The sequence below is a fragment of the Magnolia sinica genome, chromosome 1 (genome assembly GCF_029962835.1).
Source record: "Magnolia sinica isolate HGM2019 chromosome 1, MsV1, whole genome shotgun sequence".
NCBI classification, from domain to species: Eukaryota; Viridiplantae; Streptophyta; class Magnoliopsida; order Magnoliales; family Magnoliaceae; genus Magnolia; species Magnolia sinica.
In genome coordinates, this window is record NC_080573.1 from 139,706,591 (window position 1) to 139,778,679 (window position 72,089).

Consider the following 72,089-nt stretch of genomic DNA (forward strand, 5'->3'; position numbering starts at 1 on the left):
ATTTTATTATATTTTTATCTTAATTTAGACTTGTTTGTCTTCGATCAGGCTTTTGAATCGCCTCAATCAGAATAGTACTTTTATAGTTATGAATTTTACAAGTTGGATAATTCTTACTGCCCATTGCTGTCCAGCAGAATTTTGTGAATTAAAATATCTTTAAAGTTCATTTTCGTTATATTAATCCATCTTAATCTAAATTATATTCAAATAAGGGTATGAGGAATCTAAATTCTTATTTCTACGTTTAACAAAAATTAATAGGAACTTAGTTTTGAGTTTCTAAGTTCATCAGTCCATACATCAATCAAGAGGGATATCTTAATGAAATGTTTCTAATTTCAAAGGTCTAAAATTTATGAAATTTAATGGGGGTACATAACCTACAGGTCACTCTAAGTTTTAGAAAAGATCTCTCTCTGATACCATTCTGTCATGCCCCAAAATCTGGGTACAGAGTGTGCACCCTCAGACCCGAGTTTCAGTTCGTAACTTGTACACAAAGTGTACTAATTTAATTCATTAATCAGTTTAATCAGAGATGATAATTATATTCAATATAAGGTCCATCATAATCTCAATCACACATGCAAATACTTAGCACCAATCAACTAAACATATATAAATCTTGACAACTCTTAAAATAAAATAAACCTTAAAATCATTCATTTATTATACCATTATAATATAATGATATTTATTCCATGCTAACATTATTACAAAGAAATAAATCTAAATAATTGCTTAAAGTCTCAAAATAAATGTCAGTATGCATTATTCGTTAATTAAACTATGCTAACAAAATAAAACATATAATTAAAAATTTTCTAATGCCGCCACTTCATCCTTGGATAGGTATGGCCATGTTTCAGGCAGGTCATGTTCAGGTACAGTAGATCCTTCCAGTTCTTGCGTCACATCATCTGCTAATGGCTCCTCTGTACGGTTTTTCCATCAATAAAAATGTAAGCTGGCCAGGCTTAGTGATATAACCCAGCATGGTTCATAATCATAGCAATTAAAATAATACATAAATACATGTACAATGATATGAATGTAAAATGATATATGAATGCATCAGATGGGATGATCGTCCATCTGCTTGGGTTGGAGGTCGTCAACCCGCATCCACCCGTTGGGTAGGCTTCCACCTTTCGGTAGGCTTGGGCATAGCCCGCATCTGGTAACGCTCTACCAGGATCGACATTTCTTCCAGGGAGGGCCCCTAGGATCGACCATGCATTATGAAATACAATGAACGAACGATGATATGTAAATGCATATTTCTCATATTTGGCAAAGTTGTCTTGATTAAAATATTCACATATAAATTCATCGTACAATTATCATATCAAAATATTCAAACCAGTAAATCAATCAAACAATCACAATGATTTATTTTAATTTTAATGAATTATGAGACAAGTTGGGTTACTCACCTGAGTTTGGTAATATTGACTCTGCAATGTAATTAGGTTGATTTGAATTCCGAGGTCCTATCAATTATATCAACAAATTATTATTCATTTGTTTTTATTACATGGTGGGGCCTACCTCTGATTAACATCCCAGGTGGTCAGATCCAAAATAATCAAATAATTAAAATTTATATTCTATTTTTTTTCTCCTTTTTAAGATTATAAAATTAAATGATAATTACTTGATCGGGGTGGTCCATTGGATGGTTAGATCATTCAGATTCTTGGCGTATTATCATGTTTTGCCTCTACACATTAGATGGATGGTGTGGATCTAATCACACATACACCGATGGCCCATCTCGACCTTCTACGCCAAGTGATACCAACACTTGCGCAAAAATCTAAGATTCCTTTATTAAACACTTTTAGATCTGACTAATGTGGCCTATCTGATTGTTAGATTAATCTAAAAATTATGGCCCTTGTATATTTTGGCCTTAAGGATCATATGATCCGTACAGATCTATCTTAGCATAATCAGATTTCATCTATTTAATTTATTCCTAAAATATTACTAATTAGACCAAAATCATAAAAACATCACTTTATTAAAATTGACTCTACACACCTATACAATGATGGTTTGGATGATCCACGCCATCCATTGTATAGATCAGGAAGAAATTAATAACATAATAAAAAGCTAAAAAGATCTAACGATTAAAACTTACCTGATCGAGCCTTCTTAGAATTTCCTCTTCCTTTTACTTTAGGGTTTCCTATCTCCTTTTTTTTAATGCAGAAACCTTCCGTATCCCTTTTTAAAGAAAATTCTCATAAGATAGGATGAGCACATCCTCCCTTATCTTGAATTTGAATTTTTTTATGATATTTAATAAAAAATTTATTATTACTACTTCAAGAATCGATCCCTAAACCTCTCTCTCAATTAAGAATTTTACTACCAACTCAACTATTGACTTGTTTTTATTTTTTATTTAAAAATAAAATCTTTAAATATTTAATTTAGTTTTTTTATAATGTACCAAAATTTAGGGTTGTTACATTCTACCCCCCTTAAAATAAAATCTCGTCATCGAGATTTTGAAACTAACATTTCAATTTTTATTTTTTATTTTTTTTACTTTTAATGGCATTGGTCACACTTATGTTATGGATGGTTTTATACACTGGATTGGTCTTTTAGTTTTTGTAATAGTGAATTTATAAATATGTAAAATTTTGTCAAAAACTATGGTTTATAGAAGATTCAAAAATTCATACGGTGAAGGTTGTCTAGAAATAAACATTTTTTTCCAGTTAAAAATAAGATTTAGCTTTTTAAAAAATTTTAAAATTTTATTTTCTTAATTATTTTCTTTTGAACTCGATTTATTAATCTACGATGTAGCTTTTGAATTACCTTAATTGGACTCGTACTTAATTAGTTATGAGTTTCTCAAATTAGGTGATTTTCATTATTTAACAAAATATAAGGAGTAAATTTTTTTCTTTTAAATATTATGGGGTCTTAAGTTGGGTTTTTAAGTTTCAAATATCATAATAATCAATGATCTTATGTATTGCATCACTCAAAATAACCAACGAAATATTTTAAATTTGGACTCACAGACACAATGTTATTTATAGAATTTTAACATTCGAATCAATAGTCAAAATAACTTGAAATTTGAAAAATATGTCATTAATTATATGATAAAAAAGAAAAAAAAATTCAAATTAAAATTATTACTTTTACTAGGGTTTTTATCGCCGCTAAGGATGAAAAATTATGTTGTCCAATAGTCGTTTCTATTATTTACATTCTAGTATTTAAATGTTTATAATTTCTCTACAATTCGAATCATCATAAAATTTTATGGAGTTGTTTAGGGGTATTTATATGACTCAAAAAAAATATTCAAGAATTATTTTGAACGATAATTTTATCTGGTTTGATCAGGGATACTAAACTGGTGTAGATTTTCACTCTAAAATGTTGAAATATGTTAGAAAATTAGAAATAATTTAACTATACCTTGAAATTTAGGGAAGGCATTATCCTATACCTAAAAAAAGTTCTAGTGAGTTTGATATTTAAATTTTTTTTCTATTTTTTTAAGTAAATTTTTTCCCACCAAATATGGAGTTATGATCCTATAAGAAGGAATTTTTAAATTTTAATAGAGATTATGGTTATTTTATTTTATTTTATACTTAATATATTTTTTCTTTAAATAAAATACTTCAAATAAAAATATTTATTTAACCAAAGGTAATTATCAAAATGAAAATTTCTGTTAATTAAATCTATATAGAGCCAGTATGGGCAGATTGAATTTCGGTTTGATGATTGTTGTTTATATCATATTTTATTATAGTTTAAAATTTTCAGATTAGTTTCAAATTTTTTTCTGAATATTTTATTATAAGTTTACTATGTCTTTGTAAAATCTTATCTAAAAATTTCAATTATAAATTTTTTTTAAAATTCCTGCAGTCAGACCTCTCCAGAATTTGATGATTTATGACCAGCGTATATTAATTCACTAGAACAGTATAGTTACTATGAGACCCAAATTTTATTATTATTTTTATCTTAATTTAGACTTGTTTATCTTCGATCAGGCTTTTGAATCGCCTCAATCGGAATAGTACTTTTATAGTTATGAATTTTACAAGTTGGATAATTCTTGCTGCCCATTGCTGTCCAGCAGAATTTTGTGAATTAAAATATCTTTAAAATTTATTTTCATTATATTAATCCATCTTAATCTAAATTATATTCAAATAAGAGTATGAGAAATCTAAATTCTTATTTATACGTTTAACAAAAATTAATAGGAACTTAGTTTTGAGTTTCTAAGTTCATCAATCCATACATCAATCAAGAGGGATATCCTAATGAAATGTTTCTAATTTCAAGGGTCTAAAATTTATGAAATTTAATGGGGTACATAACCTACAGGTCACTCTAAGTTTTAGAAAAGACCTCTCTCTGATACCATTCTGTCACGCCCCGAAATCCGAGTACAGAGTGTGCACCCTCAGACCCGAGTTTCAGTTCGTAACTCGTACACAAAGTGTACTAATTTAATTCATTAATCGGTTTAATCAGAGATGATAATTATATTCAATATAAGGTTCATCATAATCTCAATCACACATACATAATACTTAGCACCAATCAACTAAACATATATAAATCTTGACGACTTTTAAAATAAAATAAACCTTAAAATCATTCATTTATTATACCATTATAATATAATGATATTTATTCCATGCTAACATTATTACAAAGAAATAAATCTAAATAATTACTTAAAGTCTCAAAATAAATGTCAGTATGCATTATTCGTTAATTAAACTATGCTAACAAAATAAAACATATAATTAAAAATTTTCTAATGCCGCCACTTCATCCTTCGATAGGTATGGCCATGTTTCAGGCATGTCGTGTTCAGGTACAGTAGATCCTTTCGGTTCTTGCGTCACATCATCTGCTAATGGCTCATCTGTACGGTTTTTTCATCAATAAAAATGTAAGCTGGCCAGGCTTAGTGATATAACCCAGCATGGTTCATAATCATAGCAATTAAAATAATACATAAATACATGTACAATGATATGAATGTAAAATGATATATGAATGCATCAGATGGGATGATCGTCCATCTGCTTAGGTTGGAGGTCGTCAACCCGCATCCACCCGTTGGGTAGGCTTCCACCTTTCGGTAGGCTTGGGCATAGCCCGCATCTGGTAACGCTCTACCAGGATCGACATTTCTTCCAGGGAGGGCCCCTAGGATCGACCATGCATTATGAAATGCAATGAATGAACGATGATATGTAAATGCATATTTTTCATATTTGGCATAGTTGTCTTGATTAAAATATTCACATATAAATTCATCGTACAATTATCATATCAAAATATTCAAACCAGTAAATCAATCAAACAATCACAATGATTTATTTTAATTTTAATGAATTATGAGACAAGTTGGGTTACTCACCTGAGTTTGGTAATATTGACTCTGCAATGTAATTAGGTTGATTTGAATTCCGAGGTCCTATCAATTATATCAACAAATTATTATTCATTTGTTTTTATTACATGGTGGGGCCTACCTCTGATTAACATCCCAGGTGGTCAGATCCAAAATAATCAAATAATTAAAATTTATATTCTATTTTTTTTCTCCTTTTTAAGATTATAAAATTGAATGATAATTACTTGATCGGGGTGGTCCATCGGATGGTCAGATCATTCAGATTCTTGGCGTATTATCATGTTTTGCCTCTACACATTAGATGGATGGTGTGGATCTAATCACACATACACCGATGGCCCATCTCGACCTTCTACGCCAAGTGATACCAACACTTGCGCAAAAATCTAAGATTCCTTTATTAAACACTTTTAGATCTGACTAATGTGGCCTATCTGATTGTTAGATTAATCTAAAAATTATGGCCCTTGTATATTTTGGCCTTAAGGATCATATGATCCGTACAGATCTATCTTAGCACAATCAGATTCCATCTATTTAATTTATTCCTAAAATATTACTAATTAGACCAAAATCATAAAAACATCACTTTATTAAAATTGACTCTACACACCTATACAATGATGGTTTGGATGATCCACGCCATCCATTGTATAGATCAGGAAGAAATTAATAACATAATAAAAAGTTAAAAAGATCTAACGATTAAAACTTACCTGATCGAGCCTTCTTAGAATTTTCTCTTCCTTTTACTTTAGGGTTTCCTATCTCTTTTTTTTAATGCAGAAACCTTTCGTATCCCTTTTTAAAGAAAATTCTCATAAGATAGGATGAACACATCCTCTCTTATCTTGAATTTGAATTTTTTATGATATTTAATAAAAAAATTATTATTACTACTTCAAGAATCGATCCCTAAACTTCTCTCTCAATTAAGAATTTCTCTACCAACTCAACTATTGACTTGTTTTTATTTTTTATTTAAAAATAAAATCTTTAAATATTTAATTTAGTTTTTTTTATAATGTACGAAAATTTGGGGTTGTTACATTCTACCTCCCTTAAAATAAAATCTCGTCCTCGAGATTTAGAAACTAACATTTCAATTTTTTTTATTTTTTATTTTACTTTTAATGGCATTAATCACACTTATGTAATGGATGGTTTTATACACTGGATTAGTCTTTTAGTTTTTGTAATAAAATTTTGTCAAAAACTATGGTTTATAGAAGATTCAAAAATTCATACAGTGAAGGTTGTCTAGAAATAAACATTTTTTTCTAGTTAAAAATAAAATTTGGTTTTAAAAAAAATTTTAAAATTTTATTTTCTTAATTATTTTCTTTTGAACTCAATTTATTAATCTACGATGTAGCCTTTGAATTACCTTAATTGGACTCGTGCTTAATTAGTTATGAATTTCTCAAATTAGCTGATTTTCATTATTTAACAAAATATAAGGAGTAAATTTTTTTTTTCTTTTAAATATTATGGGGTCTTAAGTTGGGTTTTTAAGTTTCAAATATCATAACAATCAATGATCTTATGTATTGCATCACTCAAAATAACCAACGGAATATTTTAAATTTAGACTCACAGACACAATGTTATTTACAGAATTTTAACATTCGAATCAAAAGTCAAAATGACTTGAAATTTGAAAAAAAATGTCATTAACTATATGATAAAAAAAGAAAAGAAAAATTCAAATTAAAATTATTACTTTTACTAGGGTTTTTATCACCGCTAAAGGTGAAAAATTATGTTGTCCAATAGTCGTTTCTATTATTTACAGTCTAATGTTTAAATGTTTATAATTTCTGTACAAATCGAATAATCATAAAATTTTATGGAGTTGTTTAGGGGTATTTATATGACTCAAAAAAAATATTCAAGAATTATTTTGAACGATAATTTTATCTGGTTTGATCAGGGATACTAAACTGGTGTAGATTTTCACTCTAAAATGTTGAAATATGTTAGAAAATTAGAAATAATTTAACTATACCTTGAAATTTAGGGAAGGCATTATCCTATACCTAAAAAAAGTTCTAGTGAGTTTGATATTCAAATTTTTTTTTTTCTATTTTTTTTTAAGTAAATTTTTTTTTTTCCACCAAATATGGACTTATGATCCTATAAGAAGGAATTTTTAAATTTTAATAGAGATTATGGTTATTTTATTTTATTTTATACTTAATATATTTTTTCTTTAAATAAAATACTTCAAATAAAAATATTTATTTAACCAAAGGTAATTATCAAAATGAAAATTTCTGTTAATTAAATCTATATAGAGCCAGTATGGGCAGATTGAATTTCGGTTTGATGATTGTTGTTTATATCATATTTTATTATAGTTTAAAATTTTCAGATTAGTTTCAAATTTTTTTCTGAATATTTTATTATAAGTTTACTATGTCTTTGTAAAATCTTATCTAAAAATTTCAATTATAAATTTTTTTTTAAAATTAATTCAGTCAGACCTATCCAGAATTTGATGATTTATGACCAGCGTATACTAATTCACTAGAAAAGTATAGTTACTATGAGACCCAAATTTTATTATTATTTTTATCTTAATTTAGACTTGTTTATCTTCGATCAGGCTTTTGAATCGCCTCAATCGGAATAGTACTTTTATAGTTATGAATTTTACAAGTTGGATAATTCTTGCTGCCCATTGCTGTCCAGCAGAATTTTGTGAATTAAAATATCTTTAAAATTTATTTTCATTATATTAATCCATCTTAATCTAAATTATATTCAAATAAGAGTATGAGAAATCTAAATTCTTATTTATACGTTTAACAAAAATTAATAGGAACTTAGTTTTGAGTTTCTAAGTTCATCAGTCCATACATCAATCAAGAAGGATATCTTAATGAAATGTTTCTAATTACAAGGGTCTAAAATTTATGAAATTTAATGGGGTACATAACCTACAGGTCACTCTAAGTTTTAGAAAAGATCTCTCTCTGATACCATTCTGTCACGCCCCGAAATCCGGGTACAGAGTGTGCACCCTCAGACCCGAGTTTCAGTTCGTAACTCGTACACAAAGTGTACTAATTTAATTCATTAATCGGTTTAATCAGAGATGATAATTATATTCAATATAAGGTTCATCATAATCTCAATCACACATACATAATACTTAGCACCAATCAACTAAACATATATAAATCTTGACGACTTTTAAAATAAAATAAACCTTAAAATCATTCATTTATTATACCATTATAATATAATGATATTTATTCCATGCTAACATTATTACAAAGAAATAAATCTAAATAATTACTTAAAGTCTCAAAATAAATGTCAGTATGCATTATTCGTTAATTAAACTATGCTAACAAAATAAAACATATAATTAAAAATTTTCTAATGCCGCCACTTCATCCTTCGATAGGTATGGCCATGTTTCAGGCAGGTCGTGTTCAGGTACAGTAGATCCTTCCGGTTCTTGCGTCACATCATCTGCTAATGGCTCATCTGTACGGTTTTTTCATCAATAAAAATGTAAGCTGGCCAGGCTTAGTGATATAACCCAGCATGGTTCATAATCATAGCAATTAAAATAATACATAAATATATGAACAATGATATGAATGTAAAATGATATATGAATGCATCAGATGGGATGATCGTCCATCTGCTTAGGTTGGAGGTCGTCAACCCGCATCCACCCGTTGGGTAGGCTTCCACCTTTCGGTAGGCTTGGGCATAGCCCGCATCTGGTAACGCTCTACCAGGATCGACATTTCTTCCAGGGAGGGCCCCTAGGATCGACCATGCATTATGAAATGCAATGAATGAACGATGATATGTAAATGCATATTTTTCATATTTGGCATAGTTGTCTTGATTAAAATATTCACATATAAATTCATCGTACAATTATCATATCAAAATATTCAAACCAGTAAATCAATCAAACAATCACAATGATTTATTTTTATTTTAATGAATTATGAGACAAGTTGGGTTACTTACCTGAGTTTGGTAATATTGACTCTGCAATGTAATTAGGTTGATTTGAATTCCGAGGTCCTATCAATTATATCAACAAATTATTATTCATTTGTTTTTATTACATGGTGGGGCCTACCTCTGATTAACATCCCAGGTGGTCAGATCCAAAATAATCAAATAATTAAAATTTATATTCTATTTTTTTCTCCATTTTAAGATTATAAAATTAAATGATAATTACTTGATCGGGGTGGTCCATCGGATGGTCAGATCATTCAGATTCTTGGCGTATTATCATGTTTTGCCTCTACACATTAGATGGATGGTGTGGATCTAATCACACATACACCGATGGCCCATCTCGACCTTCTACGCCAAGTGATACCAACACTTGCGCAAAAATCTAAGATTCCTTTATTAAACACTTTTAGATCTGACTAATGTGGCATATCTGATTGTTAGATTAATTTAAAAATTATGGCCCTTCTATATTTTGGCCTTAAGGATCATATGATCCGTACAGATCTATCTTAGTACAATCAGATTCTATCTATTTAATTTATTCCTAAAATATTACTAATTAGACCAAAATCATAAAAACATCACTTTATTAAAATTGACTCTACACACCTATACAATGATGGTTTGGATGATCCACGCCATCCATTGTATAGATCAGGAAGAAATTAATAACATAATAAAAAGCTAAAAAGATCTAACGATTAAAACTTACCTGATCGAGCCTTCTTAGAATTTCCTCTTCCTTTTACTTTAGGGTTTCCTATCTCCTTTTTTTTAAGGTATCCCTTTTTAAAAAAAATTCTCATAAGATAGGATGAGCACATCCTCCCTTATCTTGAATTTGAATTTTTTTATGATATTTAATAAAAAATTTATTATTACTACTTCAAGAATCGATCCCTAAACCTCTCTCTCAATTAAGAATTTTACTACCAACTCAACTATTGACTTGTTTTTATTTTTTATTTAAAAATAAAATCTTTAAATATTTAATTTAGTTTTTTTTTATAATGTACCAAAATTTAGGGTTGTTACATTCTACCCTCCTTAAAATAAAATCTCGTCCTCGAGATTTAGAAACTAACATTTCAATTTTTTTATTATTTTGCTTTTAATGGAATTGGTCACACTTATGTAATGGATGGTTTTATACACTGGATTGGTCTTTTAGTGTTTGTAATAGTGAATTTATAAATATGTAAAATTTTGTCAAAAACTATGGTTTATAGAAGATTCAAAAATTCATACAGTGAAGGTTGTCTAGAAATAAACATTTTTTTCTAGTTAAAAATAAAATTTGGTTTTAAAAAAAATTTTAAAATTTTATTTTCTTAATTATTTTCTTTTGAACTCAATTTATTAATCTACGATGTGGCCCTTGAATTACCTTAATCGGACTCGTGCTTAATTAGTTATGAGTTTCTCAAATTACGTGATTTTCATTATTTAACAAAATATAAGGAGTAAATTATTTTCTTTTAAATATTATGGAGTCTTAAGTTGGGTTTTTAAGTTTCAAATATCATAACAATCAATGATCTTATGTATTGCATCACTCAAAATAACCAACGGAATATTTTAAATTTGGACTCACAGACACAATGTTATTTACAGAATTTTAACATTCGAATCAAAAGTCAAGATGACTTGAAATTTGAAAAAAAATGTCATTAACTATATGATAAAAAAAGAAGAAAAATTCAAATTAAAATTATTACTATTACTAGGGTTTTTATCACCGCTAAAGGTGAAAAATTATGTTGTCCAATAGTCGTTTCTATTATTTACAGCCTAGTGCTTAAATGTTTATAATTTCTTTACAATTTGAATCATCATAAAATTTTATGGAGTTGTTTAGGGGTATTTATATGACTCAAAAAAATATTCAAGAATTATTTTGAACGATAAATTTATCTGGTTTGGTCAGGGATACTAAACTGGTATAGATTTTCACTCTAAAATGTTGAAATTTGTTAGAAAATTAGAAATAATTTAACTATACCTTGAAATTTAAAGAAGGCATTGTCCTATACCTAAAAAAGGTTCTAGTGAGTTTGATATTAAAATTTTTTTTTTTCTATTTTTTTAAGTAAATTTTTTTTCCACTAAATATGGACTTATGATCTTATAAGAAGGAATTTTTAAATTTTACTAGAGATTATGGTTATTTTATTTTATTTTATTTTATACTTAATATATTTTTTCTTTAAATAAAATACTTTAAATAAAAATATTTATTTAACCAAAGGTAATTATCAAAATGAAAATTTCTGTTAATTAAATCTATATAAAGCCAGTATAGGCAGATTGAATTTCGGTTTGATGATTGTTGTTTATATCATATTTTATTATAGTTTAAAATTTCAGATTAGATTCAAATTTTTTTCTAGATATCTTATTATAAGTTTACTATGTCTTTGTAAAATCTTATCTAAAAATTTCAATTATAAATTTTTTTTTAAATTCCTGCAGTCAGACCTATCAAGAATTTGATGATTTATAACCAGTGTATACTAATTCACTAGAACAGTATAGTTACTATGAGACCCAAATTTTATTATATTTTTATCTTAATTTAGACTTGTTTGTCTTCGATCAGGCTTTTGAATCGCCTCAATCAGAATAGTACTTTTATAGTTATGAATTTTACAAGTTGGATAATTCTTGCTGCCCATTGCTGTCCAGCAGAATTTTGTGAATTAAAATATCTTTAAAATTTATTTTCATTATATTAATCCATCTTAATCTAAATTATATTCAAATAAGAGTATGGGGAATCTAAATTCTTATTTCTACGTTTAACAAAAATTAATAGGAACTTAGTTTTAAATTTTTAAGTTTATCAATCCATACATCAATCAAGAGGAATATTTTAATGAAATGTTTCTAATTTCAAGGGTCTAAAATTTATAAAATTGAATGGGGTACATAACCTACAGGTCACTCTAAGTTTTAGAAAAGATCTCTCTCTGATACCATTCTGTCACGTCCCGAAATCCGGGTACAGAGTGTGCACCCTCAGACCCGAGTTTCAGTTCGTAACTCGTACACAAAGTGTACTTACTTAATTCATTAATCGGTTTAATCAGAGATGATAATTATATTCAATATAAGGTCCATCATAATCTCAATCACACATGCATAATACTTAGCACCAATCAACTAAACATATATAAATCTTGACGACTCTTAAAATAAAATGAACCTTAAAATCATTCATTTATTATACCATTATAATATAATGATATTTAATCCATGCTAACATTATTACAAAGAAATAAATCTAAATAATTGCTTAAAGTCTCAAAATAAATGTCAGTATGCATTATTCGTTAATTAAACTATGCTAACAAAATAAAACATATAATTAAAAATTTTCTAATGCCGCCACTTCATCCTTCGATAGGTATGGCCATGTTTCAGGCAGGTCGTGTTCAGGTACAGTAGATCCTTCCGGTTCTTGCGTCACATCATTTGCTAATGGCTCATCTGTACGGTTTTTTCATCAATAAAAATGTAAGCTGGCCAGGCTTAGTGATATAACCCAGCATGGTTCATAATCATAGCAATTAAAATAATACATAAATATATGAACAATGATATGAATGTAAAATGATATATGAATGCATCAGATGGGATGATCGTCCATCTGCTTAGGTTGGAGGTCGTCAACCCGCATCCACCCGTTGGGTAGGCTTCCACCTTTCGGTAGGCTTGGGCATAGCCCGCATCCACTAACGCTCTACCAGGATCGACATTTCTTCCAGGGAGGGCCCCTAGGATCGACCATGCATTATGAAATGCAATGAATGAACGATGATATGTAAATGCATATTTTTCATATTTGGCATAGTTGTCTTGATTAAAATATTCACATATAAATTCATCGTACAATTATCATATCAAAATATTCAAACCAGTAAATCAATCAAACAATCACAATGATTTATTTTAATTTTAATGAATTATGAGACAAGTTGGGTTACTCACCTGAGTTTGGTAATATTGACTCTGCAATGTAATTAGGTTGATTTGAATTCCGAGGTCCTATCAATTATATCAACAAATTATTATTCATTTGTTTTTATTACATGGTGGGGCCTACCTCTGATTAACATCCCAGGTGGTCAGATCCAAAATAATCAAATAATTAAAATTTATATTCTATTTTTTTCTCCATTTTAAGATTATAAAATTAAATGATAATTACTTGATCGGGGTGGTCCATCGGATGGTCAGATCATTCAGATTCTTGGCGTATTATCATGTTTTGCCTCTACACATTAGATGGATGGTGTGGATCTAATCACACATACACCGATGGCCCATCTCGACCTTCTACGCCAAGTGATACCAACACTTGCGTAAAAATCTAAGATTCCTTTATTAAACACTTTTAGATCTGACTAATGTGGCCTATCTGATTGTTAGATTAATTTAAAAATTATGGCCCTTCTATATTTTGGCCTTAAGGATCATATGATCCGTACAGATCTATCTTAGTACAATCAGATTCCATCTATTTAATTTATTCCTAAAATATTACTAATTAGACCAAAATCATAAAAACATCACTTTATTAAAATTGACTCTACACACCTATACAATGATGGTTTGGATGATCCACGCCATCCATTGTATAGATCAGGAAGAAATTAATAACATAATAAAAAGTTCAAAAGATCTAACGATTAAAACTTACCTGATCGAGCCTTCTTAGAATTTCCTCTTCCTTTTACTTTAGGGTTTCCTATCTCTTTTTTTTTTAATGCAAAAACCTTCCGTATCCCTTTTTAAAGAAAATTCTCATAAGATAGGATGAGCACATCCTCCCTTATCTTGAATTTGAATTTTTTTATGATATTTAATAAAAAATTTATTATTACTACTTCAAGAATCGATCCCTAAACCTCTCTCTCAATTAAGAATTTTACTACCAACTCAACTATTGACTTGTTTTTATTTTTTATTTAAAAATAAAATCTTTAAATATTTAATTTAGTTTTTTTTATAATGTACCAAAATTTAGGGTTGTTACAATTAGGGAGGGATGATCTTTTTCTTTTGCATTCGGGGGTATAGCCGTATAGCATAGGCAGGCCATTCTCTTTTTGTTGCTGGGGCCTGCCCTAATGTAACCCGTGTACAGTTTTACCTAGCGAAATAAAAATAAATTAGAAAAAAAAGCTCTTGATAAAAAAAAAATAATAATAATCCAAACTCTCCATAATCATTGGCCCATAAATGCGGGCCCCACGATATCTTGGGTTTAATTTGAGTCACAAGTGGTCCATGTGGAGCATTTTCTCAAATACGAAGCACTACTAATCAAGGGGATATTTCGTTCATGGATATCTTTTCATTACAAAGTGCTCATATTATTATAAAAATGCTAATTAAACAATTAAGAAAAAAAAATAAAAATAGAAGCTGTTTGAAACTTAAGACGTATTTATTCTGACATGGAAATATGGAATTACACCGGGCATGCATCGTTATTTATAAAAAAGAAATCTAAAAGCTTCTTCTTTGCTTTGTGATGCAGCCCGCTCGTGCGTGATCCTGGCCGATAATGTTGCCGTTCGTGCACTGATCAGGTCGTAGAAATTTATTGTCTTCCTTCTTAAAAGCGCCTTAATATTTTTTGAGCCTTCTGATACCGACGGTACCGAGCCCATTATTCCCAACATACTGCAGAATAAATAAAAAGAAGTAAGTAAAAGGACCCATTGTTGTGCTATCATCTTACCTGCCAAAGGGTAAGTTGTGCAGGACATCTCTGCCTTGCATGAGGTGGGTCCCACTGTGAAGATAACCTAGCATGCAATCATAACGTGGGCTGGTCAAGTTATCTGCATGGCGTGGGCCACCATTTTCGTGGCAGGATATCGTACACATTTGGAAAATTGGCGGGAAAGACGGGTTCTACCTACGTGAACTGCAATGCATGCATGAGATTATTTATGAATTGGGAATTTTCTTACACTGATGAAACGGCAGTAGCTAGATGGCCTAGTAGTAGCCTTTGGGAGGTGGGGGAGATTTATAATAATACGGTGGAGGAGGGGATGGAGATGGTGGTGGAGGAGATTTGTAGTAGTAAGGAGGTGGCGGTGATGGTGATGGTGGAGGTGGTGACTTGTAGTGGTATGGAGGAGGCGGGGATGGCGAAGGTGGCGGTGGTGATTTGTAGTGGTATGGAGGTGGTGGAGATGGCGAAGGTGGTGGAGGTGATTTGTAGTGGTATGGAGGAGGTGGGGATGGCGAAGGTGGCGGGGGTGATTTGTAGTGGTATGGTGGTGGCGGGGATGGTGAAGGTGGTGGTGGTGATTTATAGTGGTAGGGAGGTGGCGGGGATGGAGAAGGAGGTGGTGGTGATTTGTAGTGGTATGGAGGTGGCGGGGATGGCGAAGGTGGCGGTGGTGATTTGTAGTGGTAGGGAGGTGGCGGGGATGGAGAAGGAGGTGGTGGCGATTTGTAGTGGTAGGGAGGTGGCGGGGATGGAGAAGGAGGAGGCGGTGATTTGTAGTGGTATGGGGGTGGAGGAGATGGGGAAGGAGGTGGTGGTGATTTGTATTGGTATGGGGGCGGCGGGGATGGTGAATGAGGTGGGGGTGATTTGTAGTGATACAGAGGTGGTGGGGGTGATTTATAATGGTAGGGAGGTGGTGGGGAAGGTGATGGGGGAGGTGGTGATTTGTAGTGGTATAGAGGAGGCGGTGACGGTGATGGTGGGGGTGGGGACTTATAATGGTAAGGAGGAGGAGGTGAAGGAGATGGAGGAGGTGGTGATTTGTAGTGATAAGGAGCTGGCGGTGATGATGACGGCGGTGGTGGAGATTTGTAGTGGTATGGAGGGGGAGGCGAGGGGGATGGTGGAGGTGGAGATTTGTAATGGTAAGGAGGAGGCGGGGAGGGCGATGGTGGAGGCTGCGATTTATAATGGTATGGAGGAGGTGGGGAAGAAGCTGGTGGAGGTGGTGGGGATGCGGAAGGAGGTGGTGGTGATTTGTAGTGGTATGGCGGTGGAGGAGGTGGTGGGGACTTATAGTGGTAAGGAGGAGGTGGTGATGGTGATGGCGGCGGCGGAGATTTATAGTGGTAAGGAGGTGGCGGGGAAGGTGATGGTGGGGGTGGTGATTTATAATGGTAAGGTGGAGGTGGAGAAGGTGATGGAGGAGGTGGGGATTCGTAGTGATAAGGAGGTGGTGGTGAACGTGATGGTGGAGGTGGGGACTTGTAGTGATATTTAACTGGTGGTGATGATGTTCCTGGAGGAGGAGACTTATAGTAATATGGCGGGTGAGACAATGGTGACAGGGGTGGCTTTGATGGCTTATAATAGTAAGGTGGCGGAGGAGAAGCATAGATGTAAGGCTTGTCTGCTGTTGCTACATTGACGGCGATCAAGCACATTGCCAAAACTAGGCCAGGCCAATGTCGGGCCTTTCCAGGACCCATCATGTTGGCTACTGTGAAAGGGTTAGCCACACCAATGCGACTGTTGTAGTGGCTCCGATACAATTCAGGTATAAGCTATCCCTGAACCGTAGAGGATGAGCTTGTGTTGCTCTTGTGGTTGAATTGATCAATGGAAATGGCTACACTTTATATAGCAAGCTCTTCAATTATTTTATGGAAGAGTCTAGTTTTTTTTTAATGAAAATTTCAACGTGTACATCTGCTGCATTATTCTCTTAGACTTAAAAAAAATTAAAAAAATTCAATAATCTGATACTGGGTTCCCATCATCTAATAGTGGTTCCACTACAGGTTCTTGGACGATAAACTTTTTCTACAAGTGGCGTGTATAGGCTTACTAGGGTATGTGTATGGCATCCAACCGTCCAACAGGTCCGTGAGAGTATGACACTCCAAAAATCAGGTTGATTCAACCATCATGTGTACTGGCACGTGAATGCAAGGCTTTTGACGGCTGTCCTTTTTTTTTTTATTTTTATTTTTATTTTTCATTTTGTGCCTCCCACCTAATATTTTATAAGCATAAGTTTTTGGACATCCCATTGTCCCACCTAATATTTTATAAGCATAAGCTTTTGGACATCCTGTTAGGAAGGTATAGCCCTCCTAGTGCATGGGTTGGATGGCATGTGTACAATATATCGGACCCTGCTGTAGAAAATAATGGACAGTCCATCTAATATTTTATAAGCATAAGTTTTTGGACATCCCGTTAGGAAGGTATGGCTCTCCTAGTGCATGGGTTGGATGGCATGTGTACAATATATCGGACGCTGCTGTAGAAAATAATGGACAGTCCATCTAAAAAGCCTCCAAATTCACGTGGTCGTGAACATGAGCATTGGGTAGGCTAGATTTTTCTTTTTTCTTTTTTCTATACATTTTTATCATTTTCCATACATGTTGGCCCGGAACAGGTCAATATCAGAGATGATTGGAGGTGTGATCAGAGAACGGAGACAATTTGCCTACATTTTAAAGCCGTATTGCTTCATTAATTTACTGTATGCTTGATGTGCATATAGGTCAATCCAGGACGTCCAAATAGTACAGATCATCCTGGATGATCATAGGCTAAAAACCAGGCAGGCAAATTGATCCTGCCCACCGGATTGGTAGCTGTCGACAGTATGGTAAAAGAAGGGGTTCAGCAGTCCAAATTGAACTAGTGAAGTTGGGTAACTAGGATGGTTTTGTTACGGATATCGGGCCAGACTCCATCTACGATGGGTCGACCCTTGATTTTTACGGACTGGACTCTTGTACATATATGCTTGAGTACCCTTGATGAGATATCATGACAGTAAAAATGTGCTGCTCATCAAACCATCAGTGCCATTGTTTAACCATGTACAATCAGGGTGAAGTAATTGAGTTAGCCACCTCTCTGGTCTTTTTTTCAATGAAAACGCGTTCCATGTCACCCACTCTTCTTTGGACTAGATTTGCAATAGGGTAAGATCCAAACAAGGAAAAAAGAAAAAGAAAAAGAAAAAGAATAAAAAAATTCACAACGTGATTGCCGTTGGAGGTTTGCGTAATGGAGGGTTACTTGATGGCACTCTCATATAGAGTCGTGGTTTGATACACGGAAACTTAGAAATTATGCGCCGTCCAAATCATTGATTTTATGTATATGTTCATCATTTTTAAATCAGATTAACTTTTTGTTTTTCAACAATCATTTAGGTGAGCACCACAGAAAGAAATAATTCGTAGCTAACAATGTGTAAGGATCACAATCCCTTTATGGCCTGTTTGGCCGGGCAGATTGGTAGGGATTTGATGGTATTGGAAAGGATTGGAAGTTAAATTTCGGAATTGGCCGGGTGTGCCAAACAGGTTGGGTGATCTTGGGATATGGCAATCCCATGGATCTTGCGACAATCCGTTGACAACACCATCATTAGCTTTAAATCGCATCCAATCCACCCTAACCCGTTTAAATTTGCCTGTAAGGGCCCTCGATATAGCAATCCCATGGATCTTAAGACAATCGACCAACAACACCATCATTACCTTGAAATCCATGCCATCCACCCTAATACCATTCAATCCCTTCCAATCCACCTGGCCAAACGGGCCTTAAAGGGTCACACGTCTCCACACGTCTCTCAATTTTAACGACAAAAATAAACACCAAAGAACCATCATGTGTGGTATCCGTTCGCATCACTTTAATATCTGCTATCGGGAATGGCCCACCGTAGCAGCTTGCTACTTTGTGGGGGGCGGGGGAGACGGTTGACACTCACGTACTATTTGAGAATAAAAGGTCCTGTCGATCCAAAGTTTTTCAGCACTGTTTTGTGTGTGTGTGTGTGTTTTTTTTTTTTTTTTTTTTTTGTGACTGTATTTTTAGGCTACTGATTAAGGGGTTTGGATCTTCCAACTTAGATACTTGAATGGCACCTGATTAATGAAAGTACTATAAGATAAACGGTTTGGATCACCAAAAGTGGGCTCCACTAGTATGAATTCAGAATGTTATAATATCTCATATGGATAATACGGGAATCATTAGGGTTTGGTGATGGGGAGGTAGGTAGAGTTTGGCTGGCACTTGACTTTGACCATGCCGCGTTTGATGCCATCTCCTTTTTGAGCATAGATCTGGCAGCCATCCGAAGTGAATGATTCATACTTCTTGTTGCATCTCGACCGTACAAATATTATACCGTTGATGAATCCCGACTATCCATCTAGTGAGCTCTTCTGTGATGGCCCATGTTACGAAAACCACAGTGATTAAAGTATCCTAGCCCCCTTCAAACTTTTCACATTTGAACCCAAACTAACCTCTTGTATCTTTACCGTTCAAAAAAAGGCCAGAAATCTCGCAGCTAGGATTGAGTATTTGTCGCAAATTTACACTGTGGTCCATCTAGAAGAGGGCCCACAAGATGGAAGATCTAGATTCACCAACAATAATTTGTACTTCGTTTTGCAAAAGAGGCAATATTATGGATAGACTGCGTTTGGATGTACAAAGATCAAATACTAGGATCTTCCAATTTTGGGGCATTTCCATCCAAAGATGTGCTCATTAGATCAATCATGTGGACCACTGAAACATGGCCCCACTTGTATGGAATCCTACATCTTATCAAACCATACACCTTTTTTTTCCCATCAAACCATACACATGCTGATGGTCAGGTCACTAAATTTCTCCTCTATCACACCCAAACCAGCATCATTTTGCCTTACTCCAATCCATGGCAGGACACAACGATGAATGGTCCTGATCTTTTGCATGTATGCCACAAGTTAGGACATCGAGTGTTTAATTGCTTAGTACTGTTGTTTAGAAGCGATATCTGATTTTAGATCAGATCTCTTACATTTTGAGCAAATTTTTTTTTTTCGCATAGGCCATCCACAATGGAATCCATGTACACTGTTTGACCCCATTATTTTATGATACATACGTTGAATGAAAGAAGATTTTCAGCTGTTGTTAGGAGGAGCCCATGAAGATGAGTTGTGCGTAAGAATTCGGAGTTTGGAGTGGACTCGATGATATATCTTTCGTGGCAAAAGTCGGCAGGCAGCTGTTGATCATGACTGGTTATGTTCCGTGTATAAAATATTTGATGTGAGCCGGCTCCAAGGAATGATGTCAATGCTAAGGATGTAACGTATTTCTGACTCGGCTCTGGAGAAGGTAAGTCGGAGCCGACAGAACCTAGAAGCCACATACTAGATAGGATAACGTACAAATTGGGACCGTCCATCCAGTGGATTAAGATGTTTCAAAATATACACAAATTGGGTGGACAGGATTATCTTATAGCTAGTATTTTTGAAACATGAGGAGGGCCTAGTTAATGGACACTTTGATTCATCACTGTGCCATGTTCACAGATGGCTCTCTCCCTTCTAAGCTACACAGTGAGGCCCACCCAAGGAGAGGGTTAGATCTCATTCACATATGCCATATATTATCCAGAGGAATTACATTTACAGGGTGAGTTTTTTTTTTTTTTTCAAGTCGACTTTATATTCATCTTACCTGAAGGAGAAGCTATACTTGAGAACTTCGGCCGGACCTAAGACAAAAAGGGGCGATGTCGGCCTATCATGAGAACCAAAAAACGAAAAGAAGACCCAAAGAAAAATTAACACTCTCTCAGGGGGCGTTTGGCGTATGGTTTTAGATAGGATTAGGTGGGATGGAATTGCATTTGGTCCCGTGCCAATTCCACTCAATGTTATGGTATTAGATAGGATTATGTGGGATGAAATTGCATTTGGTCCCGTGCCAATTCCACTGGGAAGATTGGAAAAGCTTGGAATTAGATTAGATGGAATTGTATTAGGTCCTGTGCTAATTTCACTTACTGTTAGCAAGTTGTGTAGGTCCTACCATGATGTGCAGGATATATCCACACTGTCCACGCATTTTTCGAGATCATTTTAGAACATGGATCAAAAAATCAGGTAGATCTAAAGCTCAAGTGGACCCTACCATAGAAAGCAGCGGGAATTGAATACACACAGTTGAAAACTCCTTTGGGGCCGCATAAGTTTTGGATCTGCCTCATTTTCAGGCTCATGTCATACAATGAGCTTACAAAACAAATGAACGGTTTGGATATAACACATATGTGTTATTTTCAATAGTTTCAAATGATAGTGGATATATCCATTCACTGTACCACCATATTACACATACATAACACGGGATTAATCGGTCCCTGCCATATGTAACAATTATGTTTTTTGAATCCCATCCCACCTGATCCTTCCCAATACCATACGCCAGGAATAAGTAGCCCTTTGGTAATACGGGGAAGCTCGCTGCAGAAGGGAAGAGCATCCGAGATTGGGCAGCGATGCCCCTTCTAGCCAGGTCATCTGCCACTTCATTTAATTCCCTAAGGAGATGGAAGAAGGAAACCTCCAACTCCTCCGTGAACCTCTTGATCCCACCAGTAGCTCATGGCCTAAGTGGGAGACGTTTTCCAGGCTCATGCGTACGCCACAGATTTACCATCGCAATTACAGGGTGTGTGGTTGAACTATCACAACAGGCTCATGCACACGCCACAGATTTGCCAGCATGATGCAATAGGCCCGAGATCCACTCCATCCATCAGAAAGGGACCACTATATTGATTCTGTAGCCCGAGGATAAGTTTGATCTACTGGTCTATTGGGCCACAGTTTGCAAATTAAAAAAAGGCTCTGAAAAGGTTGGCTGAAGTTTTCTAACCCACCAACCTTTTTCCAATAGTGAGCGCTACATGGTGATGGGACCAGATTTTAATTTTAGGAAAACAGGTACGAGGACAGAACAACACGAAGGATGGATTAGATTTTGCACATGTGTGCCATGCTGGCACATGTGTGGTGTGTGCATGAGCTTTATTGCATACAGGCGTTTTCGAATAGTAAATCTCTGAGAGAATATGGCGATTATAACTTTCGAGAAGGTGATAAAAAGGCCTCTTGTTGCATTTAATGAAAAATCAACATAAATTCCAACATTATTGTTACATGAAACCACATCACGTACAATAAAATAGCAAAGCTTGGCCTTGTTTGAAATTTGAACGGCTTTCTTCACGATACCACTGTTTGGTATGAGTAGAAAACGTCGTGTTGCTCCTTGGAACTTTGATTATTCTCATGCCAATGCTGCATGGTGTGAGGGAAGAAACAAAAGGAGTGGGAAAAGGGACTTTTGTGGAAGAAAAATGATCATAATATATAAAGACATTATATTAATTCAAGTGAAAATATACTGACACTGATGAAATGGGAATGTTGGGAGGGCTTAATGGTAGGGTTTGGGAGGTGGGGGAGATTTGTAGTAGTACTAGCAGTGGTAGGGAGGAGGTGGGGACGGAGATGGTGGTGGAGGAGATTTGTAGTGGTAAGGAGGTGGCAGTGATGGGGATGGTGGAGGTGGCGATTTGTAATAGCATGGAGGCAGTACTGGGGAAGGTGATGGTGGAGGTGGTGATTTGTAGTCGTATGTAGGAGAAGGTGACAGTGAAAGAGGTGGGGAGGAGGTAGCAGTGAATTTTAATGGTAAGGAGGGGGAGGTTATGGTGAATCATGCCGGTGGTGATTTGTAGTGGTAGGGAGGAGGAGGCGACGGAGATGGAGGAGAACGTGATTTGTTTGCTTTTCTTGGTGGTTTGTTTTGCTTTTCTTGTTCCTGGAGCCCTGTGGGTCCTGTGGCTTACTAAAACACACAAGATTTTTTGTGGATCGAATAGCCCTAAGTTACTAATCATCTTTAAATCTTTATATAGAGACCATCGGTGTTGAGTAGTACCCTTTCCGGCTGTATAAAACGATATTTTAAAATTTACAATTTGTCAGGCCTTGGAAAATTGTTCATTGAACTTAAAGACTTCTAATCGATATTACTCTTTAGTAATCGGGATCAGCAATACACCGATTAAGTTCCGAGCTCTGCATGATCATTGGTTGATAAATGTGGGCCACACAAAATCAGTGGTTTAATTTGAATCACAAATACTCCATGTGTGCAATATCTTGGTCGCATTAGTTTTCATTCCAAAATGCACAAATTATTACAAAAATTCCAATCGAACAATAAAAGCAAAAAATAAAAAAGGGCTGCTTAAACTTAGGAGCGATTTATTCACCAGATTTCAAAATAACAATAATAATAATAATAATATTAAAGATTCTTTCTTCTTCGCCTTTGTGATGCAGCCATCCTGGACGTTAATGTGCAGTCCGTGCGTTGATCAGGGTCGTAGAAAATTTTGGCCTTCCTTCTTAAAAACACCATGAATTTTTTTTTTGGGCTCGTGCCATCTACGGTAGCATACCCATTATTCTCTGGATACTGCATGATGAGTAGAAAGGAGTTAGCAAAAGGACCCTCTGTCCTATCGTCTTTCCTACCAAAGGGTAACTTGTGCAGGACATCTCAGCCGTGCATTTGGTGGGTCCCACAGTGAAAATCACCTGGCATGCATTGATCATGAAGTGGGCTACTCCTGTATCCATGTTGAGTCAGACTGTTGGGGTCCACCGATTTCCCCTTGAATATTTGGCCAGGTTATCTGCATGGCGTGGCCCACCATTTTCACGGCTAGTATATCCTGTACATTTTCAAATTGGCAGGAAAGACGGATTGTACCTACGTGAAAGTTCATGTGCAATGTATAAAGGGAAATTTTCTTACACTGATGAAACGGTAGTAGTGACTGGCTTAGTAGTAGCCTTTTGGAGGTGGGGGAGATTTATAATAGTATGCTGGAGGGGATGGAGATGGTGGTGGAGGAGATTTGTAGTAGTAAGGACGTGGTGGCAACGGGGATGGTGGAGGTGGTGACTTGTAGTGGTATGGAGGTGGAGGGGATGGTGAAGGTGGCGGCGGTGATTTGTAGTGGTAAGGTGGTGGTGGAGATGGTGAAGGAGGTGGCGGTGATTTGTAGTGGTATGGTGGTGGCGGGGACCGGGAAGGAGGTGGTGGTGATTTGTAATGGTATGGTGGCGGAGGGGATGGGGAAGGTGGTGGCGGTGATTCGTAGTGGTATGGAGGTGGTGGGGATGGCGAAGGTGGTGGCGGTGATTTGTAGTGGTATGGTGGTGGTGGGGATGGCTAAGGTGGTGGCGGTGATTTATAGTGGTATGGACGTGGTGGGGATGGGGAAGGAGGTGGCGGTGGATGATGAAGGTGGTGGTGGGGATTTATAGTGGTATGGAGGTGGTGGGGATGGGGAAGGAGGTGGTGGTGAGTTGTAGTGGTATGGTGGTAGTGGGGAGGGCGAAGGTGGCAGTAGTGATTTGTAGTGGTATGGAGGTAGTGGGGATGGCGAAGGTGGTGGTGATGATTTGTAGTGGTATGGAGGTGGTGGGGATCGTGAAGGTGGTAGTGGTGATTTGTAGTGGTATGGAGGTGGTGGGGATGGGGAAGGAGGTGGTGGTGATTTGTAGTAGTGTGGTGGGGGTGGGGAATGGGAAGGAGGCGGTGGTGATTTATAGTGGTACGGAGCTGGTGGGGATGAGGATGGAGGTGGTGGTGATTTGTAGTGGTATGGAGGCAGCGGAGATGTTGAAGGTGGTGGGGGTGATTTGTAATGGTAGGGAGGTGGTGGGGGAGGTGTTGATTTGTAGTGGTATGGAGGAGGTGGTGATGGTGATGGTGGGGGTGGGGACTTATAATGGTAAGGAGGAGGAGGTGAAGGAGATGGAGGAGGTGGAGATTTATAGTGGTAAGGAGGTAGTGGTGGAGACTTGTAGTGGTATGGAGGGAGAGGCGAAGGGGATGGAGGAGGTGGAGATTTGTAATGGTATGGAGGAGGTGGGGAGGGCGATGGTGGAGGTGGGGATTTATAACGGTACGGAGGAGGCGGGGAGGGCGATGGTGGAGGTGGGGATTTATAAAGGTATGGAGAGGGTGGGGAAGGCAATGGTGGAGGTGGTGATTTGTAATAATATGAAGGTGGCAGGGATGGTGAAGGAGGTGGTGGTGATTTGTAGTGATATGGTGGCGGCAGTGATGGCGAAGGAGGTGGTGGTGATTTGTAATGATATGGCAGTGGAAGAGATGATGATGGTGGAGGTGGAGACTAATAATGGTATGGAGGTGGAGGTGATGGTGGTGGTGGTGATTTATATTGGTATGGTGGTGGTGGCGATGGTGAAGGTGGTGGCGGGGACTTATAATGGAAAGGAGGAGGTGGTGATGGTGATGGCGGTGGTGGGGATTTATAGTGGTAAGGAGGTGGCGGCGAAGGTGATGGTGGGGGTGGTGAGTTATAGTGGTAAGGTGGAGGTGGCGAAGGTGACGGTGGAGGTGGGGATTTGTAGTGATAAGGAGGCGGCGAAGGTGATGGTGGAGGTGGGGACTTGTAGTAATATTTAAGTGGTGGCGATGACATTCTCAGAGGTGGAGAGTTATACTGGTATGGCGGGTGAGACAATGGTGATGTCAGCGGCTGTGATGACTTGTAATAGTAAGGTGGCGGAGGTGAAGCATAGATGTAAGGCTTGTCTACCATTGCTATGTTGATGGCGATCAAGCACATTGCCAAAAGTAGGCCAAGCCAATGTCGGGCCTTCCCAGGACCCATCATGTTGGCTACTGTGAAATGGCTAGCCACACCAAGTCAACTGTTGTGGTCGCTTAGATACACTTCAGGTATAAGCTATCCCCTGTGCTACTCTTGTGATTGAATTGCATGGATAATACATACGCTTTATATAGCAAGCTCTTCAATTATTTTCTGGAAGAGTGGAGCTTTTTAAAATTAAAATTTCAACTAGTCCATATGCTGTATTATTAGCTTAGACTTTAATTTTTTTTCTTCAATAATTTCATACTGGCTTCCCATCATCTGAGGTTTGTCCCTTTATGAATTCTTTTACGATTAGCTCATTTAACAAGTCCTGTGGATGGGCCTACTGGCGTCCGGGTATGGCATCGATCTAACCTGTCCAGTAGGGTTACCCCAGTGTGAGAGTTGGACTTTCCTAAAGTCAGGCCCATCCAACCATGCATATGCCCCACCACCTGAATATGGAAGAATTTGGATGATTGTCTATTTATTTTTATTATTTTTTATAATGTAGTCCACTTAATGATTTTATTGGCCTAAGTTTTTAGGCATTCCACGGTGTAGTTCTCCTAATTCATGGGTTGGATGGTGTTGATGACAAAATCTGGACCACCCTCCACTCGGCATAGCGAACCTCCAAGGAACCTTGGTCCTGCACAAACAGTGAGCAAAGGAGACCCTGGCTAAGCCCGGGGGACCCTCCGATGCCTAAGTCAGGTCAAGGGAATCTGAGTCTAAGTTGATTGTAGAGAGAGGGTGTGAGATGTTGTGTACCTGTAGCAATGGAGTTTCATTGTATTTATACCTTACTATCGGATGGTCCGGGTCCATTAATCTCGGCACGATTCACTCAATCAGTGGGATACTGGGATCGTGGGGATATGGTCCATAATCTGGGGATCGTGTAGCGTATCGTGTGTATCAGCAGGCGAAACGATCGGTCGTGTCCGCCTAAGGAAGTTTCCTGGTTTAGCACATGGAGCATCCTCATCTTGCCTCGGCCTCGGCTCGGGATCCCAGGCCAAAGAAGCTTTGATTCCGAGCCTCGGACCTAGACCAACATGCACATGAGCCTTCGCCATTGAGTTGTTGAACGGGGGTCCTGTCCCGAGTCCGAGCCGAGCCCTGGCCTGGACTCATGACGGACTTGACTTTCCTTATCTGTTGAATATTCAGGAGGTCTCCCCTCCAAGTTCTGAGGCAGCCGGCGGGCCTGTCCTATCGAGTTGAGTATTCTCGCAATGAGTGACACTGATGTGAATGACAGAGTTACCCATTTCTGGTCGGACGATAGTGGGACGGTCTGAAGCCTTCTGTCTGAGCTTGACACCGACTATTCCGGTCTTAGATCACTCCGAACCGACTACCAGCCTCGGAGCGGGAGTGCGACTATGACTGAGCTGGGAATCTTCTTTCCTTTCAGTAGTATTAATTATCATTTCAGATTGACACTTATGTGTTCGACCGGATAAGGGTGATGTCGCTCCTAGGAATTGAAGGGGCTCAGATCTTCCCATAACAGAAGCCCCTTACTCTCCAAGTTTGGACATAGACTCGGAGAGTAAATATACATGGAAGATCAAGGGTCTTCCCTGTTGCACATTCTGCACGTGCGGTTACCATTATGGTTTCTATGTTGAAGAGACGCGTCCTCGGTGTTTCTTGTCCTTGGGTTAACCTTTAGTGGATGCGTGACGACGGTTAAGATTTCGAATCGTTGTTGAGCCTTTGGCCGACTGCCATGTATGCCCTAAGAGACATTTGAGTGATGCTTCTTCTGCTCTCTGCAATGCGGGTTCTGACTTCCTCTACACCCCTTTGTCTGAGCCCTGACGGCCTACCTGGGAGTAGCTCCCGGCCAATTCGCCTCCAACGCTTGGAAGGTTTTAATTTCTTCCTTCATTATCTGACGTCAAGTCGGGAACCCGGATTTGACACTAGAGGAGCTGATGAGTTTGTATCTAGTCAAGCATGATAGATAAGAGCCGTGGTAATACTTCGTGACCCGAGGCAGTAAGGGGTCGGGGTTGGTCATGAATCTTCCATCCTCTAATAAGGACTGGAAGAACAAATGGTTCTAGGCTTCGGGCGAATGGGAGGCACCGGCAGCGAAGCTTGGGAACCTGATGACTTGGGTCCCCACCCGATTCGCCACCCTCCCGTTTGTTTCTGTGTCTCTTTCCCTTTTGTTGTTATTTAACTGAAGCTTTCCTTTTTATTTCTGTAGACTTCCCGAGGGGTTCGCCTCTCCTCACTCCGGATCTGAAGAATCAGGTTGCCAAGGCTAAGGCAAGCTCAGGAGATTTACACTCCTAGTCGGATCTGATCACGACAGCCAACCTTTATTGGTCCGGACTTTACAAGTCCAAACCTCTCCCTACTGCCTTCAGTATGTCTTTCTTTAGCTCCCAACGTTTGGAAGGATCACATCTCTTAACTTGGTTGCTGACTCATTACTTCGCGCGCAGCCATGGCCGAGACAGCTGGGTCCAGGAGGAGGAAGGCCGCTCTGAACATCGACGAGATGCTGAGGGTCAAGCCCCAATTGAAGACGACCATTCGGAGGAGGCAGGTGGCTCCTCGCAGCGAGGGCCCCTCGGTCCCAATTTCTGTTGCTGTAGTTCTAGCTGCGACTTCAATTTCTGTTGCTGCAGCTCCAGTTACAGTGCCTGTCGCGGCTGGGGTTGTGCTGATAATGCTCTGGCTTCCACTCTCCCCCCCCCACCATCGTCCCTTGGGTCACTAAAGCACTTCCTGCAGCCCCCAGCCCTGCGTAGCTGTTCCCTCCTCATCTGAACATGAAGAAGCCATTCAGATGGTTGACATCATGCTTCCCCTCTCGAGATTGGGAACGATCTCAGGGCTGAGGCTCAAACTTCAGCAAGCAGCAGGACTGGGGCCGAGGAAGCGGCAGGATCGACTCAGGTGGGGACGAGCGGAGAGAGGTTCCAGCCGGGTTATCACATGTCTTGTTTGGTCCGCTGGGCTTCCAAGCATGCCTCGGAGGAGGAGATTGCTAGCCTTTTTGCCAAGTCGGATGAGTCTTTCGTCAACAAGATAGCTTCCGTCCTTTACTGGGTACTTCTATCAACTTTCCTTGCCTTCAGTTTCTGCCATATTCAGATACTCATTCTTTTATTTTTTGTTCAGTCCGTCCCGAGGCTCTTTTTGACTCAGGAGAGATTGAAGGAGTCTACTAAGAAAGATGCTGAGGTGGAGGCCCTCAGGGGCGAGGCCGGGCTCTTGTGAGATGAGGCGGCCTTCCTCCGAATGGAGCAGGCGGAACTACGTCAGTAGCTTGAGGACGGGAGAGCTCGAGAGCTCCAACTATAGGGAGTCGTAGGCAACCTCGAAGCCCAATGCGGTGCTGCTGTAGCCGAGCTGTTCTGGGCCAGGGCTCACGCAGACTCACTCGCTAAGGAGAATGCCCGATTGGAGAATGTGCTGGAGCATGCCAGAGCCGAGGAGACGGAAGAGCTGCACAGAGCAGTCTGCCAGGCAAAGGAGGCCCAACAAGCTGAAGACGAGGCTTCCTTGGCCTCGGCTGTGGCTGCCGCGGTAGAAGCCTTCAAGGTTTTAGAGGAGAGGGCTGCCGAAATTACTAAGTTTTGCAACTGTGGCTTCGACGCTTGCATCGATGTCGTCCAAGATCTGTACCTGGACAATCTTGAGCCTCTGTGGCCTGAAGACGCTGGGGAGAGACCCTCCGGAGATGGTCGCCTGGATCAAGCTCCTGCCTCCCAAGCTCCTCCTCCTCTGACTGAATAGATTCCAATACTTCTTTTTATGACATTTTTTGAACTTAGTCTTTTTGATGAATGATTTGGTGGACGATATTTTTGAGCCTCTGGAGAGGGTGTGTGGATGATGATTTTTTTATAGGTTAACCCGTAGCTAGTTCTTGGATGTTGATTGTTGATTACCAAACTGATTTGTTGACAGGTTGGTTTACTTTGGGGCATTGCTAGGCCGACCCCTTGACGGGTCAGCTCGCTTCAATGCCATTTTATAGAACTTTGAACTTTGTGGTATTACAATTGTTAGGATCCGACCCCTATGGGATCAATTCCTCCCACGATTGGCGAGCGACGTTTGGTAAGCTTGTTGGTCGGGCGACGAACCGACGCCTCTGTTAGGGAGTTGGGTCAACTATTTGGCTTTTCCCTCGAACATGAGGAGATGCCCTATAGAACTTTCGTGGGATAACGTACTAACCCATTCTTTAAGGGATTAGTTCGCTGAGTTGGCCCGAGTTGGCCCCTGCTTATGAGAGGTAACTTATTTATAGTAGACATTTCGCTCAAGTAGATTTATTTGGAATGTGAATTTCATTGAGAGCCTTAAAGGCTAGTTGCTCGGAGGTGCACACTTATTGGGGGCCTTAAATGCCATTTCATCAAGGATAGTAAACTTTTAGGTGCTCGATATTCCAGGGGTGGGGGAGCTGATGGCCCTTGAGATCTTCTAAGTGGTACGATCCGGGTTTGGTCGATCGGACCACATGATATGGCCCCTCCCAATTAGGTCCGAGTGCTCCAGCCTCCGGTTCCGCGGTGTTTTGGAAGACTGGGCGAAGGACTAAGTCCCAAGGGCGGAACTGCCTGGTCTTGACTTTTGAATTGTATAATCGTGCCACCTGTTGATGTCGAGCAGTGACCCAGAGTCTGGAGATTTCTCTGGCTTCTTCAAGTAGATCCAAGTTGGCTGCTATCTGCTCGGTGTTTTAGTTTTCTTGATAATTTCTGACCTGAGCTGTAGGGAGGCCGATTTCGACTGGTACCATTGTCTCCGAGCCGTAAGAAAGTGAAAATGGAATCTCTCCAATAGACGACTGAGCTGTGGTCCTATAGGCCTAGAGGACAAATGGGAGCTCCTCGGCCTAATTACCTTTTGCTTTCTCCAATTTTGTCTTGAGGTGATGCTTGATAACCCTATTAATAGCTTTTACTTGTCCATTGAATTGCGGCTGCCGAGGCAAAGAGTACGCGTTACTGATGCCGAGCTCCTGGCACAAGCCTTGGAACTTGTCATTATTGAATTGCCTGCCATTATCAGATACAATAGTGCATGAAATCCCGAACCAGTAGATGATGTTTTTTCAGACAAAATCGATCATCTTCTTTTCCGTGATCTTAGCCACAGGTTCGGCCTCATCCCACTTGGTGAAGTAGTCGACCGCAACAATAGTGAACTTGACCTGCCCTTTTCCTGTGGGCAGGGGGCCGATAATATCGATCCCTCACTGAGCGAACGGCTACGGATCGCTCATGGGAGTCATTTTCTCTGCAGGTTACCTCGGCACAGCCGCATATCGTTGGCATTTGTCGCACTTTTGAACATAGTACTTCGAGTCCTCCTTAATGGTCGGCCACAAATATCATTGTTGGAGTATCTTCAGGGCCAGGGCTCGGCTGCCAGAGTGGTTTCCGTAGATTCCTTCGTGAATCTATCGAATCACACAATCTGCCTCGTCGGGTCGGAGGCACCTGAGGTAGGGCTGCGAATGTCATTTCTTATACAATATCCCATCCAGAACTACGTACCGCGCTGCTCTGACTATCAGGCACCTTATTTTCAACCTATTCAAAAGAACCTCACTAGATGTGAGGTAGCTATAAATCGGGTCCATCCAGCTCGGAGTATCGTTTACTGCATTAGCCGTTTTCTTCTTCGTCTGGTCGATGCTCGGACGTTCTATGAACTCCACGGGAATGATTCGCGGGATCTTTCCTTCCGTGGTTGAGGCTAGCTTCGCCAGGGCATCGGCCCAGGAATTTTCTGCTCTATAAATTTGACAGATAGTGCAGCTCAAGAATCTTTCTATCAATTTTCTTATCTCGTCTAGATAAATAATCATCCTAGTTTCCTTGGTCTCGTATTCGATGGAAATATGATTCACTACCAGCTGAGAGTTGCATCGTACTTGAAGGGACTGAACCCCCAAACTTGCCGCCAGTCTGAGTCCAGCTAGTAGAGCCTTGCATTTCGCTTCATTGTTAGAGGCCTTGATATCGAGTCTGATCACATATTGGATGAGAGTGGAATCGGGTGCAACTAGGACAATTTCTACTCCGGCACGTTTGGCATTAGACGACCCGTCTACATAGAGAACCCATCCTGGTTCTGATACCGCCTTTTGATCACTTGGGGGAATAGGCGGGGTCATCTCGACTTCGACATTGATCCCTTCTTCGCTCGGAGTGGTGAATTCCGTAATAAAGTCGGCCACGGCTTGACCCTTAATTGTTGTCCTTGGTCGGAAATAGATGTCAAACTCCCCAAGTTCGATGGCCCACTTGGTTGGCCGACCCGACACTTTGGGCCTTTGAAGAACTTGTTTAAGAGGAAAATCGGTCAGTATGACGATAGAATAAGCTTAGAAGTACAGATGTAATCTCCGAGCCGAGACGACGAGACTGAGCGCTAGCTTCTCCAGAGCCGGATATCTTATCTCAGCGGGCACCATGACTTTACTCACATAGTATATGGGATGCTACTTGCTCCCTACTTCTCTAATCAGGGCCAAGCTTATAGATGAGGCCGAGACCGCAAGATATAAGAACAGGGGCTCATCTTCTTCAGGTTTAAATAGTAGAGGTGGTGAACCTAAATACTGTTTTAGTTCCTGGAAGGCCTGTTCACATTTTGACGTCCATTCTGCTTTCTTATGACCCTTCAACGATTGTTTACCAGTTGATCAATTCAAGGCAACGGGAAGCTATCCTTCGGACACGCCTTGTTCGGATCCAGTGAAGCATTGTATCTCCTTGACAGTCTGAGGCGAACTCATGTTGAGGAGTGCTTTGATCTTGTCGGGGTTCATTTCAATGCCCCTCTGGCTAACCTGAAACCCGAGGAATTTACTGGAGCCAAATCTGAAGGTGCACTTCATGGGATTCAGCTTCATCTGATATTCTTGGAGGATGGTGAAAGTTTTTTCGAGATCTGTCAAGTGATCAGATGCTTTGATGCTTTTCACTAGCATGTCGTTGACGTACACTTTCATAGTATGTCCGATCTGCTTGGTGAACATTTGATTTACCACCCTTTGATACATGGCCCCAGTGTTCTTCAGGCCGAATGGCATGACCCGGTAACAGTAGAGTCCTTTGTTAGTGACGAAGGTAGTCTTCTGCCTATCTGGGGGACGCATCGTGATCTGGTTATACCCGGAGTACGCGTTCAGGAAGGAGAGTAGTTCATGCCCTGTTGTACTGTCCACTAGCTGATTAATCCAAGGTAACGGGAAACTATCCTTTGGACACACCATATTCAGATCTAAGTAGTCTATGCAGACCTGCCATTTTTCGTTGGCTTTCTTGACGAGGACCATGTTTGCAATCCAATCGAGATATTGTACTTCCGCTATGAAGCCGGTGTCAAGCAGGATAAAGACTTTGTCGGCTATGGCTTCGTACCGCTCGGCATCGAATAGTCTCCTCTTCTGTTTCATGGGTTTGTGCTTCGGATCCACATTCAGTCTGTGGACCATGACATCCGGAGAGATTTCGGGCATATCTCCATATGACCATACGAAGACGTCTCTGTGCTGCTGTAGGAAGGTTAGAATTTTGGGCCGCTGCTTAGGGCTCAATGATGTTCCGAGCTAAATAGTTCTGTTCGGGTATGCCTCGTCGAGCGGTACCTTCTCCAAATCTTCCACGGATGAGTCCTCCACGGGTCATTTGGGATCTAGAACATTGACGGTGAGGGCTTGCCTAACTGACCCTTTCTTCATCGCCACCGTGTAACATCTTCAAACTTCATACTGGTTGCCTCGGAGGTAGCTTATCCTACCCTCAGCAGGGAACTTCATCATTAGGTGATAGGTGGAGATGACTGCCCTCATTGCATTGAGAGAAGGTGTGGCTATAATGACGTTATGTATCGATGACACATTGACAACGAGGAAGTCTACTATGAGGGTGGCTTGATGTTGTCATTCTCCCGCAGTCATAGGGAGGGAGATAGCTCCCTCGGAGATCACCCTTTCTCCAGCAAAGCCATACAGGGGGTCTTCACAGGTCTGAGGCATGCCCTCGGAACCCCCATTCTTTCGAAAGCCTAGGAGTAGATTACATCTGCTGAGCTTCCAGTGTCGATCAGGATGCAGTACACCTTGTGGTTGGCTATACTCATAGTAACCACTAGGGCGTCATCGTGCGGATGCTGGATCTCGCGCCCATCATCTTCCGAGAAGGTCATGCTGCACAGACTGACCCGGAGTTCTTTGCTCGGCCGCTTGGTCAAGTGGATGTAGTGTTCCGGATTAAACTTTCGAGAATGGGCTTTCCAAGCCATGTTCGAATCTTCCCCACCGGATGAGCCTCTGAAGATGGTGCGAATTTCGGCTGGCTCTTCCCTGGAGTTATTCGGCTGTTCTTGCCCTCGCTCTTCTTTCCGAGCGGTTCTTTCTCCCTTGGCGTATCGGCGCAGGTGTCCCTTATGAATAAGGGTCTCGATCTCATCCTTGAGATCCACACAATCAGCTGTGTTGTGACCGTGATCCCAATGGAAGCGGCAGTACTTGCGCTTGTCTCGATGATCGGGGTTGGCCTTCATATAAACTGACCAATTTAGAAGCTTACGTACTTTGATGTCCAGCAAAATCTGCTCAGTAAATGTGTTGAGGGGGGTGTAGGAATGGAATTTTTCCTCTGGTTTTCTGCTTGGGCGACGATCGCGAGTGGCGTGGTCATCTGGTCCCTTGCTGGACAGCTGAGATTCTTCGTTCCTTGGCCTCTTCCCCTTGACAGTCGGCTTTGTCACTTGAACATTCTTGCGGGCCTTAGAGAATTCCTTGGATTTAATATACTTCTGAGCTCTGACGATGAGATCAGCTAACGTCTTTGGTAGATTCTTCCCAATAGAGAATGTGAACCTTCCCTCTTTCAAACCACTGAACATAACAGAGAGTGCTATCTTGTCGTCGTAGTCTTTCACCTTCGACCCTTAACCGACATTTGTGTGTGACTCTGCGTCATACACCATCAACCTAAATTGACTCAAATCAAGACTTGTACCCTTGTGACCGCGCCGTTACCACAGTTCCGTTGCCGTGGTCTCGCGGGCTGATCCGATACTCTGGCCAGGAGATGTGGACCAGCGTTCGGTGGGGGGAAAATGCCACACATGCGAATTTTGAGAGAATCTCTACAATATGTCACATCAATCAATCAATCAATCCCATCATGTCATGTACATGTCAAGTACACCATCACCTCTCACCCATCCCCAAGCAACCCCAAAGTCAAAAGTTTCTTACACCACCCATACCTTTCTTACATAATCTACCACAAAAGTCAAAAAGGCCTTACACACCCATCCCTCTCTCTCCCATCCATCACTCTATCACATCTCTCTCTTTACAACTTTCTCTCTTTTTTCAAACTCACTCCCAAGCAACAATCCTAAGCAAAGAGAGGTGCTCACGTCTAAGCCCTTCCTAAGAGAGAAAGTGATTTTTGTGGCCCACTTCCCACCCTAAGAACCATCATCCTAGCCATTCAAACCTCATCACCCTCCATCAAAGTGAAGCACAAGGAGACCGACTTTCCAATGGACCAAGAAGATCAACGGTGGGTGCTTCTATAGTCTAATTTTTTTATGTTTTCATGATGGGCCAAGTGAGGCATACTGATCGATGGTATGGATCTCACTTTGGACCCTAAGATGTGGCCAATGGCCCACCTTGATTATCAATATCATTCCATGATGGGGCCATTCTCCATGGACCCCATCATGACGTTTACTTTCTAGTTTGAAAAGGGGTCATCTAGACCTTCTATTTCAGTAGAGAAAGGAATCCCCACCGTTGATCTTTGATTTGATGGGCCTATATGTTTTGGGACCCACTTGATATATGATTGATTGCAAGGGAGGGCACATAATGTCGGGGTCCCTCCATCACATGTGTCCCACTCTCCCTTTCTCTCTCTCTCCCTCTCTTTTTCAATTTTCTTTTCTTGTGTTAATATGGTCATGTGGCCCATCAGGATGGACCCCACCATGAGGCAGGTATTTTATCCAAGCCATTTATAAGTGGGGCCCACTTTAAATGTGTTGTACCCACACCATCCATCATTTGGTGGCCCACCTAAGTAGGGCCCACCTCAATGCATGTGCAACGCCCAACCGTCCAGCGTCCAAAAGGGAAAAGGGAAAACACAAATATTAGCTTGTTTCCAAGCTTATGGGGTGGCCCACTCATATAGGCCCCACCTTGATGTATGTATTCAATCCATGCCGTCCATTCCTTTCCCAAGCTCATTTTAGGCGTTGAGCCGAAAGATGGGGCCAATCCGACTTTTGGGCGGGTCATAGCATAGCAAACAGCGGGTTTACCGTTGAAATATCCCTCTGTCATTTCTATACCCCAAAATATATTGAATATTGGGCTTGTTTGGCTTGTCTTGAGATATGGGAAGCAATGGCGGGGTTGGATTCTTCCAACGCGGGCCCCACAGGTGAAATACCTCAGGAAAACAAAAAATTATATATCAAACAGCAGCCGACGCTGCTGCTGTCAGAGGCGCAGGCAGCGCCTGCTGCGTGTGATGGGTGGACGGGCAGCAGACCCACGGCCCTAGCCACTCCCTGAAGTGGGCCCCCTCCAAATATCAGCTCCATCCACAGCTCAGGTGGCTCACACGTGAGGAAACTGTGGGATTGAGTGGCTGCCATTAATTTTTTTTTTTAGTTCTCACTCAGTGGTTTGGATGGAAAATAAACATTACAGTAGGCCCCATGTGGGGCTACACTTGATGTGTGTGCTGTCCAGGCCGTCCAGGGCCTGGACGATCATGATGTTATTATATTATATTTTATATATTATATTATACGATATAGTGTATATATCATATATATAGTATATATTATATTATATATATTATATATAGTATGTAGCACTATCCAGGCCATCCAGGGCCTGGACGTGGATATATTATATTATATTATATATAGTATACATTATATTATATATATTATATTATACAATATATAAATGATGGTGGGCCCTATGTGGGATCCACCTATACCTTTCTAGTGCAGCAACTCCGCGTATAATAGTCATATAGCGGCCCCTTTTTGACGGCAGCAAGCCTGCAGGCCCCACATTGATGTATGTATTTTACACCATTCATTGTTTGAATGGTGGGGTCCACCATGATGCATATGTTGTATCCAAACCGTCCAACCATATTGAGATATCATTTTCATGTCATGAGCAAAAGGTTGGGTTAGATCTACAGTTCAAGTGGACCCTACCATTTAAATAGTGGACCGTGACAACCACCATTCAAACTCCTAAGGGCCACGGTAGTTTCCCATTAGATTGATAATTATTTTTCATCTTATCTATCTCTAAGATAACTTATGGGCCCGATTTGATATACATTTGGCCCATTTGACTTGGCCCATTGATTCGGCCCATTTGACTAGGCCCGATGTGATGTACTTGGGGCCCAGTTGGTTGGGCCGATGTGATATACGGGGCCCGTTGTTAAGGCCCACCCTGATATATATGAGGCCCATATGATTAGGCCTATCTTGATGTAGTTATGACCCATCCATTGAGGCCCACCTGATATACATAAGTCCCATGTGATGTAGCCCATTTGTTGTATCTAAGGCCCATGGGTCGAGGCTCAATTGGATGTACACAAGTCCATTACAATGTGTGACTCTACCATGGTTTGTGTATTGATGTTTATGATGGTCGTACCTTGGGAGCAATGTTGGTTTAACGTCCACATTGTAAGAATAATGTTGGTTAAATGTCCGCATTATAATTCTCCCTAGGACCCATTATTAGGCCCACACTTGTAGGCCGTCTAGGCCTATCTTCGTTATGAACAACATCTATCACCATGTAACATGTTTAGTATAGTTCTATGATTCATGACTATACGCATCATATGTATGCTTGATATGAGAAGTGACTGATCATAGCATATGCCTTTGGGCAAATTGTTTAGGGGCTCCCGGTTAGGCGGTGTTGCCCTACATGAGCGCACGATACGCGCAGGATTGCTGCATGATTGATAGTGTGATTCATGCATTTCGCATTGTGTGACATGGTTACTGTACGCCCTAACGACATCAGGGCCGTAGCCTCCACAGGCGTTGGCAAGATTGGATACCGAAAATCTTGATCTACATGAGGTACTATAGATATCCCTGGGTGAAAGTCTCTAAACCTTATGGTACCTGGAAGTTGCTCCAACGTCTAGACCGAGTGGGTGCATGAGCGCCGAGTGCCGATTTCTAGATGGCCGTGCTTTCCACTATATCGTGGTCGGTTGGAAGGGAGTGCGGCCTTACCCGCCTGAGAGAAGGGGGCAAAGCTAGGCTGAGTTTGACCAGCTCAAGGAATGGGTCCGCTATAGACGAGCCGAGTCCGATATTGGCAGGCAGATAGTGAGGTCTTTTTCACTCACCTTATTGCGCGTGATGGGACGGTAATCTGGCTTGGAGTGTACTAGACCCCGGTGATATTCCAGATTTGAGCTGTATTGATATGTGAACTTAGGTGAGGATTCGTATGCTTGAGTTACATCTCGTATGGCCTTGGTATGGCCGACATCATTCATGCCTTGTATCACATAGCCTTGGTACGGCTAATAGTATTTATGAATTCACATATTCCGCATTACCTGATACTGCATAATTATATTACTACATTGCGCACACACTGTCACCACCCTCTAAGCTTTCCAAAAGCTTATACACGACCGTTGCATACAGGTGACATTAGACCGCAGCAGCGCTGAGGTAGGAGCGCTTAGCAGATCATCTTTGAGCTTTTTGTTCATCATCATTGTATTTCCCTTTATGCGCTTTGTACTTGTAAAGTTTTGATCATAGTGGAAATGTGATGAAATTTTTTGTTGTTGTTTGTGGGTTATGCCTTTAGTTATGCTTATTACAAATCAAACTGATGTTGAAAATCCTCCTCGTAGCATCCCAGGATCGGGATCTGGCGAATGGGCGCTGGGAGCCGAGACTGGCGATGAGGTCAGCTAACGTCTTTGGCAGATTCTTCCCAATAGAGAAGGTGAAACTTCTTTCTTTCAGGCCACCGAACACGACGGAGAGCGCCATCTTGTCATCGTAGTCCTCCACTTGTAATACTTCCTCATTGAAGCGAACGATGTAGTCCTTCAATGACTCCTTAGGCTCTTGCTTGATGGTGAACAGGTGAGTATTCAGCTTCCGACTCTTCTTACCACTTATGAATTGGATAAAGAATAATCGGTTAAGCTCCACGAAGGAACCAATGGAATTGGGCTTGAGTTGACGATACCAACTCCGAGCGGATCCTGTGAGTGTGATCGAGAACCCCCTGCACATCATCGCGTCTGTTGCTGTCTGGATTTGTATCCACGAATAATAAGTTTCCACGTGCTCGGATGGGTCACCAGACCTGGAGTGTTGGATGAAGGGAGGTATCCGGAACCTCTGTGGCATCACCTCATTCATGATTACCGAGGTGAAGGGAGGCTCGGTCTTTTTCATCATCGCCTGAACGATGGCGGGCACTGACGAAGGCTGCTGCTTCTTTTCTAGTGTTAGAATTTTGTCGTTGAGCTCCACGAACCATGTTTCCTAAGGATCTTTGTTCTCAGCCACTATCTCTTATGTGTTTTCTATTTCGGGAGTCCTCCTTCTCCTCCTCCATTCTAACTCGTGGCAGAGATCTGTAGGTGTCAGAGCCGAGGTGACTGAGGCATTCGTCGGAGCTCAAGTAGTTGTGTTCCGAGCTGAAACTCGGATTTGGGTCGGGGGAGGATTCTGAACCGAAACTGGCGCCTGAGGACGTTGAGGTCCCTCGGGTCTTATACTCCTCGGCGAGGAGTGAGCTTCCACGACCCGACCAATCGGCTCAGGAATAGGGTTTTCTTGAGCATGATGTGATTGCGGCTCCTGTCGCTGCTTCATCTGATTAACCTCGTCGCGCAGGGCCTATATCTCGCTTTGCATAACTCGATACTTGCTTGCCCGATTGTGAGAATGCTGGGAAGGCCCTGGGGCTGATTCAGCGTGAAGTAGAAAAGAGGAACGGGTCTGCTCATTTTGCTCCGGTTTCACAGCTACTACCTTTTTCTTTCCTCTCGCCATTATGCTTAAGAATAGGAACCTGACCTTTCGTATCAGATTTCCACAGACGGCGCCAAAAATGTTGATGACAAAATCTGGACCACCCTCCACTTGGCACAGCGAACCTTCAAGGAACCTTGGTCCTACACAAATAGTGAGTGAAGGAGACTTTGGCTAAGCCCGAGGGACCCTCCGATGCCTAAGTCAGGTCAAGGGAATCTGGGTCTAAGTTGATTATATAGAGAGGGTGTGAGATGTTGCGTACCTGTAGCAATGAAGTCTCATTGTATTTATACCTGACTATCGGACGGTCTGGGTCCGTTAATCTCGACACGATTCACTCAATCAGTGGGATACTGGAATCGTGGGGATATGGTCTGTAATCCGGGGATCACGTAGCGTATCGTGCGTATCTGCGGGTGAAATGATCAGTCGTATCCGCCTAAGGAAGTTTCCTGGTTTAGCACATGGAGCGTCCTCATCCTGCCTCGGCCTTAAGCCCTGATTCTGAGCCTCAGACTTAGACCAACATGCACATGAGCCTTCGCCATTGAGTTGTTGAATGGGGGTCGCGTCCCGAGTTCGAGTCGAGCCCCGGCCTGGACTCATGACGGACTTGACTTTCCTTATATGTTGAATATTCAGGAGGTCTCCCTTCCGAGTTCTGAGGCGGACGACGGACCTGTCCTGTCGAGTCGAGTATTCCCGCAATGAGTGACACTGATGTGAATGGCAGAGTTATCCGTTTTTAGTCAGACGGTAGTGGGACGGTCTGAAGCCTTCTGTCTGAGCTTGACACCCACTATTCCGGTCTTAGATCACTCCGAACCAACTATCAGCCTCGGAACGAGAGCGCGACTATGGCTGAGCCGGGAATCTTCCTTCTCTTCAGTAGTATTTATCATTTCAGATTGACACTTATGTGTCCGACCGGATTAGGGTGATGTCGCTCCTAGGAATTGAAGGCTCGGATCTTCCCATAACAGATGACATGTACAACCCATCCGAAAAACCTCCAAATTTAGGTTGCCGCCCACAATATTTTGCTCGCTTGATTTTTTATTTTTATTTTGAATCCCGATCCTTTGTTTGAAACAAATAGAAAATTCATGCTTTCTTACATCTTGATTGGTCCATGTCTTCACTCATGTTATTAGCATTGCTTTGCGGATTTCCTAGGCCTGTGTATAGTTTTCCTTTGACACAATAGGAGGGCCTTCTCTGGTGGAGGGCCTTCCCGAATGTATATGTTCTGTTCAGCCAGGGTCTTAGGGCGTACTTTTGGCCTGAGCATCCCTTCCAATCCGTATACTTTTCATCCTATCAGTGGAATAGTTCTTTTTGAAAAAAAAAAAGAAAAAAATTATAACAAAAAGAAATTCTCTGATTATGGCAAGCAGATGATATAGATTCTTTTATTTTTTTTTGTTTGTTTGTTATATATAGAATTATTATTATTATTAATTGTTATTCTCTTTTCCCATATATGTTAAGCCAAGGACAGGTCAATATGAGAGATGATTGGAATGGTAATCGTTTGGCATGACCAGATCACATAGGTGTCAATTCGCCTGATTTTTTAAGCCATATAACTTCATTTATTGCATGCTTGATGTGCATATAGGTCAATCCAGGCCGTCCAAATACTAAGGATCATTGGTTTAAAGCCAGGAAGGCAAATTGATCCTGACCATCACAGCTGTCGACCATATAGTTTTAGGAAAGTGTTCAGCAGTCGAAATTTAACAGGTGAAGTTGGGTAACTAGGATGGTTTTGTTATGAATATTGGGCCACAGTACTCCATCCACGACGGGGACCCCTTGACTTGTACGGCCTGGATAGTTGTACAGATATGTGCGGGTACCCTCGACAAGACACGATAACCAGAAAATTGTGCTGCTAAGTATTAAACTATCACCATTGTTTAACCATGTCCACCTCGCTGGTCTACTTTCAATAAAAAACGCGTTTGATGTCACCCACCCTTCTTTGAACTTAGGTTTGCAATGGGGTAAGATCCAAACAAGGGAAAAAAAAATCACAATGGGATTGTCTTTGAGTTCTCCTAGATGGTACTGGCAATCCACAAATTAACTAGGCCATCTCCCTCTCAATTGAGCCTCTTTTGGTCCATACGCCCAGAGAGGCTAACTCGGTGGCAGATGGTTTAGCAGTGCAGGCTAACAAAACTGAGATTTTCTCTCCTGGGCAGCCCTCCCTCCCCCGATACGGGGCCTCCTTTTCCTAGACAAAATGGGCCCAGGGAATCTTCAATTCTCTTAGCATCTCCCCTTGTCTTTCCTTTTTTGTCGTTTGAGCTGCATAGTCATACGATAGGGGGAACCCCTTTTTTTGTCTCCACCTGCCCCGAATTCTAGAGCTGTAAGCTGCTTGCGGCCCTTCTTTTTGTTCTTAGAATATACTTTGGTTTTTTTTTTTTTTAGAAGAATAATTTGATGCTCAAGCACAGAGTGGTGATTGATATGTGGGCACTCAGAAATTATGCACAATTTAACTGTCCAATTTATCCAACCTAGTGTATATAGTTCATCATTCCAAAATCAGATCGACCTTAACCTCTGCTTCGTAGATACACTTGTTTGCTGAACTTTGACCATTGGACCTTTTTTTTCCAATTGGATCTGAACCATCAAATAAATGTACACTAATAGACTATTTAGGTTATCAAAATAGTGTAGCTTTTCATCTTCTGCATGGATGGCAGGAAGTCATGAAGGAAATCTCCAAGGAGAATTGAGTTTATGTGACTCTACAACCAATCCCTGGAACGTGATAAAGCTGACCAGAAATAAACCATGGCCTGTTTTATTTCCTCGCAAACAATTCAACAGTGAGCTTACAAAACCATGAGACCGAGTACCTGCGAGCCTCCCTATAAGCATCTCAATTTTAAGTGCAAAAATGATGTAGAGTGGGTCACGGATAATTTCATGGCCAAGATGGACCAGAAAAGGCCCGTTCGGATACGAAAATGATTCGAACCATAATGATTCAAACCATCAGAACTTAAAATAGATGTATCTCGCAAACCGGAATGAGTTATGAAAAGTAAAATATATGATTTTAGGGTACGACAGGCTATTTCAGCCACCCAACCCGGCTACGCCAAGTTGCGCAAGCCAGATTTGTGAAATACCATTAGATCTTTGATTATAATTCTTCATCCGTTGGGCTTTAGGAGCTGCGCCCAACATTGAAATTGCTTAGAATAATCAGGAGAACAGCGTGGTGAAGCTAAATATGACACTTGCTATTTTTGATCAAAAACCTTGTGCACTAGTAGACATCATGGCTGTCAATAAATAGTAAATTTATTATTTATATTAAGTTATGAATTCTAGGAGTTTTAATTGTAGCTTAGTATCCTTGTTTAAAGGGTTGTGAACTCTTTTATTTAGTTTATATAAAGATTCCGGACAAATTATCCCATGAGGAAAGCCGTGCTCTACGTCACGTCCTTCCCTATGTCAAAAATTAAACACCAAAGAACCATCATGTGTAGTACTTGTTCGGGTTCCTTTAATATCTATGTGGCCCAACGGGCCGTGTATTATTAAATTAATTTCCCGTGGGGATGGCCCACCATAGCAGCTTGCTGCTGGGGTGTCACACGTTGCACTATTGCATAGGCTTGGTGCACCCCTCTAATGGACCCCTGCTTAGATGATCACAACTATTGAAGTGATGGGCCCTCAGTATTGTACAAGTGTTGTGCATGGCATCCAACCTGTCCTACAGGCTCACTCCAGTGTGAGAGTTTGACCATCCAGAAATGAGTTACTCAGTACGCTTTTATCGTACTGAGTAAACTCAGTTGAGCTCACTGTTAATGTATGTGATTTATCCACACCGTCCATACATTTTTACTGATAGTTTTAGGGGTTGATACCAAAATTGAAGTGAATCCAAAGCTCAAGTGGACCATTACACAGGAAACACTGTGGAATAATGATTTCCACCGTTGAAACTTTCCTAAGGTCCAAATTAATTTTTATTTGTCATCCAACCTGTTCATAAGATCACAAAGACATGGATGAAGAGAAAATACAAACATCAGCTTGATCCAAAACTTCTTTAGCCCCAAAAATGAAGCAAATTTAAATCTCAAGTGGACCACACTACAGGAAACAGTTTGATTGAACCTCTACCATTGAAAATTTTTTGGAGGGAAAGAAGTTTTGGATCAAGCTGATGTTTGTATTTTCTCTTCATCCCTGTCTTTGTGATCTTATGAACAGGTTGGATGACAAATAAAAATTAATTTGGACCCTAGGAAGGTTTCAACGGTGGAAATCATTATTCCACACTGTTTCCTGTGTAATGGTCCACTTGAGCTTTGGATTCACTTCAATTTTAATATCAACCCTAAAATTATCAGTAAAAATGGATGGATGGTGTGGATAAACCATATACATTAACAGTGGTCCCAACTGAGTTTACTCAGTACGATAAAAGCATCCTGAGTAACTCAGTACGCAATCCGATTTCCTAATCCAATAATCATGTGCACCACCACGTGAATACGGACGGAGGCCTTTGGTTGGCTGCCTATTCCTTTCTGATGGTACAGCCCACCTAATGATCTTATAGGCCCAAGTTTTTGGGTATACCATCAGCACGGTGTGGCTCATCTAATGCATGGTTTGGATGGCCTGTACACAATATGGTGGGACCCATAGAAAACAACAGACAACCGGTCTAAAAAACCCTCCAAATTCACGCGGTCACCGACACGATGGCTGGAGATACCTGATTTGTTATTATAATTATTATCTTTTTTCCGTATTTGTTTGATGCAGAACAGGTCAGAATCAGATATATTGGAATAATGACTGTTTGTTTGGCACGACGTAGAGCGGCCACAATTCGCCATTTAAAAAGCCGTGGTGCTTCATTTACTGAACGCTTGATGTGATGTAGGATAATCCAGGCCGTCCAAACTGTCAGGATCATCCTGGATGGGGCATAACCCTAAAACCAGGCAGGCAAATTGATCTTGACCATCAGATTGGTAGCTGATATATGGTTAAAGGAAAGTGTTTAGCAGTCAAAATTGAACAAGTGAAGTGGGTAAATAGGATGGTTTTGGTATGAATATTGGGCCACACTCCATCCACGATGGGACCCTTGATTTGTACGGTCTGGATTGTTGTACATATATGAGCTGAGTACCCATGATAAGATACCAGGACCAAAAAAATGTGCTCCCAAGTATCAAACTGTCACCATGGCTTAAGCATGCCCGTTAAGAGTAGAGTGGTTGAGTTAGGCTAGTTTGTCTTCTTCTAATATAAACGCATTTGATGCAACGTTCCCTTCTTTGAACTTAGATTTCCAATCGGGTAAGATGATCAGACAAGGAATAAATAAGTAAATAATCACAACAAGATTGTTGCGGAGCTTTTCAACAGGGGAGTAACATGGTACTCCTGGTGGAGAGAGTGATGATTGATATGCAGTCACTCAGAAATTGTGCATGGTTTAATGGTTCAGATTGTTTGACCTAGTGCATATAAAAGTAAATCCACGTGAAATAACTAGAAAATTTTGTGATACAGGGGTTAGAGAACAAGATTTGTTAGTTAAGAAAGTCATTGTACATCATGAAATAGTCGCCCAAGCAGTAGTAATATAAAAGATTTAATTCTTTTATGATGAGTCAATGATTTATTAAAAGCTAATATTATTATTATGTCTACTTAAAGGCACTAAGTGATGAGAATTCATTGTAAGTGTATTATATATTAATAGCATATCGCCAGCGATAGTATGTTTGAATCAATATATCAAAGATTAAGTTATCAAAAATATTCAAGACCAAAGATTTGTGGGCTATAAAGAGAACTTTCGACATTGATATTCACATGTATAAGGAGAGGAGCAGGTTACAGTTGTCTTAGACAGAATACCTTGAGAATGTGTTGGTCAAGTTTGGAATGTATAAGGCTAAACTAGTTAGTACACCCTATACTGCTTAGTTTTGGCTTTCTTCAGAATAATGTTTTACTATAGATGAAGAAAATAATCTTATGACTCGTGTGCCCTACTTGAGTACGTTTAACAGTTTGACGTGTGTCATGGTCTTTACGAGATCAAATATTTCACATGTATTCGGTGTTGTAATCAGATATATGTTAAACACCAGCAAACAACATTAGGAGGTAGTAAAATAGCTACTTTGATATATATGAGGTGTGAAGGATTGTGTCTTGACATTTAAAAAATCAGAGGACAAACTTGTAGGCGATGTGGATTCGGATTACGTTATAAACGTGGATAACATAAAGTCAAGTTCTGGTTACTTGTTTGTGTTAGCAGGTGGAGAGATTAATTTGATGTCGAAGCTTCAGTCTATAGTTGCTTTTTTCACATTAGAATATGAATATATGGCAGTGATGGAGGCATTCAAAAAATATGTTTGGTTGAGAGAAGTGATAAATGAACTTAAGCTTCAATAGTAAGTTGTGTTATTGTGATAGCAAAAGCGTGATCAATTTGGCAAAGAATTTTGAAATTATTTTCGTACTAAACATATTAATGTTTATCAACATTTTATTTAACAAGTGCTAGAGGAAGGCTGCGTTACTTTTGAGAAGATCCACACGAACATGAATCTAGTGGATATGCTTATAAATGTAGTTTCTGTAGAGAAGTTTAAATTCTATTTGATTTCTCTGAACTTGGTAAAGTGTAATGAAGACGGAGTGTACATGAAAAACGACAGGAATGTTGATATTATGATAGAGATGATTAGAAATATAGGATGAAGCTTGGAGCAACAAAGCATGGGGATTAAAGCCACGGTGGAGATTATTGAAATCGGGTCCCTTTAATCTACACTAAAACAGAGATTCTCAATCGATCGGCCACCTAGTTTGATTGATCGAAATTCTCTAAATTTCTTATTTTTCTCTCTAGACACTTTTGAGCATGTTCAATGGAGGCTCGATCAATCAAGGGTTGATCAATCGATATCGATTGATCGAAACTTAAATTGACGACACACACGGTTTTGTGTAATTGCACAATTTATTTCATATTCTGAGTATAACACTATATATATGGGTGTAAGATGAGATTATGATAGAATAAGGATAGCAAAATCGTTTACAGAGTTTGGAATGAAGGAAACTAAAGTTTTTGCATCCATAAGTTTATCTAATCTCTTATACTTTCATTTTTATAGTGGACTATTTGTTGCTTTGTGCTGTGGTTTCTTCCTGTAAAGTTTTTTTCACGTAAAATCGTATATTCTTTATGTTTCTTTGTTTGTATTTTTCCACATAAAATTATGTATTCTTTATCTTACTTCGTTTACATTTGTCTTTCGCTTATGTAGTTTCTTTATGCAGCTCCACGTGTTCTTGCACAAAAATAAATTTATTGTACAAGTGTTGTGCATGGCCTATGGGGGGAGGGGTGGTCTGCCTGTCCAGCAAGGTTACCACGTGTGAGAGTTTGACCATACAGAAATCAGGCTAATCCAATAATCATGTGTAATCATGTGCACCACCACTCCAGTAGGTGTGGAGGCCTTTGGTTGGCTGTCCATTCCTTTATGATGGTACAGCCCACCTAATGATCTTGTAGGCACAAGTTTTGGGTATATCATTGTTACGGTGTGGCTCATATAATGCACGGTTTGGATGGCCTATACATAATGTGGTGGACCCCAGTGAAGAAAACAACGGACAACCTACCTAAGAAACCTCCGACTTCACGCCGTCACCGACACGATGGCCAGAGAGACCTGATGTATTGTTATTATTAGTTTCTTTTCCCGTATTTGTTTGGCGTAGAGCAAGACAGCATTAGAGATATTAAATAATAACGGTTTGGCAAGACAGAGACGTGGAGTATTAAGCGGATTGGCTACCAGCTGTATAGTTGTTGGATTGATGTCAGCAAGTTTGATGGGTTCAGGTACGTGTTATATCCAAAACCTTCTATCCATTTCTGCGAGCCCGTGTCAACGCTTGAGATATAAAATAAGATAGATCTGACCGCCGACTAGACGACACTGTAAAAAGCAGCGGGAGATTGGACGTTGTTGAAATTTTTTATGGGGGTGATAAAAGTTTTGGATTAAAATGAAAAAAAAAAATTCCTCTTCATTCAGGCTCCTGTGAACTTATGAACAAATTGGATGGAAAATAAAAGTTACAGTGGGCCTAATGAATTTTTTAAAAGCAGAAATCATTATCTCCCTTGCTCTTTGTGGTATTGTCCAATAATTTTTGGATATGATTCATTTTTTTAAATAAGGCTTAAAATAATCTCTAAAAATAGATGAACCATGTAGATATAATAAATACATCACTTTGGGGCCCTTGTAACTTTCATCTCCTTTGAACCGTTTATACAATTGGGAGCTGGAGGAGCGTCAGTGCTCTTCTTAGCACGACGCGTACCTACAGCAGATATATAGCTGGTGTGTGGTACACCAGCCAATCCGCTTCCCACGGATTAGCTACTGACAGGTTGCTTATGGAGACCTGCTGCTCAAGCGACGTTGCTGGGTTATGTGAGTCTCACCATGATGTATGTGTTGTATTCACACTATTCATCCATTTGAAGAGATCATTTTAGGTCATAATCTAAAGAACGAGGAGGATCCAATTCTATAATGGACCCCACCAAAGAAAACAGTGGAGAGAGTGATGCCCACCATTGCAACCTTCTTAAGGTCTATGTTTATTTGAGATTCAATGGATTCATAAGTTAAAACAGACATTAAAGAACTTTAAGGGAAAGCACAAATATCAGCTTGATGGAAAACTTTTGTGGCCCTTAGAAGGTTTCAATGGTGGGCATCACTCTCTCCACTATTTTCTTTGGAGGGGTCCATTATAGATTTGGATCTTCCTCATTCCTTGGATGATGGCCTAAAATGATCTCTTCAAAGGGATGGACGGTATGGATACAAAACATATATTATAGTGGGACCCACAGAACTTGGTGACGTCAGTTGAGTAGCTAGGCTCGCTACTCAACCTGCCCGTAGCTAATCCGCGTCCGACAGAGAGCGGCGACAATTCGCCTGCATTTTTAAAGCCGTGGTGCTTCATTTACTGTATGCTTGACGTGTATGCAGGCTAATCCAGGCCGTCCAAACAGTAAGGATCATCCTGGATGGAGCATAAGCCTAAAACCAGGCAGGCAAATTGATCCTGACCATCAGATTGGTAGCTGTATGGTTAAACGAAAGTGTTTAGGAGCCAAAATTGAAAAAGTGAAGTCGGTAAGTAAGATGGTTTTGGAATGAATATTTGGCCACACGCCATCCACGATGGGACCCTTGATTTGTATGGTCTGGATTGTTGTACATATATGAGCGAGTACTCATTATGAGGCACCATGATCAGAAAAATGTGCTGCTAAGTATCAAACTGTCGCTATGGCTTAAGCATGTAGAGTGGTTGAGCTAGGCTCGCTCGTCTTTTTCTAATAAAAACGCGTTTGTTTGATGTGACGTGCTTTTTGTTGAGCTTAGATCTGTAATTGGTGTGTGTTAGCTTTGGAGGAGCAGACTAGCATACATAGCGAGGGAGACGGGTTTACTAATGAGAAATTTACGACTGTTGAGCCCACCTTTTATCCAGTGGTTTTTTGAGACAATACAAACTTACAATACCCACTTAGACCTCCTCGTACGGAGTCAGAATTTCAGGACGAAAATACCCCTCCTTTTGACGGAAACGGATTCAGTACTCCCCTGCCACCAGCCAATGGCGGACGGTCGGTGGTCTGTGGGGCCCATCATGGTGTATACTTTTCATCCATGCCGTCCATATATTTTTCCAGATCATTTTATGGTATGAGACCAAAAATGAGGTATATCCAAATCTCAACTATACCGCACTACAGGAAATAATGTTGAATGAGGGTCAACCATTAGAAACTCAGGTGGAGCCCACTGTGATGTTTGTGAGAAATCCTCCCCGTCTAAGTTCATTCATAGGGTCACAAAGACCTGGATGAAGAGGAAAAACAAATTTCATAATGATCCAAAACTTGTGTAACCCCTAAAAGGGTTTCCATGGTAGATGTTCAATTCCCCACTGCCTTTTACAGTGTGGTCCACTTGATAGCTAGATTTGTCTTATTTTTCACCTCAAGCCTTAATTCGAGTTTGCCAAATAGATGGACGATTTGGATATAACACATACCGCATAATGTGACCCACAAAAATTGGTGGGGATTACAACAGGGAAGAAAGAAGAAAAAAAAAAAGGAACCAGCGAGTTGGGGTCGACGGTTCAGAGCTGCCTATGGCTATGGATTATAACCGTAGCCATAATTGTAATGTTATGCATTTTTTTCTCTTTTTTATTTTTATTTTTTACATGGAGAACATTTTCTCCCTTACATTTTTCTCTAATACATAATTATGTAAATATGTATATATAAGTATATAAAAATATTTTTCTATCTTTTAATTCATTTCTTTGTCTATTTATTTAACAAGCATATCTCCTAAACTAGAATGATTTACTTAACTTACCACATATGATTTTGGGGTAGGAGAAGCTAATTTAGCCAATCAACCTAGTTATTTTTCAAGATTCCATCGGGTCATTGGTCGAAAATCCATTTCATTCAGTTCGTGGTCAATTTGAATCACTTCGTGGTCAAACTAGAAATTCAGCGGGCAAACATAAAATTGAGCAAGGCAAACATGAAATTGAGCGGGGAAAACTAGAAAGAACTTCATTTTTATTATATTTCAATATAGGACTTATTACATTAGTTTATTATATTTCAATTACGTGCTAATATTTTTGTTATTACATTAGTTTGTTATTTCAATTACGTGCCAATCCATTACGTGCTAATATTTTTGTTATTACATTAGTTTATTATATTTCAATATAGGACTTATTTTTGTTATCTATGATTTTATTAATTATATACGTGATTATTCATCATAAAGAACTTCATTTTTTTCTTTAAAAAACTAAGCTAAAATATAGGACTACTCCTTTAAAAAGTCATGTAGCATAGCACGCAGTCTATTTGGGAGAGAGAAATCCGGCATATCTTGTTAGCTTGAGTCCTTGAAAATGACGTGGACAAATGAGACCCGACATTTGCCCCGCTGTTTTTCTTGTTTGTCTCGCTTATATTTCAGTTTGTCTCGCTGTTTTTCTAGTTTGCCCCGCTGTTTTTCTTGTTTGCCCCACTATTTTTCTAGTTTGCCCCGCTCATATTTCAGTTTACCCCGCTGTTTTTCTAGTTTGCCCCGCTCACATTTCAATTTGCCCCACTATTTTTCTAGTTTGCTCCGCTCATATTTTAGTTTGCCCCGCTGTTTTTCTTGTTAGCCCCGCTCATATTTCGATTTGCCCGCTCATATTTCAATTTGTCCCACTGCTTTTCTAGTTTGCCTTGCTCATACTTCAATTTGCACTGTTTTTCTAGTTTGTCGCGCTGATTTTCTAGTTTACCTCACTCATATTTCAGTTTGCCCCGCTCATTTTCATGCTTGCCCCGCTAAAATTTTCATGGGTGATTTCGTCATGTATAAACCACATAGTTTCTTTGTTTGGATGAAACTTTTGTTTTGGAGTTTTTTGGGTCTGAATCTTTCTTTCTGCTCCCAATTGAAATAGAGTTTGAGAACACAAAAAATGACGCGTTCACAGCTTTTACTCATAATCTTCATATGGTTAACTCTACTTATAATCTCATAATCACTTTCATGACAAACTACATAAATAATTGTGTTCTTTAATTTTCTTCATTGCTTTCACATTTTCAATTAACAGTATGATTGTGAGTTCATAATAGTTTCCTACCTATTCAAATAAACATGAAAATCAAAGCCAACAGTAAAACTTAAAGAGGAATGATATGATCGTTGACAAGATAATATGAATAGCACTCTTGGGTCTTGAGTTTATTCAACTGTGACGCATGGTTTGGTGATCCAGGTTAGTCGTCTAATAGGTTGCACCATGAACCAAATTTTTTCCAAAATTTTCCTTATAAGTAAATCATTCTAGTTTAGGATTCTTACTCTTGCTCGGGTGGTAAACTCTTAGGAGTTTCAACACCCGATCAAGCATTCGAGTATCCATACATGGTGAAATTCTACTAGTGTGAGTGCATGGGGGTGTGTGTGCATGTATAAAAAAAAGAAGAAAAAAAAAACATTCTAGTTCAGGAAATATGTTTGTTAAATAAATAGACAAAGAAATAAATTAAAAGATAGAAAAATATTTTTATATACTTATATATATATTTACATAATTATGTATTAGAGAAAAATGTAAGAGAGAAAAAGTTCTTCATGTAAAAAATAAAAAAAATAAAAAAGAGAAAAATGTGCATAGTACAGTTATGGCTACGGTTATAATCCGTAGCCACAGGCTTTGAACCGCTCGGCCCCCACGCACTGGTTCCTTTTTTTTTTTCATTCTTCCCTGTTGTAATCCCCACCGATTTTTGTGGGTCCGATAATGAGATATGTGTTATATCCAAACCGTCCATCTATTTGGAGAACTCGTATTAATGCTTGAGATGAAAAATAAGACAAATCTAGCTATCAAGTGGACCACACTGTAAATGGCAGTGGGTAATTGAACGTCTACCATTGAAACCCATTTAGGGGTTACAGAAGTTTTGGATCATTATGAAATTTGTTTTTCCTCTTCATCCCGGTCTTTGTGACCCTATGAATGAACTTAGACGGGGAGGATTTCTCACAAACATCACAGTGGGCCCCACCTGAGTTCCCATCGCCCAGACCGTCCGTCAGCGCTCGTCTCTGCACGCCAGCCAGAGGAAGGCAGGGGTATTTTCGTCCTCAAATTCGGTGGCCGTACGAGGAGGTCCAAGTGCGTATTCAAAGTTTGTATTGTTTCCAAAAAAGCACTGGATAAAAGGTAGGGTCCACAGTCGTAAATTAAAACGGGACTAATGTGATACGCTGGCGCAGGGTGTGATGATTGATAGGCGGGCACTCGGAAATTGTGCACGGTTTAACTGTTCAGATTGTCTGACCCAGTGCATATAAGTCCCCTAGCTAATTCTATCATTGGATAAGAAACCCTTGGATTACGCTCAGTGTTTTAGATCGGCTATAAGATTGGTCAGATACACAGTAGATATGGTGCTCTCATTCTTCTTATTTTTCTTTTTGATCTCCTTATTATTGTTGGATGCCGTTTAAGAGAGAACTTTTCATTTTTAATGAATGAATTATAAGAGTTAAGATGTGACTGAAAGTTATCCTATTTCATCAAATCTCATTCTATATCAATTTAAAATTTGAAATTAAATTTTAATTTTAATTTTAAAAGTTAATTTCAAGCATTAATTACAGAGGAAATAAAAATAAAGAAACACTTAGAATAATGTGTGGGAGTCACCCACTAATGAATGCCCACATTTGAGCCCCATGGGTCATATCCAACAGGTATGATGTCCACCAAATTGAATCTCTCTGCTAGTTGATGATGTTGACCATTCAACATTACTTATAATTATTCATTTTTATTGGACGGCTATGATCATTTTAGAGGAGAGACATTATGGTATAGATTGTCCAAATGATTAGTCGAGAAGATCAATGGCTTAGATGAGCAAAAGGTGGGGCCTTAGATCTTTTCTGGCATGTTTATAACTAATAATATGGAACATTAACTTTTTTGGTCATTGATCGGATAGTTAGAATCAACTTATCAAAGGCCTTAGATGGACCACACATGATATATGATTTAGTCTAATGTTGGGGAATCGTGGAAGGGCATAGAGATGAATCAAGTAAAGTACATCAAACTCCCTAAAACCCCCGTGGAGGAGCGCGAGAGAAATCTGCCGTGGGTTACGGTGGAGCCTCGAAAATCATCATCCAGATATTCTCTATTCGTGGCAAATCTTGTTGGGGGCCTTGCATAAAACCTTAGGATCTAGCCTCCCAAATCAAACCAAAATTATGAGATAATAAAGCAATGAAATAAATCAAAGCATAAACCACACCACACAAGAGATTTTTACATGGAAAACCCTTAAAGGGATAAAAACCACGGGACTTCGTGCAGATCAATAATCCACTATGAAGAAGAACGTTACAACCTTCTTCACTTACGCAGGAGTGGATAAACAATAAGAGAATAAAAGAAAAATGAAAAGATCTCACCAATCACAAGGATGTAGAAGTGTTGAGATGTTGATTGCATGGTAGATTACATCTACGAGAATAACCTCCCTTCTACAAGCTTCCTCTCTCTCTCTCACACACACACACACCTTTGATAGCCCTAAACCCTTTAATAAACCCTTGTAAAGCTTTAAGAAACTCTCTTGCATTACCTCTTGCATTCCCTAGAAAAGCCCTAGGGACCCCTATTTATAGTTTAGGCAACTCCCTTTCACACCTCTTGGGAAATCGCCTCAAATTTTCGCAGTTCGCACAAGATCCGGACTCAAATCTCCGTAACCTTGACTGGTTGAGCAGAGTCCTCGACCGGTCGAGCGGCCTACTCAACCAGTCGAGCACCTCCCTCGACTGGTCGAATACCATGGAAAAAATAAACCTAAAGTCGCTGGACTTTGAGTCGAGCCAGGGCTCGACAGGTCAAGCACCACTCTCGACCGGTCGAGTGAGACTCACGACCTGTCGAGCCTGGGAGGAAATCCCATAAAAACTCTCCCTTTTTGTCCAAGGAGGGATTCATCTTTTTCAAGTCAGCCAGGTTTTTACAAACCTCAAACTTGCCTATGAGTAAAGCCTTGGTCATCATGTTTGACCCATTATCGTCCGTGTGGACCTTCTCAAGCTGTAACACCTTTTGTTCCAAAGTATCCCTGATCCAGTGATACCGAATCTTTATGTGCTTCGACTTGGAGTGCTGACTTAGATTCTTGCTCAAGTGTATGGTACTTTGACTATCGTAATAGACCACGTGCTGCTCCTGCTTCAGGCTAAGTTCCTGTAGGAACCTCTTCATCCATACCATCTCTTTACATCCATCTATGATTACAATGTACTCAGCCTCTATCGTCGACAATGCTACGACCTTCTGTAGCTTGCTCTGCCAAGAAATCACTCCCCTTGTAAACGTGAATATGAACCCCGATGTAGACTTCCTGGAGTCTATGTAGCCTGCCATATCTGCATCTGTGTAGCCCTCTAACACAGGTTTTCCGTCACCATAGCATAGGCTTAACCTGGATGAGCCTCTTAGATACCGCAATATCCATGTCACCACTGCTCAATGCTCTTTGCCAAGATTGACAAGATACTGGCCGACAACACCAATCGCATATGCTATGTCTGGGCGCGTACACATCATGGCATACATCAAACTTCCTACAGATGACGCGTAGAGTATCTTCTGCATCTCTTCCATCTCTTCCTTCGTCTTGAGACACTGTTTGTCGCTAAATTTGAAGTGACCATCCAGTGGAGTACTGACCGGCTTCACTGCATTCATATTGAACTGCTCTAGGACTTTCTCAATATACCGCTCTTGCCAATGCTTCCCGCTGCTTCTATCCGGGTTATCTCCATTTCTATGATTTGTTTAGCTGGGCCCAAGTCTTTCATCGCAAACGATTTGCCCAACTCCTGTTTCAGCCTGTCGATCTTTTTGATGTCTTTTCCTATGATGAGCATGTCATCAACGTATAATAGTAGAAATAAGAAATCACTATCTGAGAACTTGCGCGTGAACACACAGTAGTCCAACTCCGTTCTGTCATACCCATGCTTCAATATAAACGAGTCGCACTTTTTGTGCCATTACCATGGAGCTTATTTCAGCCCATACAAGCTCTTTCTCAGCCTACACACTATATGCTCTTTGCCCTTGACTTCAAACCCCTCTGGTTGGTGCATGTAGATCTCTTCTTTTAGGTCACCATGGAGGAAGGCAGTTTTAACATCTAACTGCTCTCTCTCCAGATCTATGCTAACCGCCAACCCAAGCAATACCTGTATGAATGTCATCTTCACCACCGGTGAGAATATCTCCTCGAAGTCTATGCCTTTCCTCTGACCAAACCCTTTCACCACAAGTCTGGCCTTGAACCTCGTCTGTGAATTCTTCTACTCAACCTTCTTTTTGAACACCTACTTGTTGCTCAAAGTTTTCTTGCCCTTAGGCAGTTTCGCCATATCATAGGTGTGGTTCTTATGCAAGGATTCCATCTCCTCTTGCATAACTTTCAACCACTCTCCCTTATGCTTGTCAGATAGGGCCTCAGAATAATCTTATGGCTCGCCCCCATCAGTCAGCATAATGTACTCATGCGGCGAGTACCTCTTGGACGGCTGTCTGTCCCTAGATGACCTCCTCACCTGTGACTCAATAGGTGGATCAAGTGGGGGCTACTCCCCTGGTCCATCTTCTGAAGGAACTCCCTCGTCCTCTGCACCTTGCTATACTCCCCCGTCATCAGGCACCACGGGAGGAATAATCGGATCCATGTCCTCTAGCTCACCTGAACTAGGCTGGTTCTTCTCAGACTTACCAATGTCTTCTATACACTGATCTTTAAAGAAAATCACATTTCTGCTCCTAACGAGCTTCTTCTTGGTCGGATCCCACAATCTGTAATTGAATTTTTCATCACCGTACCCCAAGAACATACACTACTTGATCTTCATATCGAGCTTGGACTCTCGTCCTTTGGTACGTGAACGGATGCCCAGCATCCAAACACCCTGAGATGACTGTACGATGGATCCTGTCCAGTCCACACCTTCTCCATTCAACGGGGCTGATGGAGACCTGTTTATCAAATACACTATCGTGTGCATTGCTTCTCCCCAGAACGTTTTGGGCAACTTTGCATGGGATAACATGCATCTGATTCTCTCTACAATGGTGCGATTCATTCGCTCAGCTACACCATTATGCTGGGGGGTTTTGGGAACTGTCTATTCATGCCGTATACCCAGGGACTTGCAATACTCATGAAAGTCTCCGATGTATTCACCACCATTGTCAGTGCGGATGCACTTCAATGACTACCTGTCTCTCTCTCGACTATAGCATGAAACAATTTAAACACACCAAAGACCCCGTCCTTAGATTCCAAATAATAAAGCTAAACCCTCCTAGATGCATCATCTATAAAAGTAACAAAATACAATGCCTCACCCAAGGTTTTTGTCCTCATAGGACCACAAATATCAGAATAAACTAAATTTAATACATACACTTTATTAACATGAGAAACAGTTTTAATGAATGAAACTGTATGTTGTTTCTCTGATAAACAATCAATATAGGTTTTGAGATGTATACCTATCACGTCTAGAAGGATCCGCTTTCTTGCTAGTACTTGAAGCCCTTTTTCACTCATGTGGCCTATACACATGTGCTACATGTCAATAGCTGAATCTTCCGCTGCGTTCAACCTACCCTTGCACATATTGACACTTGCCTTGTAAAGGGTGCAACACTTCTTTCCTCTAGCTGCGATCAACGAACCCTTAATGAGCTTCCAACACCCACCAACAAAACGGCTTTTATAGCCATCATCATCCAACCTTCCCGTCGACATTAAGTTGAGGTGAAGGTCTGGATATGCCTCACATCCCTAAGAACCAATGTAGCCTACATCGGTATTCACACAAATATCACCGACTCTAACGATTTTTGATATGCTAAAATTTTTCATCTTCACGGTCCTAAAGTCACCTGACTTGTAGCTTGTGAAGAAGTCCCTGCGTGGAGTTGTATGAAACGAGGCTCCCAAGTCTATCACCCAGTCGGTGTCCTGACTCATAGCCTTGAGACATACATTGTGATCTGCTAAAAGAATAACTACAACGTCGCTATTTGAAGCAACAGCAATAGAGTCTGATTCATCTTCCTTCTCCTTTCATTTTCCTTTCTTATCGTTCTTCTTACCACGACATTCATGCTTGTAGTGGCCTTTCTTGCCACAATTCCAGCAATCAACATCCTTTCTGGTACTCGACTTGTCTCTTGATTTATCTAAGACCTTCCCACCATTTCTGTTCTTTCGTCTCCCCTGTTCTTGTGTCACAAAGGCCTCTTCCTGAGTAGACCCTTGAGACTTCCTCCTTGTCTCATCATTGAAGAGATAGCTAGTTACCTATTCCAAGGACACATTTCCGTCTGACGCGGAGTTACTTAGAGACACCACCAATGTCTCCCAATTATCAGGCAATGAGCTAAGAAATAGCAAAGCCTGCAATTCATCATTCAGGACCATCTTCATAGTGGAGAGCTGATTCACTATATTGCTGACCTCATTCATGTGCTCGGCCATAGAACCACCATATTTGAACTTGAGATTCACAAGTCGTTGTATCAAGAAAATCTTATTGCTAGTTGTCTTCCTCTCATACAGCCCTTGTAATTTCAGCCATAGGCTAGCGGCTAAGGTCTCCGTAGACAAATGATGGAATATGGAATCGTCCAACCATTGTCTAATAAACCCCACCGCCTTCCGGTCCAATTTCTTTCAATCATCATCTGTCATATCCTTTGACTTTGCTGATATGCCTTGAACTGGAGAATACAAGTCCTTGCAATAAAGCAAGTCTTCCATCTTAGCCTTCCATATGGTCCAGTTAGAACCATCGATACTGATCATCCTTGATGAGCCACCTTCCATAATTCAGAACTGATCCCACTTTGTTAAACCTACCTGAACTCTTTGATACCACTTTGTTGGGGGCCTTGTACAAAACCTTAGGATCTAGCCTTCCAAATCAAACCAGAATTATGGGATAATAAAGAAATGAAATAAATCAAAGCATAAACCACACCAAATAAGAGATTTTTATGTGGAAAACCCTCAAAGAGTTAAAAACCACGGGACCTCGTGCAAATCAACAATCCAGTATGAAGTAGAACGTTACAACCTTCTTCACTCACTTAGGAGTGGATAAACAATAAGAGAATAAAAGAAAAATGGAGAGATCTCACCGATTACGAGGACGTAGAAGCGCTGAGATGTTGATTGCACAGTAGATCACCTCCACGAACATAAGCTTCCTCTCTCTCTTTCTCTCTCTCACTCCTTTGATAACCCTAAACCCTTTAGGAAACCCTTGCAAAGCTTTAGGAAACCCTCTTACATTACCTTTTACAGGCCCTAGAAAAGCCATAGGGACCGTTATTTATAGTTTAGGCAAATCACTTTCGCACCTCTTGCAAAACCGCCTCAAATTTTCGCAGTCCGCATAAGATCCAGACTCAAATCTGCGTAACCTCGACTAGTCGAGCAGAGTCCTCGACCGGTCGAGCACCTCCCTCGACTGGTCGAGTACTACGAAAAAAATAAACCCAAAGTCACTAGACTTTGAGTCGAGCTAGGGCTCGACTGGTCAAGCACCACTCTTGACCGGTCGAGTGAGGCTCATGACCGGTCGAGCCTGGGAGGAAATCCCATCAAAATCTCACCTTCGACACTATGGTAGATGATCTGGTTAGCATCTTCCGCTGATATGGAAAACTGGTAGATGTTTTCTTACCTTGGAACAGTCTCTTAAATCGTCCAAGGGGTTTTGCATTCGTTCGATTCACCTAAGAACATGATGCGTTAAATGCAATGCATTGCTTGAATGGAGGATAGATGGAAGAATTGTGGTCATCAACTGGGCAGGAAGACAACAGGGGAGGAAAGAAGGGGCTAGGGTGTTGCCGTAAGCAGAGCTTCTTCGTACCGTCTACCCCAGCCCGTTCCAAGAAGGTTGCAGGCCCGACGGTTGGGTCAAGGACGGCGGATGCTAGAGCGGTGGAGGAACATTTACGGCTGCTCTCTTTCGCTTTGGTAGGCACGGCTACAGGCCATGAGGTTCAAATCGGGAGATTGCTTGAGGGTATCAGGGCAGCGAAAATCAAAGCGGGAGAAGTAGAAACTGTAAGAATTGCCCCGAACAAATTCCTGATGACCTTTAAATCAAAGAAAGAACTGGAGAAATTCCAAATCAGGGGAGATCTGCATTTACAAATGGGGCTGATGGCAATAGAACCGTGAAGTCCGGAGGAGGTAGTAGGTAAAGACGGTGTTTGGATAAGGCTCTTCGAAATTCCTGCTCAGGATTGGATTGAGTCAGTGATTCTGGATTTGGCTAGCTACTTTGGGAACGTCACACAGATTGACTCTAACTCCAGATTTGGTTACTTCCAGGCATTTGCAAGGATTAAGGTCAAGCCTAGACTAGGAGCTAACTTCAACCAAGTGCTGAGTTTAAGGGTGCTGGAGAAAGTTTACCCAATCATTACTGAGGTAGAACCATTGTTCAAGAATGAAGGCAATGCAGTGATTATCCAGACCTCTAGGGAGAGCACGAAGGAGTGGGTGATGAGGCGATTTCACTCTAATTCAGGGCACCCTCAAGGCGTATGTGAAAATGTTTCATCCAAGACAGGGCTAGGGTGCAGTGAGGCTGTCGAGACCAGAGTAAGTGAGCCGGATACAATGAATTTGGAACCAAACAAAAGGGGAAATTCAGACGGTTTGAATCAGATCACTGAGGGGGCGATAGTGGTGGTCAGTGGGGAGTGGGAGGAGCCTAGTCTTCCGAAAAAACATGGAGTGGTAGGAGCTTCGAGGACTGAACAGCTGTCTTAATTGATAATACTCCCACTAGATGTTACTAAGGTCGGCAGGATGTGGAACGGAAGAGAAGATTTCGAGGAGAGAAATGAAGGTCGGCTGCTACGCAGTGCTCAAAATTTGGAGAAGGACAATAGATCAGATCAATCCCTGGAACTGTGTATCATCTCGCAAGGTGAAAGGGACATGGTGGAGGGAATGCAGATGTACAGAGAACCTCAACAGTGGGCTGATCAGCATCTCAGCCACTTAGAGTTCTCGAACTCTTTGGTGCTATGTGAGGTGTGTCCGTAGGTTAGTAGGGAGAATGGGAAAGGGTTACTTCCCAGCACAAGAATCTCAGAAGGTGCTGCCTTGAGTCTACATCAGGAGAACAACAACCTAGGTAACAGAGGCAAGGAAACAAGTCCCCGAATTAGAGTCTTAGTGTCCAAAATGGCAGAGAAGCTGAGGTGAGGTATGGAGTTTACAGGACGGTGGGGATGACATTGTCTTATCTGGGAAGAACAGGATATCGGTTGTTTCATTGTCTGGATTGGAGAGGTTGGAGCTAGAGGTTGATCTCTCTCCTGACTTCCTGTCGGTAGGTAGAGATGGAATTCAGTCCAAGGGGATTCTAGACATAAGGACAGGAGGGGAGAGGTGAATGGAAAATGAGGACGATGAGGAGGTGGATTGGGAGGATCAGTCTCAAGAGATGGTCGATATAGGGGACTAAAAGGGGAATAAAAAGGCAGATTTTGGGGTGAGGGCTACAAAGAAAAGTCGGCGCAGAATTCTATATTCGAAAGGCAATTGGGAGTCACGGCTACGTAGGTTAAAGAGGAGGGTCGTGAATACAGGGTGTGTGATTGATAGATAAGATCCTAGTATGGAATGTTCGGGGAATTGGAAGCCAGAGGACTATAAAGACTGTTAAAAGGATGATAAAGAAACATGACCCCTGGATGGTGGCTCTATTTGAACCAATGTTGGAGGAAGCGAGAAGAGTGAGAACTGGTCTGAGGTTGGGTTTCCACTCGTCGTGTTCTAATGGGGAGGAGGGGGGAAGATCTGGATAATTTTCAAGGCTTCCTTATCTTTGTCATTTATTTATAAATCTAACCAATGCATCTCGATCATTGCTTCTGTGCAGAGTTGCATTCCCCAACTCCATATGACCTTTGTCTATGCTAGGTGTGTGAGGACCTTAAGGAGAGCACTCTGGGCTGATCTTGCAAATCTTTCGACCACGATGCAAGGACCCTGGGCAGTCTGTGGCAAATTTAATACAACAATTGACGGATCGAAAAGAGATCAGAAAGAAGAATTAGAAGACCTGTGGATCAAGCTTCTTCATTGGAATTTGCAGATGCTATTAATGTGGCAGGGTTGCAGGACGCGGGCTACAGTGGCAGTCGATTTACTTTGAGTAATAATCAGTCAGGTTCTTCTAAGGTGTGGGCAAGGTTGGATCGGGTCCTTATTAATGTGACATGGGCTACGTTGTTCCCAAATTTTCAGGTTACCCATCTCCCTCAGATTCAGTTGAATCACTCTCCTCTTCTCCTGGGCTTTCCTGGGCCGCAGGATGGTGGTCCAAAACCTTTCAGGTTTCAATGTATGTGGACAAAAGAGGAGTCTTTTTTCATGGTGGTTAAGGAGGCTTGGAGAAAGGTGGAATCAAATCATTCTATCTTGAATGTTATCGTGAAGCTAAAACAGGTAAAAATGGAGATCAATGTATGAACAAGCAGGTTTTTGGTGATATATTTCAACAGTTAAAGTAGGCAGAGAGTGACTTGGCAGATCTGGAATTAAGATTGCAGATGATTTCAGATGCGGTTGGGGATACCAATAGCCTAAATCAGGAAAGAAAGGTAACCTTGCTCAAGATTGAATCATTGGAGCTCAAACAGGAAATTTTTTGGAAACAGAAATCGAGAGTAGACTGAATGGAGGAGGGGGACAGAAACACAAAATTCTTCCACACTACGGCAATGGAGAGACAAGGGAAAGCGGTAATTCAGGAGGTGGAACTTGAATCAGGCCAGTTGGTGGATAATCAGGTAGATTTGAAAGCAGTTGTCGTCGATCGCTTTGAGAAGCAATTCAAAGCCTCTGAAAGTACTGCGGATGATGGTCTGCTAAGGTGCATTCCGTAGCTGGTAACTCAAGAACAGAATGTCTCGTTAATGATAGCGTCGTCTTTGGAGGAGGTGCATGTAGCAACTGGTTCGATTCCTTTAGACAGTACAACTGGCCCGGACGGAGTTTCCGCCAACTTCTTCCTCTCGTGGTGGGACGTTATATTCAGCAGGCAGTGGCGTTCTTCTTTCAAGGAGGAAAGCTCCCCAGATCAGTTATAGCTTTTATTATATGCCTTATTCCAAAAACAGCGGTGCCAAAACGTTTTTCTGACTATAGACCGGTAAGTCTTTGCAATTGCTTGTATAAAATTTTTACTAAAATCATTGCAGCCAGACTCAGCCACATCCTTCCATCATTGATTTCGCTGGAGCAAGGGGCATTTGTTAGGGGTCGGGCCATTGCCGAAAATATTGCGCTCTCCCAGGAATTGTTTAGAGATTTGAAGAGGCAAGTTTAGAGCAGGAATATTGTAGTGAAATTAGATATGGATAAAGCATATGATAGGGTCGATTGGTGTTTTCTTAAGAAGGTGCTTACTCAATTCAGCTTCTGCGAGAGATGGGTTCAGATGGTGGAGAAATGTTAGTCAAACTATTGGTTCTCAGTTCTCATAAATAGGGAACTAGCAGGATTCTTTAAATCTACCAGGGGTTTGAGACAGGGCGACCCTGTTTCCCCGGCCTTGTTTCTTCTCTCAGCGGAGGTGCTTAGCAGGGGTCTTAAAAATCTGATCCATCAGTAGTTAGCCAGGCCTTTCGTGATAAGAAGAGGGTGCCTGATCATTTCACATTTGTTGTATGCAGACGACACATTGATATTTACGAATGGGAGCAAGAGATCGGTCCAAGATATGAAGAACTTTCTGGATGTCTACCAAGCGGCCTCGGTTCAGAGTGTCAATATTCGGAAATGTTCCTTTCTATGTTCCAGGAAGATGGCAGGGGCTAGGATTAGAGAGATTGAGAATGTGCTCGGCTTCCGAAATGCCTCTAGGGAGTTCTCCTACCTTGGGGTTCCTATGTCGGAAGGAAGACTTAAAGCAAGTGAATTTAACCGGCTTCTGGTGAGAGTGGTGGGGCGCATCAACAGGTGGAAAACCAGAATATCCCAGGCGGGGAGATTAATTCTAATTAAAAATGTTCTAGCGAGTATTCCGGTCCACTCAATGGCGTCAGTGCATATTCCATTACAGGTGTTGAAGGCTATCGAAAGACATGGCGAACTTCTTCTGGGGTTGGGCGGTGGGTAAGCAGAAATGTCATTGGAAGAATTGGAAGGCGTTGTCTTTGCCTAAAAATGAAGGAGGGGTTGGTATTAGAAGACTATCTGAGATTATGATGGCCTTTCGTCAGAAGATGGCGTGGAACATTAGATTTGTTGACGATGAGAATGTATGGAAATCTTTATTGTCAGCCAAGTATAATGGAGATTTGGCCTCAAGTAGGTCGACCAACCCGAGCCGCTATTCTTCTCCGTTGTGGAAACGAATTGCATAGATTATGCCAGTCGTAGAGTCGAGGGTCCATTGGCAAATAAGAATGGGGAGCTGTGTAAGGCCCGTATCATAGTCTGTACCGTTCCGTAGGCTTCCACGGTCCTCTCGATCGAATTCCTACAACCCTCGACATGTATCCAATGTTTGCGCGCGATCCCAAGCCGAGTCCCGCATACCGACGGCGGCTCGACCCAAAACTTGTACCCTAGCAACTGCGCCGTTGCCACTACTCGAGCATCGATCTAATACCCGGGCCAGGGTTGTGGGCCTACGTTCATTTCGAGAAAAATGCCGTACGTTGCGAATTTCAAGGAAATCTCTACAGTATGTCCCATCACTCAATTAATCAATCAAGTCAAGTACACTCCATACCTCAAGTACTAACACTCATCCCCTCTTTTTCCACAAGTCAACTCTCTCTCTCTCTCTCTCTCTCTCTCTCTCTCTCTCTCCCCCTATCCATCCCTCTTTTTTTCCAAATTTCAAACTAAACCTTACCTCTCCATCTCATTTCCTTACAACAACCACTCCATCCATCCCTTTCATCAATTATTTCTATCTCTCTCTCTCATTTCTATCTTTACTCTCCAATTCCATGAGAGCTTCAACACCCAAGCTCTCTCCCAAATACTAAGTGTGGCCCACCTTCTCATCTCTCATCTCAACCTTCTAATCACCATCAACCTCCATCAAAGGTGAAGGCAAGGAGCATAGGAGTCCAAGGGATCAAGGAGGAGTGCGATAGGTGGGTGATCTACCGTTAAATTTCATTTTTTGGGGCCACATGTGGTGGGACCCGTTTGAAGTGTGTAATGTAAGAAATGAAGGGCCCATAGTGGCGAGGTCCCTCCTCTCCATCGTCATCTCTCTCTCTCTCTCTCTATCCGTTTTGATGAAGTGGGCCCCACTAATTTGTGTTTCATCCACACCGTCCATGATGAACGGTGTGACTCCACTCTAAAGTGCATCTACATCCAGGCTGTCTAGGGCCTGGACATACCCAGATCCATAGCTCAACTAGCAGACTAAGTGGAGATACCTCATTTCAACACTTGACGTCTTGGTATTGATCCCTAATGGAGGTGGCTAATATGAAGTGCATGTACTGACGTGGGTGTATATTATCAAGCTAACAAAAAAAAAATGAATATCAACTTGATATTCTGGTGGGTCCCACACGTGTGGACCTACCTCGTGTGTACGTGGAATCCGAACCGTCCATCAGTTTGACATCCAGCAGCATGTAGCTGCTGGACCGTCAGCTAGATGTGTGGGGCCCCATCACATGATGCATGTGTTGCATCACAACCATCCAAATATGTGGGACCCACCATCAGCCGTCCGTCCAGACGCTGACAGCGCTGACCCTCCCACTCCCTCTCACACACTCGTACGTATACATATATAGTTATGATAATATATATTATTATATAATATAATATTTTATATTATTATAATATAACATAATATTTTATATTATAAATATCATGGTGGGTCTAACATGCCAGGTACGGCCCCACCATGATACGTGTGTTGTTTCCCTACCGTTCACCTGTGAGTGGACATGGGGCCATCGACGTGTGGGTTTTGCTACACCGTCCAGTACACTGGACAGGTGGGACCCACCATAGATGTATGCGTTTCATCCATCCGTCCATCTGGACGGTGGCAACAGGGGCCCACCACTAATGGATGTGTTGCATCCAGCCGTCCATCCATTTGCCTAGCTTGTCTCCAGGCTTGAGACTAAAAATAAGACAGATATAATATCAAGTGGGACACACTGCAGAAGACAGTGGGATGAACGTCCACCATTGAAAACCCCTTTGGGTTGCAGGGTTCTGGATTAGAGTGATATTTGTTTTCCCTCTATATCCAGGTCCTTGTGACCTTATGCACAGATTGGATGGAAATTAAATGTTATGGTGGGCCCACTGGAATTTGATAGTGGAAAATGGTCCTTGTGACCTTATGAACAGTATGGATGGAAAATAAATTCTATGGTGGGCCCACTAGAAATTTAGCGGTGGAAATCATTGTCACCATTATCATTTATGGTATGGTCTATATGATCCTCTAGATATGATTCATTTTTTATGCACAATAATGATCCCTTACAATGAATGCATGATGTACATTCAACTCGGCCCAATTGATTTGGCCCATTTGTACCGGCCTATTTGTTTCAGCCCAATTGATTCGGCCCATTCAAATCATCCCATTTGACTTGGCCCATTTGATTCGGCCCATTGATTCGGTCCATTTGAATCGACCCATTCGAATCGGCCATTTGACTCGACCCATTCGACTCGGCCCATTTGCCTGGCATATTTGACTCGGCTCATTCGACTTGGCCCATTGATTTGGATCATTTGAATCGTCCCATTTGATTCGGCCCCTTTGATTTGACCCAATTGAGAGGCCCATTGTTTCGGCCCATTTGATTTGACCCATTTGATTTGGCTCATTTGATTTGTATGAGGCCCAATGTACGTATGTGAGGCCTTTGTGTGGGCCGAATGTGATGTATATGAAGCCCATTGCGATGTGAGATTCCACCATGATGTATGTAATGAAGTTTTTGGCGGCCGTGCCATGGGAGCAATGATGGTTTGACGTCCACATTGTAAGCGCAATGATGGTTAAATGTCCACATTATAACTCTCCCTAGGGCCCATTGATAGGCCCATACTTGTAGTGTGTAAGCCGTATAGGTCCTCTTCGTTATGAACAGAATCCATCACCATATAACATGTTTAGTATAGTTCCATGATTCATGCTCATACGCATCATATGTATGCTTGATATGAGGAGTGACCGATCATAGTATATGCCTTCGGGCAGATTTTTTATGGGCTGCCTGAGAGGCGGAGTTGCCCTTCTTGAGAGCGCAGTACGCGCAGGATTGTTGCATGATTGGTAGTGTGATTCATGCACTTCGCATTTGTGTGAGATGATTACTATATGGCTTATCGACATCAGGGTTATGACCTCCATAGTCACATCGTAAATGGAAGGATCGATACCGGAAATATTGTTACTAAGCATCGGGGCGCCATAGATGTCCCTGGGTGAAAATTCGTAAACTCGATAGTACCAAAGGATGACTCCAACGTTGATACCGATTAGATACATGAAAGCACGAGGGTCAAATATCAGGAGGCTGCGTCTCTCACTGTGTCGTGGTCGGTTGGAAAGGGGTGTGGCCTTACTCGCCCGAGGGTAGGGGGCATTGCTAGGTTGAGTATGACCAACTTGTGAATGGGTCCGCTATCGACGTGCCAAATAAATATTAGCAGACTATTGGCCAGGCAGATAGTGAGGTTTCTTACGCTCACTTGAATTACGTGCCTGGGAAAGGGGCAGTGCTATTTGAAGGGTACTAAACTCCAGTGATTATCCAGACTGAGAACTGTACTGATATTTGATGATCTAGTGAGGAGCTGCATTGATATGTGGATGAGGATTGACATGCTTGACTTACATTTCGCATCGCATGGCCTAGATATGGCTGATAGCATTCATGTTCTGCACCGCATAGCCTTGGTACGACTGATTGCATTTACGTACTCATTAGTATGATTCTGCATTACTCCGGCATTTCATTCTGAGCATGCTCATATTGTGCACACACTTACACCACCCTCTAAGCTTTCTATAAGCTTATGCACGATTTATGCATGCAGGTGACGGTAGGACACAGTCATAATCTCGCCGCAGTTGGAGTGTACAGTTGAGCTTCTGAAGTTTCTGTTATTTTCATTATTTTGTATTTCCCTTTCATACACATTGTACTTAAAGTTTTTAATCATAGTAGATTTGGTGATGGTGTTCTTGTGGTTATTGTTCATGGGTTATGCTTATGGTTATGCTTATATTAAATTAAAATCATGTTTGAAATCCTCCTTGTAGAATCCCAGGATCAGAACCTGGTGTATGGGTGCCGAGAGCCGAGAATGGGGTACTATGGAGGCTGTCAGCGCTGGATTCGGCGATCAAAAATTTTATAAGCCCGGTTTCCGAGTTTGGGGCGTGATAGAAGTTGATATTAGAGCATAATTTGAGAATAACCGAAAACAACATCACATGTTTGCTATGAGTTTAGGACGGTTAGGCTCTAGGTGCGTAACCTTCTGATTGAGTTCTCTAACGTGCGATTCTCAATGTTGATTGACGTCTTTATTCTTCCTATAGGACATACCACCCAGGAGAGCAACCCGAGCGAACCCCACTCCACTACGTGAGGCTCCAGCTTTACCACCTGCGACTCCCCGTTCCACCCCCTGAGATCCCTGTTCTCCAGCCTGAGGATTTTGTTCCTCCACCTGAGACCGGTGCGGATCCGATCGTACCTATGAGTGCCTCTTAGTTACAGCAGATGTTACAAGTTGTGACGGCTGCGCTTCAGGGACAAGACAGGCACCCAGTTGTTTCGCCAGCCCAGGCAGAGTAGGAGCGTGCGAGCGCACTTCTTTGAGAGTTCAGATAACTCGATCCTCCGCGTTTCCAAGGCGAGCCAGATCCGACTGCAGTTGAGAGGTGGCGCTCCGATGTAGAGAAGATTTTTTATACGATGGCATGTACGTCCCAGCAGTGAGTCCGGTTGGCAGTATTTCTTCTCCATGGTGAGGCCGAGCACTGGTGGACCTCTGTTACCCGTGTTGTAGGAACTGATTATGTCTGGACATGGGAGGATTTCATTGATCAATTTGAGCAGCAGTACTTCCCTGACCACATTCATCAGAGAGCACTGAAGTTCGAGACCTTGGTGCAGGGAGAGATGTCAGTGGTACAGTACGCGGCTCGTTTTGTGGTGCTATTGAGGTTCACGCCATATTTGGTTGATGATGAGGGGAGGAAGGCCCGCCGTTTCGAGAATGACTTACGTTACGATTTTCGAAGCCGTGTTATTGGGCATGAGCTCCGGGTTTTCAGGCGGCAGTGTAGAGGGCTCAGATTTATGAGACTGAGTGGGCCAGCGGGCAGAGCGATCGAGATCAGAGGAGGGGTCGGAGAGGCAGGCCCCCTCGAGTAGCTCCCAGTAGCATCGACGGCCACAGAGGTACAGGAGCCACCTACCTGCCAAAGCACTAGCAGCACTAGTGACACCTCCAGCGCCACCCCAGCAGCCGTTTATAGGTACTTATTTTGGATGTAGTGGGATAGGGCACCGTGTGTATGAGTGCCCCTGCCCTCATCTGCAGCAGTTAGGAGGATCACAGCAGCCTCCAGCGCAACAGCGACCGCAGCAGCAGCCTCTAGCGCAGCAGCGACTGCAGCAGCAGCGACCCCATCAGTAGTAACCACAGCTACCTCAGCCGCCGAGGCCCTAGCAGCAGTAGAGACAGCCGAGCACATTGCCCAACAGAGACACCGCAGAGGCAACAATAGCACCAAGGACCTCAGAGGGGATAGGCACCTCCCCAACCAGCTCAAACTAGGTTCTACACGTCCCAGAAGGACGCGCAGTCCACTGGATGAGTCGTTGAGGGTATACTCTCAGTCTCTGCATGCATCGCTTGAGTATTATTTAATTCTGGTGCTTCGCACTCATTCATGTTTGAGAATTTTTACCAATCGACTGGATTGCCAACAGAGTCTACTAGTGAAGGATTGACCGTACCGACGCTCTTGGGGAAGACCACAGTATTGGGCTGCTTCTATTCGTCTTGCCCCGTGTTAGTGGGAGAGATTTTCTTGCCCGCCGACTTGTACATGTTACTGATATCAGATTTTGACGTCATCTTAGGCATGGATTGGCTTGCCGAATACTACGCTATCTTGGACTGTTTCGTGAGGACAGTCACGTTCTACATACGAGGCTTGCCGCAGTTTCAGTTCGTTGCTGAGCCCAGAGGAGAGGCATTGTCTTGCTTAATGTCTTGTGCCGTTGAGGAGCCTGTTGCTGCATGTATTGATCAGTTGCCGATTGTTTGTGATTTTCTCGATGTATTACAGGAGATTCCGGGGTTGCCGCCTCGTCGGCATATTAAGTTCCAGATTGATCTCGTGCCCGGTACCGCGCCTATCTCGAAGGCCCCATACTGTATGGCACCGATGGAGTTGAGGGAGCTGCAGCGACAGTTGGACGAGTTGCCAGAGTTGGGATTCATCCGTCCGAGCAGTTCTCCGTGGGGAGCGCTGGTACTCTTCGTCAGGAAGAAGGATGGCTCGTTGAGGCTCTGCGTGGATTACCGCGAGCTCAACCGGGTCACGATCAAGAACAAGTACCCACTCCCAAGGATAGATGATTTATTTGATCAGCTGAAGGGTGCTCTTTTCGAAGATTGACCTGTGTTCCAGTTATCATCAGATTCGGGTCCGAGAGGAGGACATCCCGAAGACAGCTTTCGGGACACGTTATGGTCATTTTGAGTTTCAGGTCATGTCCTTCGGACCGACCAATGCACCCTTCATGCAGTTGATGAGTGAGGTTTTCTGTCCATATCTCGATCAGTTTGTTGTGGTCTTCATGTTCACTCCCCAAGTGCAGGGTTGTGATGTAGTAATAAACTCGGTAAGACCGAGGTCGAATCCACAGGGACTGATACCTGTACGTTATCTAAAACCAAGAAGAACTAGAACTAGACTAAGATGTGATCTAAACCAAATAGAAATTAAGGAATAATTGTGGAAGAATTATCTAAGACTTTAAGGAATTCAGAGGACGGGAACTAGGGATTCAGAGGATCCACTTGTAGAGATCAGGGAGATCGTATGCCAGGATCACAAATTATGGAACTTTACTGAACTGCCATTGATATAGGTTTCAAGAGATGAAAGGTGTATGAATTAGAATGGATTCCATCATCTAACCATGCCCAGGAGACAAAGTAAACAACAGGATTAAACTAATTACCAACCAATCGACAATGTATGAAGATCAGGAAGGGTACTGTCATCCTACCATGCCCAGGAGACGATGGTGAACAACAGGGCCTCCTGACGTCATAAATATTAAAAGAGAAAGAGAAATATTCAAAGCCATTGCAAATCCATTGTAATTTCAGTCACAACAGACCATTAAATACTGAGAAAATATTCCTTGAATTATCAACTTAAAAATCAAATTGAGTTCAGAAATTTTAAATTAAATGCATAGAATAAACTCTCCCATCTCGCTACAGGCTTCACCTCTTAGCCCTAGCTAAGAGGTTTAGCCACTCATGATTGGCCTAAACCCAAAACAAATAGAAAAGAATAAAAAAAAGAAAAGAAGAAAAGAACAAGAAGGAAAGAAATAAAAGGAAACAAAAGAAGACATAAACAAACCTTCACTCTCTCTTCAATCCTCTCGCTTTTTCTTCTTCCTTTTCTATTTTTTTTTTCTTCCTCACGTTCAAAACAGCTGCACTCCTCCCGTTTTCTCCCTGACCGTACACAGCAGTAGCAACTGCTCTTCTCCCAAACCAAAACTGATTCTCTCTCCTCTCTTCCTTCGTTCATATACAGAGCTGTTGTCCGGGAGTCCTACCCGGAGTAGGGTGCGAAGACACTCCTTACGCAGTCCATAGGCGTGCGCGTCAATGTGCGCAGCAGACGGAACACGGAAACACACCTCCGTTTGGCTTGAGATTTTGGATGACTGATCGTCAAGAATTGGAATCGGACTTCTTGGTGGGGTTCAAGATCGCTTGATCTATCATTTGAGCGGACTGGATTGTTGATCAGATCAGCATCTTGATCACGGAATGGCCCGAACATCTCGGTTGCGCGCAACAGAGCTTGGCGCTTCTTGCGCTGGGACGTTGGTGGAGGCCCTGATCGAAATCGGTTGAGAAATCCCCACCGTTCATTGAATTCCTTGTGAAAAATCAGTCGGGG

At 41.1% G+C, this 72,089-nt stretch overlaps 2 protein-coding genes and 1 pseudogene across 2 annotated transcripts; all 3 read right to left on the reverse strand.

Moving 5' to 3' along the window:
• Positions 1-14,869: 14,869 nt before the first annotated feature.
• On the reverse strand, positions 14,870-25,293 carry LOC131249872 (extensin-2-like; annotated as a pseudogene).
• LOC131221077 (extensin-like) lies at positions 16,317-26,063 on the reverse strand. Its single transcript, XM_058216184.1, has 3 exons — positions 25,875-26,063; positions 25,379-25,703; positions 16,317-16,412 (listed from the first exon to the last, which is right to left on the reverse strand). Exons 1-2 carry the CDS (start codon positions 25,987-25,989, stop codon positions 25,483-25,485), a joined length of 336 nt encoding a protein of 111 aa, XP_058072167.1. The 5' UTR covers positions 25,990-26,063; the 3' UTR covers positions 16,317-16,412; positions 25,379-25,482.
• Positions 26,064-34,035: 7,972 nt separating this feature from the next.
• On the reverse strand, positions 34,036-39,450 carry LOC131249880 (uncharacterized). The gene is made up of 2 exons (XM_058250627.1): positions 38,996-39,450; positions 34,036-34,870 (listed from the first exon to the last, which is right to left on the reverse strand). The coding sequence occupies exons 1-2, from the start codon at positions 39,448-39,450 to the stop codon at positions 34,036-34,038; spliced, it is 1,290 nt and encodes a 429-aa protein (XP_058106610.1).
• Positions 39,451-72,089: the final 32,639 nt, after the last annotated feature.

What these genes read in the sequence shown, in the direction of transcription:
- LOC131249880 (XM_058250627.1), bottom strand. Translation starts at nt 39,450, where the DNA reads ATGAATGAGGTGATGCCACAGAGGTTCCGGATACCTCCCTTCATCCAA. An exon ending in GGGAAGAATCTGCCAAAGAC is followed by an intron (nt 34,871 to 38,995) that starts GTTAGCTGACCT and finishes TGTTATGTTCAG; the next exon opens with TGGTTTGAAAGAGGGAAGGT.
- LOC131221077 (XM_058216184.1), bottom strand. Translation starts at nt 25,989, where the DNA reads ATGATGGGTCCTGGGAAGGCCCGACATTGGCTTGGCCTACTTTTGGCA. An exon ending in CTATGCTTCACCTCCGCCAC is followed by an intron (nt 25,704 to 25,874) that starts CTTACTATTACA and finishes CCCCACCTCCAC; the next exon opens with CGTCACCTTCGCCACCTCCA.